This window comes from Saccostrea cucullata, unplaced genomic scaffold, assembly GCF_032062105.1.
Source record: "Saccostrea cucullata isolate Sc308-1 unplaced genomic scaffold, CSIRO_AGI_Scuc_v1 ctg9349, whole genome shotgun sequence".
In the NCBI taxonomy this organism is placed as follows: domain Eukaryota; kingdom Metazoa; phylum Mollusca; class Bivalvia; order Ostreida; family Ostreidae; genus Saccostrea; species Saccostrea cuccullata.
Genome location: NW_026936854.1, coordinates 1,697 through 73,785, shown reverse-complemented (window position 1 = coordinate 73,785; position 72,089 = coordinate 1,697). Strand labels below are relative to the sequence as shown.

Genomic DNA, 72,089 nt, shown 5'->3' with positions numbered 1-72,089 from the left:
AACTTCTTAGTATGCCTATTGTTGACTGCTTTTCACTGATTCTTTACAAGGATTTATATATGGGCTATCCATTAGTTGAAAACTCAAAAATCGATGAAAAACAGAAGTTGTTCCTTCTTGAAGATATCGATGTAATCACTCATTTTGAAAGAATTCAACTGTAATACTCACTTGACGCTTCACGTATTAACTTTTGACTTCCTCCCACATACTTTTTTTTCGAATGGGAAGTTGACATTTTGTCATGCATATGAGGGAGCCTTCTATATTTAAATCCATCAATTTGCGTTTATAAAATATTCAAATGCAGATATAATCCACTTTTCATTAACAAAGCGCTTCATGCGTTGTGTAAATAATGACAGACTGATAAAATAAAATATTGTGCGGGAAAAAAAGAAATAAAAAGTAAGGTTTATCTTTGAAATTTGAGAAGAAAACACTTGCTTTAATTGGCCTTCAGCTCGACATTCAGATACACCGATTTATCAGTTTAGAGTAGCTATCACCTGCAAATTATATTCATGTCGCTCCCCAAGAACATGCTCCGGGTGTGATCAATTTTTAAAGCAAGGCAGACTACTCACACATAAGTTACTAAAACAGGGATTTCAACAACCCCGTTTAAGGTGAAATATCCCTCTGCTCCAAATTTCACCTATTTTTATTTTTTAATTCCAAACATTCATTTTCATCGACAACAATAGCATTTAGGGGCAATATCCCTCTGCTCCAAATTTCACGATTTTTATTTTAAAATTCCAAACATTGATTCTCATCAACAACAATAGCATTAAATTCAAATGAAAAATAGTTTGAAGTATAAAGCGTTATTTACTTTTCAGAAATGAATAATATGTCAAATCATGATGTTAAGAAAATTTGATATGGTAAATAGAAAGATCAACTATATACAAACGACTTATTAAATTGTACAAACGATTTATTAAATCGTACAAACGATTTATTAAATCGTTCAAACGATTTTAAGAAAAATTTCTACATTGTTAAAATGGCACGAATACGCCGTCGTATAAAAGTGAAGTACATGTATATTTTTTTTTTTTTTTTTTTTTTTTGTCAAAAACCTGAAAGAAAATATGTATTCATGCATTTCTTAAAATAATATATTATTAATAAAATATAAATCAAACTAAATATTTCAATTATAAAATAAAACAAATGCACCTCATACCATCTGATTGTGTTAACATTCAAACAAACAACCTTATATAAAAGTTTATATACCAAAATAGTGATCCAATCCAAAAGCCTTCTAGCAATAACATTAAAACTACAGTAAGTATACGCAATGTTGAAATAATACAAAGAATGAAATAGTCAGAACAGAAAATACGGAAATATTTTCTGTCTAGAATAATTTGAACACTTACATGCTTTCTTCACATCAACTTTAAGCAAGTAAATAAATATAGGCACTTTAAACAAATCTTGATACAAGGAAATGGAAATTCAGATAGAATGGATCATGTGAAAAAATACAATAAAAAGACTAGGTTATATTCATGTATCAAATAAAGAAAATTAGTTTATTTACAACAAAATACATGTATAAGGATTAAAGATTGTATAAAGCAGGTAAAAATTTGACAAAGTTTATTACCATTGAATAAATATTAACCTTAACATGTATTAAAATAGAAACAAACAAGAATTTGTATATTACATTGATAAAATGTACATTGTGTCTTCGTATTTTATGGTATTTGCTGTGGTTTAGATTAAAATAAAACATATTCTAAGTTTATAATAACAAAATAAAAAATTGAACTGTTTTCTTTGTCAAGGATTCCAGGTGTCATATTTTGCATCGATAGAAAAACAAACAAGATTCTACAAGGTCTAATTTTTAAAAATCATAAACTTTCTCAACAAGATACAATTAAACAGGGCTTATAGCACCAATCAAATGACTAGCAATTTTTGAATAAAATCATTGAACTGTGGCACTCAGAAAATTTGTTACTGGGCAAGAATTGGGGAACCACAATATCTTTTGATGTGAGGATAGTGGATTTTCTCCCCAGAATTTCTAAAGGTTAAAATTTAACGAAGCAAGCCACTATGACCACTTCATTCCTAAAAAGGCACTTTTATCATTTGACTATAGTTATTATCTGAGTTAAAATAACTTTTTGAAAAAAAAATCATCACAAGATTTTATTAAATATTTTAATAATGAACATATCAGAAATATTAGCAATATTGAATAAAAATTATTGTACCCTCTTTATTTTTAAAGCAAAACGAATCTGGGCTATAAGATAGATAACTCTCAAAACTGATAAATAATTAAGCTTCCTTTTTAAGATTTGCTTGAATGTCATTTTTAAAAAAAATTCTGTTCAAAAATCATCAAAATTAAACAAAAATCTGTCTTCCTGTCTAGGATGAATAGAATATACTATTCATGCCACCTCCAATTTCTATAAAATACAAGAACATACACTAGCTGTTGAATTAATACTGTAACCATCTTTTATTCGCAACAACTTTATTTCGCGATGGGGGAGGGGAGACTAGTTTGCAATGATTAATTTTCCCTATCAAGGTTTTTTTTATCTGTTGTTAATAGACACAGAAACTTAAAGAACTGGTTTGGGACGAGAAATATTCATGATGACAAGGCTGTCATGAACTGCGCGAAAATTTCAAGGTAGCCAAAAAAAGTTGGTTTACAGTATTTGGTTATGAAATAAACATGGCCATATTTTACAACCTTTAAAACACAAATTAAAATTGTTTCTGCAGATCATTTAGAAGTAAATTGTGTCAAACTATGAACAACATATGGCCAAAAAAAGTTCCTTTGCATATATTTGTGCCTCGTCGTGAAGAAAATTTTTTAACAAAATCCCTCATAACTGCGTGAGCACATTTCAACAAAATAATGATAAAAAAATTTTCACACAAAAAAATAAAGTTACAAAAATGTCAGATATTGATAACTATAATAGTTTCTATTTTAGTAGGGATTTTTTTTTAATTCATTTTTTTCTATGTGGTATCTTGGATTAATGTTTGGGATCTGCTTAAATATCAATAATGTCATGAAAAGTAGTTCATAAAAATAAAAAAAATAAAAAGTATAACGCACCCTCATGGGAAAATTCACAAGATCTCTTGATACCAGAGATGGATGGACTTATTGTGTTACTGTTATGATGAAATACTTTAAAGTTTAAAAATGTTAAAAATAGCGATGATCAACAAACATGTACGACAAGAAATCAAACTCATATTTAAATGAAACAACAGCTATAATTGTAACTCAATTCATTTTGTGTTCTATTAATAGTTACAACAAAAATTAGAATACAAGCAAAAATACTTTCTATAGAATTGGATTTTTCGAAGGTTTTCATTTATATGATGTTTGATAAATGAATGTATAATAACTATGATGAGCCAAAAGATTTAATAAAATATTCCTTTGTCTACAGCACTTTAATGTAATATATTATGTATAAAATATATACAGTAAAACTCGGTTATAATGATTGAAAGTCCTTGGGTCCTGTTGCTATATCTGTAATTTATTAGTATTAAAATGAATTTATTCATTTAAAAATATATGCATGTTTTCCCTAAGAGTAATTGTATGACAACTGAAAATTTTCTGGGAAGTAATACTAAACTTTAAGGATAAAAAAAATTAAAATGAATTGAATTTCAAACATAAAAACTTCTGAAAAGTAATGTCAGCTTCATATCTCAAATTTTGAATTTTTAATAATTTGTCACAGATGTATTTTTTTTTAAAATTTAAACCTCTACAAGAACCAGAATCAGTTATACTATATCCATTATTTTAATACAGCTGCCTTTTAACAGAGTGTAGGAAAAAATTACAGTTGAACTTTGATATCTCGAACACAGATATCTCGCATACCATGAATATGTCAAAGTGAAATGGAAGCCCCATTTACTTATTCTTTAGGTACCCGGTACTTTAGACTAGATATCTTGAATCCTCAGATTATCTTTAATTTTTTTTTCATAGCCCCATTTTGAACAAGAGGATTGACTGTATAAAAATATCACAAGGGGCGGAATTAAAAAAAACCTTCCTTAAATGGGCTATATCTGTACCGGTATTTATTATACTTCTGTTAAAATGTTTCCTATGTAAAGTTCAGAGGGTAAAATAACTTTCCTGTATAGTCCATGCATAGCAAAGCTATACACCGGGGTATAGTTTTTGCTATCCACCCTCGGAAAATTTTCATGCAATTGTTGCCGCCAATTTTGATTTCCAGCGATAAATCTTTAAACTGATGATGTCATAATGACTTCAGTTGCATTGTGACGTCATCTGGATTTCAGATTATTCTTGCAGAATTATCTTACTCCAAAAAATTCAAACCTCAGAAATTATATTATACATCAGTATAATAAAACGCTTATCCACTGGTTGTGAGTAGGAAAGCTCTTTTATCAAACCCTTGACAGGAACTATTCCCCTCAGGCAAGCCCTCGGGGAATAGTTCTCTGTCGCGGGTTTGATAAAAGAGCTATCCCACTCACACCCAGTGGATAAGTGTATATTGTACTAAAAAAGGTTTACTGTATGAACTTTGATCCACAAATGTGACTTTAAAACATAACCTTCATTTTGGCCAAATATGAAGTATCTACATTATACATTTCAATAGTTGTACATGTAAATACCGCAATTCTGGACAATCAGTTTACAGGAATGACATTAAAATTGTATGCTTTTCGTACAAAAAATAACGTGTACCAACACTTGCTGCATCTAACAGTGATAACAATCACGTGACATCTGTGACAATATCTAACGTCTAATTACCGCAAAACCCCGAAACCCGAGCCTATGCATTACCTAAATTTGTTAACTCTGAAACCTGTGATATACAAAAATATATTACAAACACTACATTCTAACCACAGAAATGTAAAATTATAAATGAGTGCATAAAACATATTATTTACAATAATATTACAATCTTTAAACTGATCAAACTTAATATCAAAAATGAGATATTAGAAAACACTTATAAGTGTAAATAAGCCACAAAAATTAATTGCTCTTCAATAACAATAAGAACCCAGTCATTCTTATGAATATAAAAAAGAATGACAAAAATAAAGCAGTCATCAATGAATTATACAAAATCTTTTAAAGTACATTATCTACAATAATTGTACTATGTGATAAGTATTTTCAATGAAAATAATTATATTAAGTACTATAAACACATACAACAATTTTATCTAAAATATATTAATCAGATCATACACATGTATGTATATATGGTAAAGCCGTAACAAAAAAATATTCTACTTTTTAGATATGTACCCAGATAGACAGGTTTTTAAAATGACATTGAAAACACCTGCTTGTACATTTTACTATCTGTTGTACAGATATAAGCCTCTCTATCTCTGTGTTGAGGTAGATTATTTCTTCTTTCTGTTTAGGGACTCTGGAATAAACAAACTGTAGACACTAGTCAGCCAAAGGATAAATTCGAACATAAAGAAAGAGATGTTGACATCAAACGGTGCGCCAAGATCGTTCCCTATGGACCAGGCAAACACACTGCCTCCAATTGTTGGTGCTAAGGTTCTGATCAAATCGAAAATAAGTATGGAATCACTATATTGTACATGTACATGTGCAATAATTTTGCAAGCTAAAAGACTCATTTAAATGCATGTGCATGAAACAGTTCATATTTTGCATGTTAGTTTGGCAATTTCCAATAATTATAACATAAATTTTGTCAGAATTATTTTAAAAAGTTTTTTGAGACCTTCAATATTAAACATTGATTAAAAACTTGTTAATAACTAAAAGAAATAATATAAGAACTGACCTTGCGATAGCTGTGGCTGTCATAGCTATACCATTGACAGATCCTGCCATGTGGGCTGGTGACGAGTTGTTTACAAAGAGGGACGTAGCAGGAAAAGAACAACTTGTCATGATTTTCTGTGGAATAATCTCAATCAGTAGGACTGTCGATAGCAAAGATGAAGAACTGAAACAAAAGAGAGGTCAAATTCACTCAACCACAACACAACAAGCTGACACATCTAATCAAGTCCTACTTTTCATGCACTGTAGATCACTTTATTTTTGAGACACCTTATTTTCGCAGTTGAACTATTTGGTATTTATTAAGAAAATAACATTTTCGCGAGCTGTGGTTTCTGTTTTATATCATCCTTTATGTAATGGTTATAAGCCGAAAACTGTCCATTATGTCAGATATTAGACGACCCGAGGCGCATTAGCGCCGAGGAGAGTCTAATATCTGACATAATGGTCAGTTTGAGGCTTATAACTTACTTAAAACATTTCACCACTGTCGAACACTTCCATTGTTAACTTATTGGACAGTCACAGGTAAGGTTTCGTTCTGCTTGGATGACTACCTGGCACTGTTCATCAAGTAAGGCCAAAGAAAACTACTTTTGGTTTTCCTTCTGTCTTTATAATTAGTAGGAATCATCTAGAGGTGTTTTATATCGATAAACATGAACATTAACTTTGATTAGTCTTATTTATCCGCATTGCGACATTTTTTATATATACTACGCATGCGTAAAAGTCAGTTCTACTAAATTCTTTACAATTTATTCATTTAACAACGCAACGACCACGGATGACGACGTACATTTTAATTTTGGAAAAAAAGACCTTCAGAATTGGGTGTTTTGACGATGCCATTTATCGATTACACCAAGATGCCTCAGTTCAAGTTTTCTACCATATATTCTTATGTTTTGGAATTTGCAAGAAACAGTTTCCGTGAACAGGTAATTTTTGTAAAGCAATAGGATTTGAAGGATTTTACTCAAATTACTGTTTAAGCATTTCTATGAAATTAGGAGATTATTTCTGATGTATTTTTTTTAATGCAACGGTTTCTCTTTTGTGTGCAGGTTTCGAACTCGGAAGGATTTTACTCAAGCCATCCCTTAAAACAACGACAGACACTCGTTCAAACAACGCAGGACTAGGTAGACAAATGGTCATAAATCACCGAACGAAACTACGTTTTCCGTTGGAATTTCATGAGCGAAATTTTGTGCTAAATGCGGAAAAAGTGGATATTTAAATAAGCAAAAAAACCCAAGGTTGCGTGCAAGAAAACGCATGCTTCTCATTCATCTTTTGTGTCCCTTGGATTCTATATTCGTTCCATGGATCAATCATTGTGAAATAAATCTAATATATAGCAATTAATGAACGGTGAATTTAGGGAATTTATGATGGGAGCCACGGATGCATCTACGAAAATGAATGTGAGACATTCAATTCACTGTGGATTATTTGTGCCATTTTTAATATGATTTTTGTGAAATATTTTGACATTTAACGCTACTAATTTCCTACATTGTTCATATTAAATTGTTTGATTTGTCATTGTCTTTTAAGTGCTGTTTATTTATTTGCCTCGTCCTTTGTTTTCATTTGAATGTTACCTGTACCTATCCAATAAGTTGAATCTTATTGGACACCTACATGTACAGGTAACTTATTGCACGGGGTGCAGGACAATAATAGATATACTGAACCAGGTTTAACAAAAGATAACGTCACAAAAATGTTTTAAAATACAATTATATACGAGAATAAAATTTTTGCAAGCAGACATACTTACGTAATTAAGCAAAAATAATGTTCCCACGAATAAAAAGTGATTTACTGTAAAGTAAACATTTCATTTTTATGGAATACATGAACTGTACTGTGGTTTACAAACCTAGATTCCAAAAGATGTAATACTGGTGTTACCGTCATCAGAACTCCATTGATAAAACCTCAGATAATGAACGTCTGCAAAAAGAAAAACATACATTTTCTTTAAAACAGCATGAACAAAATACAAATCAAGATGTCAACATACAGAAAGAAGGACTCCAGGAGAGAAAGATGGCATTAATTTAGAAAAACTGTATACAGGTTTATTTTTGTCCTTTCACCCTTGCAAACAATTTTGCCCCATTTTAAATTGCCCAGTCACAGTTTTGTTTAAGAAATTATATTATATTCTGTGAATTCACCCCTTTTTCAATTTGCCCAACCAAGTTCGGGCAAAAGGGGCGAAAATAAAACGGGGGTGAAAATTTCACTGTATTCAGTGCTGTGTGCCTTGAACACATACTGTATCTGAAAAGCATACAGAGCTACTTCTTTATTTGTGATCCAGTTCTATTCATTTTCATTTAATACTTTTTTGGTTCCAAATATCCTGTTGAGAAGTGGGTAGATGAACAGGTTTAGAGCCAGCATGGGAAATAATGCTATACCAAGCACCATACCGATCTCATTTATCTCAAACCCAAGACCATCTGATAGAAATAAAAGTTAAATGTCAAGGACACTTGCTTAAAATGCATATCTTATCAATAGAAGCTACTGGTACTTATCTATCTTACATTAGAAAGCTTCGTTAATATGTAACTATATATAAAACACTATCAATTTATTAATTTTTACGTTGATATAATGTACCGTGTTTTAAGTAATATAATATTTCTAATAAATTTTATTTTCTGCCAGTCATTTGAACCATTGTTGTTTGTTGATTAAAATACAACAATTGTTTGTTGTAACTTCAATAATTGTCTTAGGAGAAAATCGATATTTACGTTACTGTCGCCGATCATCGTGTTGTTTTTATTTTAAACCAAAAAGAAGTTTTAAATCATTTACATATCTTTTTCTTAGTAAGATTGTCATACATTTGAGTTATATTTTCTGAATATCACACCCTTCACACATATGAGTGTCACCAGTTTTTAAAAATTTTAATATACTTATCAAATTTTAATGTCACCGCAAAATTATGACTTTTCTATTTGGAAATTCAAAAGGACTTGAAGAATTTCTGAACTGACTCAATGAGATTAAGTTGTAGGTTTTTAACATCATGAACACCTCTTCCATTGCATGGAATGGTAAAAAAGACACTGTTTATCTGTATTCATTAAAAATAGTCCCCTCTTTCCTTACGAGTCCAATGGTTAAAAAAATCGTCGATATTGACGTGTTAGTATTTATTCACAAATTTAAAAGTAAGAGAACTACACTGTTTCCTATGGGTAAAATTGCCTTACACACAATGACATTTTTTGTAACAAGAGTGCAGAAAATGCAAATGGAAGTGCACATGCAAAGGTGAACATTATTTACTCAATATCTTGTGCATCAGTGTGATTTGAAAATTGAATTTACATAATTTATTCACAACTAGAATTGTGGCTTAATGTTCGAATGTTTCCATTTTTAGCAACTGGTTAATATTGCATAGTGGTAAGTGTAATGCACGTTATCATTCGGAACGTAAATCTGAAACAAAACTTATTTAGTATTTTGCTATATTTGTTTGAACTGATAGTGTATCGTCAACTTAAAAAATGACTATATACACCTAAATTGTATACCAAGCTAAACATTTTGAAGAAGAAAACATCATTTTTCGTAGGAAATATAATTCCAGAGAATAGGCGCTGCGCTGCATGTAAAGAGGGTGGGGGCTACCACGTCGGGTTAAAAAAGAGACGGCTGTGGGTGTTGGGTGTCAAGAAACTGGTCGAAATTGAATCCATTTCCATTTTTTGTTTTTATGTGCTCTTAAATACTGAAACTGATGAACAATTCGGTTCATGTGAACCTGAAGCACATTTGCAGCTCTGTTCTGCAGCATGTTAAATAATAAAGAGGGTGTGTGTGTGTATAGAGCATTTATTACAAATGCCAAATGAGATTACAGATTTTACAATATCAGAATGCAGCAGAAGGTGGGGCCCAAAAACATCCCACACCTTATACAAAAGAAAACTAGTACATATATTTTCTACAAAATTAACAATAAGTACCTTAAACAAAAGAAACTAGTACATCTATTTTCTACAATAACAAAAGTCATGCAATAACAATAGGCACCTTATATAAAAGAAACTAGTACATGTATTTTCTACAATAACAATAATTATGGAGGATTGAAGGGGTGGTGGTGGGTAAAATTTGTAAACCACATTTTGGAGCCGAAATGTTATTCTGATAAGGATAAGGCTAATAGCCGTTACTAGAGGACGCTTAAGTATAAAACCCGGAAAACCCTTCGGGACCCATGAATTCAAACAAATTGGTAATTAATAAAAATATGCAATTTATTACGTATTTAGATCACATAAATTCCTTTATATACATAAATACACTTATGTGCTCTTAAATACTGAAACTGATGAACAATTCGGTTCATGTGAACCTGAAGCACATTTGCAGCTCTGTTCTGCAGCATGTTAAATAATAAAGAGGGTGTGTGTGTGTATAGAGCATTTATTACAAATGCCAAATGAGATTACAGATTTTACAATATCAGAATGCAGCAGAAGGTGGGGCCCAAAAACATCCCACAAGAGGGACAATGAACGTACAGAGAAGGGTCCCTCGCCCCACCCAAAAATGTGCTTCAATTACTTAATGTATACAGCTTGATAACGATGTAAATACTAACAAAACTATTCACAACATAGATCAATGGAATTCTAAGGATGGATAATAAAAATATTAACTAAAATAAAATAAATACATAATCGAAAGTCATTAACGTACCAACCAGGAATAGAATTATTGCATATCTTGACAAAAACATGTAAATAATTCAAAGAGATATAAACTATTTATACAATCCTCGATATGATACCCAACAACGAATATATTCAGTGCCGCCTAAGACAGTCACCGAATACTTCGTGTACATGTATGTAAGTTTATAAAGTGAAGACAGATAAATTCATACACAACTCGAAAGTCATTAACGTACGTACCAGGAATAGAATTATTGCATATCTTGACAAAAGCATTTAAATAATTCAAAATGATATGAAATATTAATACAATCCTCGATATGATACTCAACAACGAATATATATTCAGTGCCGCCTCAGACAGTCACCGAATACTTCATGTACCTGTATGCAAGTGTATATTAGTATAAAGTGAAGGCAGATAAATTCATACACAACTCGAGAAAGTCATTAACGTACGTACCAGGAATAGAATAGTTGCATATCTTGACAAAAGCATTTAAATAATTCAAAATGATATGAAATATTAATACAATTCTCGATATGATACTCAACAACGAATGTATTCAGTGCCGCCTCAGACAGTCACCGAATACTTTGTGTACCTGTATGTAAGTGTAGTATAAAGTGAAGGTAGATAAACTATGCAATGTTAAGCTTTCTCATGCATTATTATGATATTTAAAGCATGAAATTGACGCTTTTATGAGGTTATAGTATTAACAATTAAATTTTAAAAAAAGATGCAGAAAAATAGAGGATACCGCCTCAGACAGAATCCTCTATCTAGGTATTTAATACATTCAAATAATACAGAATAAGGGATACTTTCTCAACCATTTATCCTTTACAATCGGACTTTCTACCACCCTAAATGAAAACATATATGTACTAATAGGCGGGAAAATAGGAACCTTAATGTTCTCTGGAATGACACCAGTTGCAACCATCCCATATCTCATTTTGTGAGTCTTAAAAACACTAAAAAATGTGCCAGGGTGTTGCTGTAGCAAAAAGGGGTCCTTTGCAGCTAATTTCACCTACTGCAATTGGGTTGGGATTTTATTTCTAGATAGACTTTTATTTTACCTAAATTGTATTGAAAGTTGATTCATTGTAAGACTCCTTTAAACTCCCTTGTTGTCGTGCCTGAAAAGGTATATTTCCTCAAAGCAGCAAATATGGGTTTGAGTCTGAATGAACCGCGATTTCCCTTCCTCTCAGCAAAGATAAATTACAAAAAGGAACATAACCCTGTAGCAACATGTCCGTTACTAAGAATTGGCTATCTATGGTATTGTCACTATTTTTTTTTTTTTTAATTTCGAATATTAAAAGTAATAGGCTGCACGCATCAACTGACCTAGCAAACTTTTTTGCTCCACTTAACATTTTACTGATTAACAAACGATTCAAGAAATCGGGGGTGTTTCGCATTTAAAAATAGTATATCCATGCTGCCAAGTGATATAGAGCTAGCTGATTTTCCTAAACTGAATAGGTACAGGTAAGACATAAGACATATAAACCTGTCCCAAGGAGACCACTTTAATGCACTTGGTCTATTGATCACCCTGAATGAAACCCTTAAAACAATTTAGAGCATGCCCGTACACTTACTTTGCAATAAGAGCTAAAGCGGAATCTAAAAAGAAATACGGGCTGTGTTTGGAGAGTTGAAAAATATAGATTTGTAATCTTAAATATCCACAAGCACTCTTTACCCAAAATATTGTAAAGAACCAACAATAATCTTCTTTAAAAAAATGAATTTTCTGGTGTTTGTTAAGTTTACAATATGCAATAAACAGCTGTACTATCAGATTGGAATATGACAAATGAATTCTTTAAATAAGTCCCATAATTCAACAGCCAAAACAATTGGGAATAATTCATGAGGGTAATATTGCCTTCTTTTTTTTTTTTTTTTTTTTTTTTTTTTTTTTTTGCAAGATCCATATAATTTTCTATATTCTTTTTTTTTTTATTATTATTTTTTTTAACAAACAATAACCATTACCCAAGAATCAGCTGTGGAGATGCATGTGTTTTGATGTAACCTTTATACATGGTATATGTTCAAATAACCACCGTATTAAGATACAAACTGTTTGTTTAAATTTCTTTGCAAATGTAGCTTTATTTTTCTCCAATTTCTCAGGTAGCAACATATTGGATTTTCCATTACCACTTGTCAAATTCAATTTAAGAAATACTAGCTTTGTAGATGCCCATGAAGTCTTTTTATCCAACACAAGTAATTCAGAGAAAATGTCCATTGACTTTACCAATCCATTATAAGACCAAAGAAAGATCTTCAAAAGTTAGCAAAAGAACTGGACAACCCAAGTGAAAACCTTATCATATAATACGAGACTTTCCCAGTGAAAGCCCAGTAGTTCATGATCCTCTTTGTGACTGGGTATACACACCAAGCTGAGATACTCAGATGGTATAAAAGATCTTGCACCCTGATGTTGTAAATCAAATCCATGCTTAATTCTGAAACCGAATGTCATTAATAATGACATAATTGCTTAGGAATAAATATTTAAGGACATTTGGGATAATAGGGGTTAAAAAAAAAAAAAAAAAAAAAAAAAAAAAAAAAAAAAAAAACATAACTACATTACTTAAGGAATAATGTCAATTATCTGGGCTTTGCAAATTGTTCCCACACTCTAAACAAATGCATTGGAATTTGCAGTTTTCAAGCTTGCATAGCCCTTCCCTATTATATGGCTAGCAAATTTCTATGGAGATTTGCTTCTCTCTTTTTTTTTTAATAATGACATAATTGCTTAGGAATAAATATTTAAGGACATTTGAAAGCCTTAGTCTAAACCTTGATCAGAAGGGGGAGATGGAAAGACCTGTAGTTTCCTCTCTATATCCCTGTGTTTAAATGCCTGAAGCACAAATTACACACTAACCATTTCCGAAGACATACCCTTAAACTTGTCTATATATCCTAATTTGTTTATCAACAGTTTGTCAAGGTTTACTTCTAGATGATGCCAAATCATGACTTGTCTCTGCATGATTTACACAAAACTGTGTTTCATTTGGGAATTTTCTAGTATAGACAGAAATCAAATGCATAGATTGCTGTTTTCCACTGAAATATAGTATTGATTGTTTGATCTGTATTTCTGGGTGCTACTGAAATGTTAGAGTTAAAATCAATGTGTACCCATTATTTTGGTGGTAGGCACAAGACTGACAAAAGGTGGTGCTCCAAGGTCAATATATTGCTCTTCCTAAGTCTTTTGTTAAAGCATTTATGGAATCAGTGCTAAAATAAAAATTGATCCCTGAAGAAGAAATATTAAATGGTACCAGTTTTAGTCCCAGGTTTTTGTTTGTTTGTTTGTTTGTTTGTTTTTTTTTTTTTTGTTGTTTTTTTTTTTTTTTTTTAATAAACCGTGTCAATTTCTTTGTGTTAAATCATAAACAAGTCCACCGTAATGAAATTTACAATTGAAAATGCAATGTTGGTTAATGATTAGAAGCTTTAACCAAAATATATGCTACAAGCTCTCGATTCATTCAATATAGTTATTATCATTGTGTATATATATATATATATATAGGTCTGCAAATTATTGTACTCGTACACAAGCAATATATCTGCCTAACTTGACAGGGCTAAGCTAGCTATGTATATCAAACCATACAGGATATGTCAAATGAATTGCCTAAACATACATGACAAAACTAGGCTATCCCAACCTATAAGATATAGTTATAAGCATATCCAACCATAAGGGATATGTCAAACAAATTGTCTAACTACCACAAGACAAACCTGGTTATCCAAATAAGGCAAACATACACCTGAGGATATGTAGAACATAAGCATGTCCAACCAAGCAGGACATGTCAAGCAGAGTGTCAAACCATACAGGACAAATCTGGTTATCTTACAATACACGATAAAGATATTTGTAAGCATATTTATAATCATACTACATATGTCAAATAAAGTGTTCAACCATACTGAACAACTTCTTTATCCAACCATTCATGATCAATAAATATTAAATAAATATTAACATAACCAACCCTACAGGATATGTCAAATAATTGTCCAACCATACAGGATTAATCCTTGATATATAATTATATATACATACATTCTCTATACAAGCATATCCAAACATACAGGATATGTCAAATAAATTATCCAACCATACAGGATAAACTCAGTTACCAAAGCATAAAGGATATAAAAATTCTGTATCTAAACCTATTCATCCATATAGGTTATGCCAAATAAATTGTCCAACCATGTAAAACAAAACTTGGTTACCCAATCACACGATTAACATATAAATACCCTTATATGAGCATATTCAACCATATAGGATATCTCAAATTAACTGTCCAACTATACAGGACAAACAGGTTACCAAACTGTACCAGATATGTATATGTATATATATTTACCATATACAAGCATGTCCAACCATATAGGATATGGCAAATAATTGTCCAACCATATAGGACAAATTGGTAACCAAACCATACAGGATATATATTGAAGTACAAGCATATCCAACCATATAGGATAGCTAAAAATAATTGTCCAACCATATAGGACATCTTGGTTACCAAACCATACAGGATATATATATACTGTATACACGCATATCCAACCATACAGGATATGTCAAATTAATTACAACCATACAGGATATAAATATACTGCGTCCAACCATATAGGACAATATGGTAACCAAACCATTCAATATATATACACTGTATACAAGCATATCCAACCATATAGGATAGCTAAAATTAATTGTCCAACCATATAGGACAAGTTGGTTACCAAACCATACAGGATATATATTGCTGTACAAGCATATCCAACCATATAGGATAGCTAAAAATAATGTGTCCAACCATATAGGACATCTTGGTTACCAAACCATACAGGATATATATATACTGTATACACGCATATCCAACAATACAGGATATGTCAAATTAATTACAACCATACAGGATATAAATATACTGCGTCCAACCATATAGGACAATATGGTAACCAAGCCATTCAATATATATACACTGTATACAAGCATATCCAACCATATAGGATAGCTAAAATTAATTGTCCAACCATATAGGACAAATTGGTTACAAAACCATACAGAAATATTTATACATATACATACCGTGCACAAGCATATCCAACCATATAGGATATATATAGCAAAAATTGTTCAACTATATATGGACTACCTTGGTAACCAAACCATACAGGATATATATACACTGTATACAAGCATATAAAACCATAGAGGATTTCTAGAATTAATTAACCAACCTTTTTTTTTTTTTTTTTTTTATTATTATTATTATTATGAGCGTGATGTGGCTAATAAATCACTATTGGCATTTCCAAGTTCCAAAAAAAACCCCAAGCAAAGCATAAATATACAATATGAATAACTTAATATGCTTTATCTGTGTAATTATGCAACCAACCCAATGGCAAATAATGAAATCAAAATAAGCGACTGACTGTAATAGCTACATGATGAACAACAAAGGCAATTTACTCTAGCTACATGCATTTGCAGTGCTAAATTCTTATCGTATACTGACAATCCACAGGCCTTAGTTCTTTAATGAAACCAAAAACATTATATGCACTTGTAACCTACCCAAACTTGACCATATTACACTAAATTGTTATAAATATAAGTATTGAAGTTATACAATCTGCTTACAAGCTTTAAAGTGCTGAAACAACCGACATCCTGTTACTATTCTAATAGTTTGTGTAACCATGTGCTCATTTTTGGTGCACACCATTTTAACAGTTTACTTTATTCTCATTTTCTGATGACCAAAGTCTTTAGTAATGAAAGAAAAAAAATCTTACATCCTAACCATGATAACCAAATTCTCTGCCTGATTTAGCGTTAAAAAGCCTGTTAATACCAACAACACCTTAACATTGCAGGATTCATGTTCTATTAAGAACCTGTCAGGTTTACTTGGTGGTTTACTATGAAGAATTTGGTATGTTGACATTACACTGTGCACCAAATGACCCCGAATTTTTCTCAGCGAGTAAAACATTCTCAACCCAGTCGTATAACTTAATATCTAGACTACACAAATCATTAGAACCTTATTGTATATACATACTAAATCGGGTTTACTTTTATCAACTTCTGCGAGCCTACCGAAAGTACATATATGTATATCAATGTAATGCAACCCGAATATCCTCTATACAGAACCTTCTCGCTGAGATATTCAGATAGAAATTGATATTTCACTGTTCTACACAAATCTGCAAACGAACAATAAATCAATATCTTTGAATCAAAACCCTACTCTGCATGAGTGACACAATATAAATACTCACACCTAAGTAAAATTTGTAAACCACATTTTGGAGCCGAAATGTTATTTTGATAAGGATAAGGCTAATAGCCGTTACTAGAGGACGCTTAAGTATAAAACCCGGAAAACCCTTCGGGACCCATGAATTCAAACAAATTGGTAATTAATAAAAATATGCAATTTATTACGTATTTAGATCACATAAATTCCTTTATATACATAAATACACAAAATTCAATAATTTGAAATAATGTAATCTTTTCCCCCCGAAAATGCTTTTACTTTTGTATGATATCTATGTGCGATATTTACGTGATATTTAACAAACACTCCGTAATCAGGTAATTGCGAAATATTTTACCTTTTTCTATTTTAAATAATGTGCGTTTCTCTGAACAGATTAATAAAGAATCAAATAATGAAGCATTTTAGGGAATATTGTCATTATTTAGCTTATCATCACATGTGATAAAGACTTGTTAAAATAAAAAGAAAATAATTTCATTTAAATGAAAATTATGCCTGTTTTGTTTTAACTAACAATTGAATAAAAGATTCCACAGCCCTTTTACAAATGTGCTTAAACGGTTTCATAAATGTTTACAGTTAACAAAATTTGATGTGTATTATCTTAATTTTGTATTTTTTAAAAAATTCTTTCGTTTTCAAATATGGCTTTTCAATATCACGTAAGTATCTTGGTGTAAAATTAGCCCTCCAACCGCATTCATTTCGAAGGAGGTCAACAAAACACAGCATGAAGTATGTAATTCAAAATGTGATTTTTAAACACTATACACTTTCATGTTTCAAATGACATACAAAAGTGTAAGTTTCAGTTCACCAAATTTTTTGACTTTTTCCAAAGTCGATTTGGTACTATAAATTGAGAATGCTTGTTTAACAGTGTCTTGTAATCTGGCTATCTGCTCCTTGGCATTCATTATTACAGTATAATAATTACGTAATAATTACGTACATTTACCATCTGTCCCAGAGCAGCAGATGTCCTTAGATCTAGTTATCTAAAAGAAATAAAAACAATTAAAACATATCGGGTGTCATAACTGCAAAAATATTTGGGTTTTTTAACTATTATCTGTACATTTCGAAAAATGTTTCATTTTCAGCTTTGAATTTGAAAAAGTATATACAGAATAAACATACAGTGAATATGCTTTACAAGTAAGACCTTGCAGTTGTAAGATTTATTCAACAGAGACTAATTTTTATCAGTTTGCAGACATCATTTAGTAAGCCTTATTAACAAAGACGGAATAAAAACTGAAAACGAAGATAACGACAATAAAAGGTAAAAAATACTTGTTCAATTAATTTGAAATATTAATACCGCAAATACAGATACAAGCAAACATAAATTCTGTTACATGTTCAAGTATCTTAATTGCTATTCTAAGATTTGGTTTACTTAGAAAATCAAATATATGAAGATGTATCGGATCTACTAAATTGATTCAAAATCACGAATTGAAAATTTATATAAAGCACTCAAAATGACCAAAAAATATCAAAATTTTCGGGACACACTTTCCCCTCCTCGGGGCATAGAAAAGGTCATAAAAATGAACAGATAAATGAATCTAGCTCTACATGTACATATACTAAAGGCTATATGTGTCCACTGGAGATTACGATGACAGTGGTAACCTCGCGGTTGTCCTAATTCATTCCAAATTAATTAGCTATCAAATCTCAAAATAAATAGAGTTTACTAGCGTTGCCGTTGCACATTGTCAAAATGTTTTTGTTTTCATCTTCGGGCTCAGTTTGCTTTTCTGTGAAATCGAAATGTCCATGCGACATCACAAAGGAATTGTATTTGTCAAATATTTTTTTCTCAATATATTTTAATTACTAATTTCAAACGATAAATAATTTAGTAAAGCTGTTGACAAAAATGAATATAGAATTAAAACATAGGGGCAGATAACATACTATATTAGCTTATACGTTACCGGGTATCACCATGTATACAAAAGGGAGTCCTTTTTGTATATATTTAAGGAATGAAACTTATTTCAACCTATATTATTCGATATAACATAACTTGGGGCAGTTTACGCTTTATAAATCGCGAAGCTGCCCCAAGTTTTGTTATATCATATAATATAAGTTGAAATAAGCTTCATTCCTTATAATTTAATTTCAGTGCAGACAATGAGACAATTTTTCGCCCATAATAAGGCTTCACATTGATTAAAGTTTAAAAGAAGGGTATGGATAACGAACAGTATTCAATCTCAAAGTCCATAAAACAATACAAAATAAGAGCAGAGCAAACACGGACCTCCGAAACATCAGAGATGGGATCAGGTGCAATGGAGGAGTGAGCATCCCCTGCTGACCGGTCACACCTGCCGTATTCTCCTTGTCATGATCAGGAAATAACTGAAAAATCCGTCGTCAATTCAGTGTATCAATAATGGACTAAAAATTAGTATGAAAAACGTCAGTCAGCATTTGACTCAATGATAAATTGTATTTTTGCTGACAAGGTCAATGTATTGACCATAGAACTGTAAACGAGACGGCTGACATTCTTGTTTCATCAACTTGCTTGTCAATAATTTACCTCGTTTTAAAAAGTGTTCATACGTAGAGCAAGCTCTTGCGTATCGAATCAACTGAGATATATACACTCCGTATGCAGGTGATGAAGGCATATTGCTGCATAAGTAAGGGAAGTTGACGATGGTAAAGTTACAGTCATCACGTTTATCATATGTAACGTCAAGCGTAGTAATACGTTTTTTGACGTAACTCATTGTGACGTAGGCAGGTTATGTTATACAAAATGGATAAAATCTTTTATCCAATCAAATGACTTGTTGCAAGTAAAATTAAATTATATAGTACGAAAAAATTAAAAATCAAATATAGTATGTTACCTGCCTCTATGAATTATAACTATTTAAAACATTTTTTTTTTAATTTAAGATACCAGGTCCCGGGATCATGAAACATCTTAAGCTTAAGGTAGGATTCTTCTCGTATTTCTAATATTTAAAATTAATGAAATTTTCACAGAAGACAGTATCAGTAAGTGATAGTATCAGTGAAATTAAATTTGACCGTTTTATATTAGAGGCAAGGTCAGGTCAAGGTCATTATCTTTTTCCTTGACATTAAGAATAAAAAATAACTGTTGTCAATCATGTGATATCTACTTCTATTTCAAAAGTTTAATGATTGTTCTTTTTGCATAAAAACATATTATATCGGGTCCATAGCATGATATTACAAAATTTACATAAATAATTTAACTCAACTGGATATTGGCTTATCCGAATTTTCTCTGTTTTTCTTAATTTTTTAGGATATATTAGTTATTTTTATATGCTTCCTATATTAAATTTTTCTTATTTTCACATATAATAAAGCTGTCACATAAATGATACAAAATGATACAAAAACAATAAGTTTTGATCGTTTACTAAGAGAGAAAAACACATTTTATGGATTTTTGGCTCAAATTAATTTTATTTGTATAGGATTGGTTTTTAAAAGCTAACAAAGTTCTAGTTTGTTTGAAAAATAATATTTATTTGATATATTTGAAACTTTGGTCCCTTATTATCAATTTAAAAATTTCATGTCTTCGATTGTGTTAAAAATTATAACTAAATTCATTTTTCTATGAAAATTTTGAGAGGCAGAAAATAAGATATTTTCATACGCCATCACTTCCGCCAAAAATATAGTCCCTGCTAGTTTTCAAACTGCACTTTACCATTTATATTTAAAGTTGTACAATTGTTATGAGTAAAGAAAAATATGGTCTTTTAAATCTCTTACATCTAAATATATAAGACATATAACAATTATACACTTTGAATTATATTTCATCTAGTCAAAAACCGGAGAAGAATCCTACCTTAATTTTCAGTATAATACTTGGAAATTTTTAGTGCAATGTTGTAATTATACTATTTCAATGACATAAAAAAAAACATTTTAAAACTTCTGTTGGTTATATTTGTAAGGGAAAAACTATTGTAAAGTTTATTGAAAGCAAATTTACATTTATATTGACTTGGTCTTGTACAATATTTTTATTTCTTATATGATACTATAAATTTCATTGTACAGATGTGTTTGAACAAATATATTAATACTTTATTTTAGTCCAATTGATTGATCATAAAGGATTAAATACAAACAGATTTATCATAACAGCACATTTAACAGCAAAATAAAATTCTCAAAAATGCAGCTCATATATATTGCTATAATTCGAAATACGTTTCAGAAAAGCAGAGATTCATTTTAGATATTAAACCTTTGAGATATGTAATATTCAATACTATATCAGCATAATGAAAACACCATTAAGTCTTTTTTTTATGTAGCAGAAAACTCGTAAAATTAATCATAAAAAGCTTGAGCAGTTACATTTTAGTTGCCTGCGGAGAGTCATGGAACTCCTTTGCCTAGCACTGAAACTGTAGCACCATTAGATCACCATTAGATCAATACCAAGCAAAGTTTTCAATTTTCCTTATTTTACCCTGAACTACTCTTAAACAATGTTGGAACGAAAATTTTGTCCTGTACATAACCCATTATCAAAATATTTGCTATTCGCCATTTTCTGTAACCATACACCTTTAAAAGAGAAAACATCAACATTTAGCATTAAATACATCACGTACCTTTGGGCTTTTTATAGAAACTAACCTGCTTGATAATTATATAGATATCATTTGGCAATTCAGTTGCGTAGTATGTTATCACCATTGCTTTAAATCTATTTACCTAAAGATAGGTTACTTCTGAACCTAAAACGAAAGTAAAAGTGGTCAATAAGCTTTTCTCGAAATAAAAGTAACGATGAATTATTTCTAATAATTTGGATTAATTAATTAGCGGTAATATAGCGGTCTAGATTTTTTCTTTCATTACAACTGATCATAAACTTCAAATTCAACATGTATAGTTTTGGTAGTTTAGTAGTAGTAGTGCTAGCTGTCTTTAATTTCTCTCTTTCCTTTGTTTTATCACAGGCACCTGAAGTATGGATAATACCCCCCCCCCTTTTTTTTAATGAAAAAAAAATGTAAGAGTGTATAATATCTCAAAAATATAAAATTTCCCCGTCAAACACATCTATATGTCGTTATATGCAAGCAGATTGTACTTTTTCTCACGTTTAAAGAATGGCCTTATTCGGTATAATAAAAATACACAAGGTAAGAAACAAAAGTTGTAAACAAAAGGGGAACCCCTACTTCGAGACAGATTACCAAGGTAATAATTAATGTTACCTATCATAATTTTGCAATCAATCTGATTGGGAGATGTTCTTTGATTAGTCTCTATAACCTAAACCCCGCTATTAGCGTTTTATATGCCGTAATCAGACGATTTATTAATCGGATACATAAAATTTTCTCCATTGGCAGCGTTAAAGGAGGTTTTGGAGCTGCTTTTCTGTTTCGCCTTATCTGATTGGTTAGATATTTAAACTGTATTATAATTAGCCAATCAGATAAGGCGAAACAGAAAAGCAGCTCCAAAACTAGTTAGAATAATCTAACTGTGTCTCGGTACAGGCCCTCACCACAGTTAGAATACCACCCATATACTCGTAATGTAGCAAAAAATTGCAGAATCGCACCGAAACGATTTTGAAGAATATAAAATGATTTGCACTGGGAATAACTACCAAAATAATCAAAACAAACCTTCTTGAGATTGCTTATGCCTTTCATCCCAAAAATAATCCATATAAATACGAAAATCCAATTCATTTTCTCAACGTTTTTCTCTCGATTCAAATTACCTCCATGTTTACTTTCGGAACTCTCTGGATTGTTCATAGTAAATCCACTGAGTATAAGATATCACCTGTGTTAATTTCTTTTGCTACATTACGAATACAGGGAACTGGGAATTCTATCGTTAAACCGGGTCCGTAGGACAATATCATTTTAACGATAGAACATTCTATCTACAATGATCCGTATCCGTAGGACATGTATACTTTTCCAATTCAGAGTATAAATGATTTATCAGGAAAATTTTTTAAAAATATTATTACATGAGCAGTAATTAATTAATGAAGAATGCATTGAGGTCTATGGGAAAAAGAAAATTTTTGAAAATAAAAATTTACCTCGTAAGAATATCAAACACAAAGCAACACAACAACATTTACCTATCTTGGCAGCATAGCAGTAACATTAGATGGAGGTGCGGACAAAGATATAAAGGCCAGACTAAGTAAAGCTAGAGGTGCCTTCATCAGCCTCAAGAACATCTGGAAAACAAATGACATAAGCAGAAGGACAAAAATAAGAATATATAACAGCTGCGTACTGTCTGTCCTACTCTATGGGTCAGAATGCTGGAGACTAACAGAAGGAGACATATGCAAACTCTCTAGTTTCCACAATGGATGCATCAGAAAGATCATGAGGATTTTCTGGCCAAACAAAATTACAAATGTGGAACTCCATGAGAAGGCCAACACAGACAACATGCGCACTTTGTTGACTAAACGGAGATGGAGAGGGATAGGGCATGTGTTGAGGAAGCCAGCCGACAACATCACTAAAGTAGCACTTAGATGGACACCAGAAGGGAAGAGGAAACTTGGTCGGCCAAAGAACACCTAGCGAAGGACTGTTGAAAAGGAAATAAGGGGCCAGAAACTAACTTGGGGAGAACTGAAGAGAAATTAATGCTCAAGATAGAGTGAAGTGGAGAAATCTAGTCCTTGCCCTATGTGCCGACGGGCATAACAAGGACTAGGTAGGTAGGTAGCTAGTAAGAATATCAAAAATGGAAAGATGTATGTAAATATAAAGTATAGAAAAACGATTAGAAATTAATTTTTTGCCGAATAGATTTTTTTAAAAATTGATTTTTATTGATTGAAAGCAAAGTGGGATAACTCCTCATGTACATATCAAGGTAAAAAAATAGAACACATTTAGCTCTTACATACTGATACTACAACAGAAAGATTCTATTTGCATATACTGAATATTCTGCCAATATATATATATGTTATACATTCAGATTCATTGAATTTGAGGCATTTTGGGTTGGATACCTTAATGTCTATCGCAATTCCAAGACTGTTGTAAGACCTGGCTCCAGGATCATGAAACTGACTTAAGTCTTACCTACATGTAAGTCAAATTTTCAATCCACTGGAAAGCGTTTATTAATTATTAGATTCATCTCAAAATTTGCAGATAACAATACCTTCATAAAGCAATATTGAAAAATATTTCACTTTTGGTCCACTCGACTTATACAAATTTATAACGACATAAAGATTTTGACTATTAAGCTTTAAAAGTTACATTCAACATGTATAAATCTATGCCGGTTCGCAAAAAACGATAAAGGTCAATTTTACACTCATCATAGACTTGAACAATATACAAGTCTGTCGAAACAGAAACTTTCGTCACCCATAAGTTTAATCTAAATTAAAGTCATTATTTCATAAAGAATTACTATATAGTAACTTTACAAAAACAAAGGTTATAGCTATTTCTCTAGAAGGAAAATAAAGACTTATTTAATATTTTATTTCAAAAAATACTTATATAAATATAACTGATAAGTACAAATATCTTGGTACACTTTAAACAATCAATTGGCACTTTAAAAAACGCTCGTGATGATCTTACTAATTTAGTCCAAAAAGCTTTTTGCCTTGAAGTTTAAATGAAGTCTTTACTCCGTTTTCTCACTCAGCTTGTGGCTTTAAAGCTATAGGATTAAATTATTGTCCTAATTTGAATATACTCCTCATACGCTTGTTTCTCCGATTTTAACGTTAATGCAGTCCTAACATTTTTTTATTTACCGCCTTTTCAGAAAATAGAAATTTTCATTTAAAAAAAAAATATCTAAAGCGTGTATAACATCAAACTCAGGAACAAAAATTGAATTGGTGTTTTTCCTCTGTATGTGCCAACATTAAAATACTATAATTGCAGATTGAAAAAAAAACAAAGTCCTATAATTATATATATGATATCGAATCAGTCAGATGTTTTAAAATACCTTACTTTGTTTGCTTATTCTATATACTTTGTATCTACAAAAAATTTTGTCTATATATCAAAGACTGCTTTAAAACATGTAAGAAACCGGCTTGTAAAAGATTAATATTTATAATACATAAATAAATGCGCCTTAGTTCCAAAAAAGAAATGAATTGAATTGCATGTAAATAAAAATAGTACTATGTAACCGGTATACATAAGTTAACGAACAGTTAGAATTACTATAGCAAACATGATAAACTCCTCGAAATGCATAATAGGAAGAGCAAAATAAAATCCCTCCGTTGTAAGCTGTAAATGTCCCCAAACTAAGACAATGGATTAATCAGCTGCGTGTACCGCCATAGCTCGTGATACGAGTCTGTCCGTTAACGGGGCGTTGGACTTTAAAGCCTTTCTGTCAGCAAGGAGACACCTTTAGTAAGAAAATACTTCAATTATCCACAATCACTATATAATCCTCTAAACGTAGTCAAATAACTTTATAGTAAGATGTATGATAGATTTAGCAAACCTTGCCAATTTGTTGTGTTCTTTTTGTGGGGACTGAAGGGCTGCATGGATCAGAAACTGATTAAAGACGTCCCTCTTGTTAAAATAAAACATTCATATAAATACAAAAGTATTTGCCTAATTTAATAACACTTAATTATTATTTTTAAAATGAACAATTTTAGGTTCGCTTCAATTGGACTTTCTTCAATATGATAAGCACTTGAATATACAGCACACGTCTTCGTATTTTTCTGTAGTTAGTGATCTGCCCTTAGATATTAATTCTAAAAAAATAGAAATTTACAATATATTACTCAATCTGTAATGAATTCAACTATTAGTATTTTAAAAGGCCAAAATAAATTAATTGTTTACATGTATTCTCTTTACATTGAAGTAATTAACAGTGATTTCTATTCACTGATACTGTGTTGTCTTCAAACATTTTTCCCGGTGGTAAATGCCACGCAACATACAGTGAAAATTAAATAAATAAGCTTAATATCAACTCCTTTATACAATATATTTTTCTCAATGTCCAAAAACAAAAAATTGCACTTGTGTAGAGAGGGTCCTTAAAAACAAACATAGAATAACAAACACAACAGTCACGTGGGTATATTTTATGCTGTTCAGGACCCACAAAAGTATAAAACAACACAAAAAAACTGATAGATAAAGATTTATGTATTTTATTTCAACCTAACTGAGATATATCGGTATGACATATGAATGAAAATAACTTTGGTAAACCGATGAAACATCGTCGATAAATATGAATGTCGAGTTGAAGGCCAAAGCAAGCAGTTTTTTCCTCATGTTGAGAATTTGAATATAAATTCTGCTCGATATGAATACAAAAATAGTCTTGCTAACAACGTGATTGTCGGAACACTAGGTCTACAAAAACTGCATAGGTATTGTCAATCAGAAACTCAAGCATCTTACCGATATCAGTTTAATATCTAGAGTATTTGTGTGTACAGTCAGAATGTTTTCAAACAAAAAAATTTTGCAAATGTCCAGTGATCAGGTTAGTAAAATTCCGAGTTCCATTTTATTTGAAAAGCAGCTGTCAATGTCAAAGAGTCTAGATTTTAACTCCTTACTTTGCAACTCTAGAGCAGATGCTCTAACCACGGCGCCATGTGGGCAACTGTTTAAATCATAGAGTTAGAGGTAATGTTTTTAACTTGTATGATATCGTATATCTACCTGCGCATGACTTCCTCCAATGGTTATTATTTTGTATCTGATAGGATTTACGAGAGAGACGGCTTTCACTTTAATCACGCTTTTAACTCATTCGAAATCCACCAGTATTTTGTTTAATAAAGAAAGTAATTGTTTTCATTACAAGAAAATTAAAAGTTTTGTACACAACAGATTAATTGTCAAAGATGGGAAACCATTTGCTTAGTCGCTCTAGATAATTTTATGTAAACTTTGATATAAATGCAAGATTGTTGTGTAATGGTACATATTAGCGCAGACCAAAGCTTCACACAAAGGGACCCCAACCTCTTTGGAGATTCTCTGGTTGTCTCCCTTACCTGTACCACTTAAAAATAAAGTCATAGTTGTATATTAATATCAAAAAGAAATTTTCTGAATCGTGGAAATCCAGATCATATTTTGAATTTAATGGTTTAAACTTATTAAATTTTTGTTAATTAAAATCAAATTCATCAAAAACAGATTTGGGGACACAAAAATTAATACAATTTACCTGGCGAATTCCCTTAGTGACCCTATCAATTTATCAGTAGTCATCTTATCCTTTGCTCCAAGACTTGCCATTAAAAAGTGGGCATCATTGAATGTCAAAATATGATCATCGGCATGATCCTTGCAAATTTCATTGAATTCCTTCCATTTGTCTTTCACTTTTACCCCTTAACAAAATAACAAAGACCTTTATTGTCAAGCTTATACATTGAAAATATATCATGAAAATATTTTTTAAAATAGCTACAAATAAGATTTATTCAAGTTCATATTGAAAATATATAATGAAAATATTAATAGCTATAAAAAGATTTAAATAGGGTAATGTTTAAAATCTGACCCTCAAGGCTCAGTCTGTAAAGTAATGAACACGCATCAACCATGTCAAGCATCGCCCCACTTTTGACTGCTCTTGGTCCAACCTAAAAATAGATTTTCTTTTAACTTAAAATAGATAAACAAGAAATTCTTCCGAGTTATTTTGTGCACTTTTGCATTGAAGCTATCTTTAATAGTAAAATCCATTTTGTGGTTTGGAACTCATAAACAAAATGCAAGCACTAACATGGTAGAGAGAAGGGGGAGAATTTGGGATAGACATCTAATTTTGGTTAAATATTGGGATGCTTAGAAGTACTGCAGTATATAATTACCAAAAAATACTTTACTAGTTAAATATATCTATATATACTATATAGGCCTGATGGTATAACATACCTGTGTGTCAAAGAGTCCCATTGCCTCATCATACAATCCCTGTAAATACAGACATTTGTATTTAAGACTTAAATAAAATGTAATGAACTGATTTAACAAAAGAAGCACTCCAATCTGATGATATACCTGCTCAATATTATATACCCCGTAATGCCAGTAATTGTGACAGGCCAGCATAGCACAAACCTGAAAGTAGAAAAAGAAATGTTTACCCTGCTAACTTATAATGTACACGTAAAACTCATTCAACTCTTTTTAAATTATGATGAAGCTACATTGTCACTGAAATTCTAAAACTTGTAACTGAAATAAAAACAATACTTCCATCAATTATGCCTAAAAATGTTTCTGCTAAAAAAACAAAACATTCCATTCTTTCTGTGAAATAGCAGCAATATTTGACTGTACATTTAATGTAACATTTGTCTTACGTTCCAATCATTTTCTGTGGTTGACATAAACTTGATCCCCTCCGTGGACCTCCCAGTCATCTCAAGCACGTGCGCCATCGAATGTGTAGACCAGCAATCATTGCGGTTTAGTTCCAGACCCTTAAAAATAGCAATATTAAGTGATCAGGGCTCTGTTCATCATCAGTTTTAAATTCAAAACAAATAATTTGACTCCAAGGCATTTTTGTAACTGGCAACTGCCACCTGTACCAAACTTCTTTCAATATTCAGGTATTAACCTTTTTCGCTAAACGTTCTGCTTCTTCATAATGATTGCACTCCTCCAACCCAAACGCATGCATTCCATACAGATAGCTACAATATCAAAAACATAGACAAAACAAAACTATTTTATATTAAGTCTGCAATAAACAAACTTTATTTGTGAAAAGATGAACATTATTGATGAAACTTAGTCCAAGGATGATTGAATAAAACATAAATTGCATCTGCACTACAAATAATTCATAAATTTACTTCAGTATCATTCAATTTAGCATTCTCATGGAATATGTTTGAAGGGACGTAAAACTTATCTATAGAAATGGAAAAATAGAAAGAAAGAAAAGGCTGATAATAATTCACAGTACCTATATAGTGGCATGGAGCTTTTCCAGTGCGGCATGACTCTAGCAATACTGTCCCTCATCTGAGGGTGGTGAGCCTGGTAAAAGTAGGAATCGTGGGCGAACTTCAGAGCCAACATGTCCAAAGGATTGTCCACCAAGATAGACTCCCAGATCAGACACGCATCCGTCATCTCTCTGTCAGGTAAGTTACAAAATGTGTGTACGTATAATTTTACAATTTACAACACAGCCATTTTCATGCACCTTTCTATTATGCACCCTTAATGTTCTGCTGAAGGCATCCTTTTTAACAGCTTCAAGTAAGAGTTACAACTCCTAATATGACATCGAGGAAAAATTTTTCATAATCTTTGAGCTGACTAATAGGTTTTATGATAAAACGTTAAGTTTCAGTTGCAGGAGGTTTTTTTCAGATGTACTTGTGTTAAGTTTGAAGTATTTACAACCCACTGAGATCGTATGCGTTTTGTGTTCCCTAAATAAAACTTGAAATAAAAAAGTGTTATTAATCAGCAACATACCCTTGAGCCCACAGTTTAACAGCATTAATGTGTTGCTTTTCGCGGGGTAGTGTACTGGGACTGTTTTCTAGATTGACCATGGTCTGGATATCTGTCTGGAACTCCTTGTCCAGATAATAACCTCTCCCGGTTCCAAGTGCATCCAGACCGTTCTTGATCACGTGTCCCATCACTGAAAGAATATGAAATTTAAATACCAACAATGAGTCGATTTTCTCTGGTATGTAAAGATAAGAAAAACTGACAGTTTTAATTACAGTGTATATTTTTACTCTTTTATAACTCTTTGAAAGTTAAATGTGTTGATTTCTTGATAATAAAACTAGTATGTTAATTTCGCCAAGTGAAAGATCGATTGCGTGATACGCATGTCAGTCTCGTGCGGCTGTCTTTGAGTCTGACGTCAATGGGTGGGGACTATTGGATTTGACATGGGGGTCTCGTGTAAGTGTATTTTGAATCTATATTTATTTAGCAGTGTTTAAAATTTGTATATGCACAATTTTAATTTACATGTAAATGTAACGGGTAAGTGTAATGAATCACTTTATCACCTGTTATGTAAATTATCTCATGTTTCCAACTATCTTTGATGTCCTGTCGTATCCAATAAACTAAACAGCGATCCATTAAAACTTACCGAAGTTAGGGTCAGCGGCGATCATATTTTCCACAGATTTTTCCAGTCCTCCTAGACTATCGTCGTCGTACCACCCGACATACTGGACAAATAATGCCGAGACTTAATTAGTTTGGAACAAATGTTATGGAGACATTACAAATAAACTAAGGGACACGAAAAGTATTAAATTGTTCTCAACGAATTAATGTTTGCCAAGTATACAACACTAATTTTTGGAGATGTTCGATACATATAAGTAAAATGTAGTTAGAGTTAATTAAACTTTAAAGGTAAAATTAAGTGTACATTTATGAATAAAAAAGTTTTTTCTCACCTGAGTCAAAACGGCATCAAACAATTTAGCGGCGTCATTGCTAGTGGTGGAAAGACCAACACCAAAATCACTCCATGCCTTTTGGGGAAAAAAGAAACTTTTTAAACAAATTTTTGAAAAAAAAAAATGCGAAATATGTTTGTTCGAGTAACATGAATAAGTTTACCCGCATAACGTTTTAGTTTTTCATTCGTTTAAGAAATAAAGTCCGCGTTTTCGTGAATGTTGCAGGATAACCTCCGAGGTCGAGAAATGTTGTTTGAAAGATAAAAGCCGAGGCGTTAGCCAAGGCTTTTATATTTCAAACAACATTTCTCGACCTCGGAGGTTATCCTGCAACATTCACGACAACAAGGACATTATTTCTATTCTACAAAGATCATGAAGATCGCTAAAATACGCCTGATCGTTTCCTCTATACAGAAACGAAATAGGTTACCATGTCTCGATTACGCTGTTCCATTTAACACCAGAGGGAAAATTTGCTTGTATATGTGTATGGAATTCAGACAATTTGAACTTTCGTTGCATTAGAAATAGCCTTTTTAAATTTTTAATTTGTTTCTTATATGTATTGATTAATTTTTATGAGTATACAATAACATAACCATGTTCCTTTTTAACTGCTTTATTGGTGTTTAAATGTGTAGGGAGGTCCGTGGAATAGCCCCGCTTAGCTATAAAAACCGACATTCATCAGCAATTTGATGCAATTTACAGTGTTCAGACTGCAAAAGACGACACATCTATGTGGTCTAAAGAAGTATTTCATTTTAGAGACAAATACTTATTTTAACTGTAGAGCTTTGACACGAGTTTCTGATCTAATAATTTTTTGATGACGTTCGTGATTTATTGGAAAATTATAATGTCCGCGGCATTTCTTTGATGTTTGCGATAATCGTGGTAGAATTTTCAATAATTTCGATAAATTGATAGAATATCGGAAACAATTGGACCCTTTAATAAATAGGGTTGATGCAAGAACAAAGAAAAAACAAAAATACGGAAACATCAGAATTTGGTCCCCTACTTTAAAAAAAATACAGCACTGCCGAAATTGTGATTTAAGTAATATATAGAGTACTCTCCTATTTAACATTTTATTTTATCAAATAAAATTTGCAATATTTCATTTGATAAAATAAAATATGTCAGAAAGGACAGTGTCATACAATTTTGTTTCAAATTAAAGCATCAGTAAACGTCAATTACACATGTATAAGAAAGTTTTACATTGTGACTTCGAATTTCATTTATTATACTTTTAAGGTTTATATCATATAAAGAACATGGTGAAAAGACTCCGAGGGTATATCTATTCATATAAAAATTAAGAACTTATGGTTTTGCTAAAGGCCAAGATATTCAAAAATTTATTTTTACAATAGCTTCAAAGCTGCGTGAGGTATAAAGTTAAAACTTTTATAGTTTGTCATAGATTAACAGATAGAAAGTATCACTTTAACAAACATTTAAAAAAAACATATTTTTTGAGAAGAAATATCTAAAACAAAAAATGCATATTTAAAAAGGCACTTGTTTAATGATGTACTTTTAGTGAAAAAACCATCATTGTAGAAATAATATGTTCATCAATGAAGGGCAATTTGGACTTGTATTGTCTCTGGAAGGCTGTTATTATATGTAGGACGTAGACAAGGCCAGGTTCCATAAAATCAATTTACGATGTTTACTTTCGGTTTCAAGTCTTTTAACATTTGGACCAAAAAAAAATTAGGGAAAACAACTTTCCAGAGGCTATCGAAGTCCAACCGTGACTTTCCCAGTATATTGATAAACATATTGATAGTTTGTTTCTGCAATGATGTTTTTCACTAAAAGGATGCACTTAGGTGTATTTTGTAAAAATACATGTTATGCATTTTTTAAAGAACTTCTCTCGATTTGTTATCAAGTGATACTTTCTATCTTTTAATCAACAATATATTTACAAACTGTAACAGTTTTAACTTTATAACCCACTTAGTTTTGAAGGTATTGTAAAAATAAATTTTTGGGCATATTGACCTTTGACAAAAACTTTTAAAACTGACATTTCTTTACGGCCGACCAGGAATATATTCCCAAGTTCACGTTATCATTATAACAAATAGCCACGAACGTGTTTTAAAGGTCCAACAACGTTTTCGTACTTTTTAACTGCATGTGTACTGACCCGAGCCGATAAATGTGGGCCACGCTTGCCACAACCTTGTTTTATGTCTTTTATTTAAAAGTTAAAAGTTTGTTCAATGTTTTGTACGTAGAATTATTAAAATTTTCTTCATTAAATCATCAAACGTAATGCTAAATCATCAACCACTACATGTACTATGACTTCACATGCGATAAATTAAAGGCACGTAACCTTTGCTCCTAGCATATATATTAATTATTATTGGGTCCGTGCGGGACGACCATTTTCCCTTCCATTTCATACAATTTGTGCGTAACTAAGAAAACTAACTTATGACAAACCTGACAATCTCTCCAATGCGTCCGCATGTCTTCAGGAAAAATGTGTGCTACTTTCTTCAACTTCTCAGTAAAGACAGCAGAGCAAAACAAAAGGCCCGCGGACCACAATGCTCACCTGAGTCAATATAACCCTGGTGTTCTTCAGGTTAAAGCTTTCTATGTAAAACTTTTATCCCTGTCAGCGGCTGTTGTGACCCAATTTTAAACCTCAGGTGTAATATTTTTATGCGCCTCGATCGATAGATCCGAGGCGTATATTGTTTTTGTCCTGTCTGTTTGTCTGTCCGTCTGTTGTCAACTTTAACCTTCGCCATAACTTTTAAACTGTTAGAGATAGAGACTTCATAATTGGTATGCTTACTCAACCAATTAAGCTCTTTCAAATGACACCAATGTCGATGACCTTGTGACCTTGATTGTGACCTATATTATATACTAAAAATATCTTTTTCGAACTTTCGCCATAACTTTTGAACCATGAGAGAGAGACTTCACAATTGGCATGCATACTCCACTAATTAATCTTTTTCAATTCACACCAAGCTTCATGACCTTGTGACCTTGACTGTGACCTATATACTAAAAATAGTTTTTTGAACTTTCGCCATAACTTTTGAACTGTTAGAGATAGAGACTTCATAATTGGTATGCTTACTCCACCAATTAAGCTCTTTCAAATGACACCACGGTCAATGACCTTGTTTCCTTGACTATGACCTATATGCGAAAAATAGCTTTTCCGAACATTGTTACTGCCAGGCGCATAGTGTTTCACAAACACATCTTGTTTTAATATACATGTATATATTATATAAGTCTCACACAGCCCCTCTTGCTGGGCCATGATTACAACAAACTTTTAAAATGTCCATATCAATAGTCGTCACATGACACAGTGGTTAAATAGGGTTATTGAACTTATATTGGTGAATATTGGCACAAGTTGGCTGACCCTGTGGCCATGAAATTCACAAATTTTGTTGAGGCATTCTTGCTTATTATAACTATATACTAAGTTACTTTATTTAATACCCAGAGGCCCGTTTTACAAAAGAACTTACGACTAAGGCCAACATTTTATTCTGCGTATAACTTTCTAATTAAAATTATAATAAAATGGTTTTATTCATTTTAAAAGGAATGTAGTGAAATACTTTTACTCTAACAATTTTAAACAGAATCATCCATTTAGCCAAATTTAATAGCCATTCTCTGTAACCACTTAAACTTCGTTGCCACGTATGGTCACCGATTTTGATGAAACTGCACCCATGCTTAGTACTTGACACCAGAAACAAATATCTAACAAAATTTCGTTGCTATGTGTCTCGGTTGCTATGGCAACAGCCGGAAAAGTTTGAAAAATCGAGATTTTCAGCCACTTTAAATCTTGACTGTGGCTTAATAAAAACTAGAAAAAGCAAACAAACCATTCGCACAAAAACATGACACCTTGATGTCACTTATCCTGTAAAGAAACTGTTTAGAATATATCTCTAAGTAAGTGGTAACCAAGGGTACATTTGGAATACATTTAAAATGCTGAAATATGCTGAAAAACACTCCGTATTCACTAATGGTAGGTGTTACATGCTCATACTCAATCAACGACTTAAGAAAAACAATGAAAATGTTTGACCTTAAGTATATAAGTATAAGCAATATTATTCTATAAATAACTTTTATGGTTGTTATGGTAACACAGTGTAACCATGCAAAACTAGTAACTAAGATTGGGTAAATGCTACTGTCTTGAGGAAAAACATGAAAATTCAGGACTGGAAAATATGCATCCTTAGGACCTTGCAACACCAATTGAAAACCATAAGAAAAATTGGGAATAATTGCTACTTTGCAGTGTTACCATGGAAACAAAGTGCCAGTGCTTAAAAGTGAATTATTTTTCGCTGCATTAAGAATTAAATTGCCATTTAATCAAGAAACAAATTAAAGGACTCAGCTTGAATATACTTATTTGTTAGAACTGAAGTTGAATATCATATATTGATAAAATTTGATGAATAAAACAACATTGTTGCTATGGTTACCAAGAAGGGAAAATGTTCGATTTTGTGAACTTTATATCAATATTAAACCCTGTGTGCCAACTTCTTGCATCCACTTAGAGATTGGATGATAGTCAAAATTAAAAGTCAAGTTAGCTGTTAATAAATATCAATCATAAAAGTTTTGGGAATCTACATTTCAGGGTACGTATCAGGTTTTTAAGCATATATTTTCTGCTTATTTCCATAGCAACGCTCTATTTAAAGAATATAATCTGAATTGTTTTTAAATGGGAAAATTTGGAGCACACCAACATCTTATAAAATTGATCATTAGTTTTGAGGAAATGTGCTTTTTTAAAAGATAGGATCAGATTTAAACATACAGAGTGTTACTTTGAAGGCTCTCTGTGGTATAAAAACCTTGGCAACCATTGCCAACCGAAATGAAATATCATATTTTGTTCTTGGTATATCTTTCAAGGCTCTTTTTTCTATTATTTGGTCACATTTCATCCTATGATTGCTTTTTATTTCTACGTTAATGACTTTCTAAAATTCATTATTTTTATTACTTTTGAATATTTTGTTACCATAGTAACGTATGTAATAGTTGATTTACCAAACATGTTTATCATGCATTTGAGACATCTGACCTTCAACTTTTGGAAACAGTCATTGCCAATTGTTTGCTTTGCCGCAAATGTTAACTATGGGTCTCTAAACATGTTAAAAAATGCCATTTTTCGATCTTTAAGACATGTTGCCATGGTAACTATAAAACATAGCAACCAATTTTTGCCTGATTTCAGTTTAGGGTATCAATGACTTTTATCATAGAGAGTTTGGAGAAATTCTGAGACTATGCGTGCCACAGCTCCTACATAAAATTTCAAATCATTACAGAGAATGGCTCTTAACAATCAGCTAAAGTTTTTGGTCTTAGTTGCAAGTTCTTTCGTAAAACGGGCCCCAGGAGCAGAGGGGAAGATTTTTGAAGAATTAATGCATTTTCACTATACGATCAATAGAGACCCCCCCCCCCTACACCAGAGGCCGACCCTGGGGCCATAAAATTCACAATTTTCGAAGATGCACTCTTGTTAATCATAATTATGTACTTAAGAAAGTGGGCGCTTTAAATGCGGATTCGGCAGGAATAGTGGCTCATAAAAAGAATAAAAAATTTTCATTGATTTATACATTTTTTTTTCAAAACCTAGCCAATGACTGTGTCGTAGGTGAATGTAAAATGGGCAAATTTTCAGTTAAATATGTTTGGTTTTATTTGAATATGCCCCTGAATATAGCCATACGAGTCAAATGATGCAAAAATTGACATTTTTATAACCGTTTTTCATTTATTTTGTTGTTTCTGGGTCTTCTCTCCACGAATTTTAAATGCGTTATCAGTGTATTTTTCAGCGTAAAATTTATTCCAGTTGTTTAAAAAATGGAGAGACGACCCAGAAATACCAAAATCGAAACTTTTTCTATTTATTTTCTGGTAGAAAATTGACTAAGTCCAATTATATAGGACTTTGGCTTTAAATAATGAGTTAAATACAATCTATAGATAGTGTCCCGCGGTAGCTACATTGGTTTGTCGCTGGATTCGAGCAAGATAGACGCAGCATTTTAGGTTCGAATACAGTGATTTATTTTATTTTATTTTATTTTTTATTTTTGCTTAAAATTTTTGAATTGGTAGTAAAAAAAAATACTCCTTGAATAAAGTTTCAAAGTTATGTTTTATAATTTTTTTTAATTAATTGTTTTATATTTCAATGCGTTTTGTCATTTATAGTGCTAGCGTTCCCAGACAGAAATAAACATTGAGAACTTGTAACTACAAAGTTACACCTGATGAAAAAATATTGAATTAATTTTAAAAAATTAACAACTTCGATCTTTCTATTACATTCATTATTTTCAGTTCATTTGAAAAGTGAGCACAAAAATTATTTAGTGTTAGACTTCTATTATATTCTATTAAATGTATCCAGCATAGATAATTTATCTTTCATGACACCTTTTAATTAAAAAAAAATTATTTACAAATAAACAAACATTAGACGGAAATCCATTCCAATGAAGTTTCTAGGTTCATTGTATAAGATATGTATTAAAACTACTTGGTTCTTGGACATTTAAATCCGAATTGTTTCGTGTCAATGATTCCTGCCGACTGCCCATCTAGTGCGCCCACTTTCTTTAATACCCAGGAGCAGAGGAGAAGATTTTCAAAGAATTATAATCAATAAAGCCTTGCCCTAACACCAGAACCCCTGACCCAGGGGCCATGAAATTCACAATTTTTAAAGACTGCATTAATTTTAGGTTTTGGCCCCACCCCGCAGGCCCCAGGGGGGCAGGGACCATGAAATTCACAATTTTTGTCCCCTTTCACCTATAGATGCTGTAAACCAAATTTGGTTGAAATTGGTTCAGTGGTTCTAGAGAAGAAGCTAAAAATGTTCAAAAGTTCACGAAGGATGTACGACAGATAAAAACAAATAGCAATAGGTCACCTGAGTTTACCCAGGTGACCTAATGAAACTTCAACTAAATACTAGAGCATAATAAATAACAACAAAACACAAAGGTTTGAAACGGAAATTTATTTATAAAATGCATTAGTTGATTATTAACTGAATCCAAAGACCCTCTCCTCTGTTTCTTGTAGTAGTAGATGTTTACATGCTTGTTTTCAAAACTTAAATCAAACACAGCAATAAAGTCTGGGTTCCACAACCGGTGAAGTCATCATAGAGTATCCGACTCTCAATGCTTTGTGGAACCGTTTCCATGCTGTGCTCATTATAAAAAATTATATAAACTAAAACAAAAATTCTTGTTTCTTTCTGGAAAGATTAACCCCTTCTCGTTTTTAACCAGGATATAACTAATTTTGTTAATTGTAAAATTTTTATATAAAAATTAAATGAAACGAGAAAGAGTTACAGAAACCAATAACATTTATACAATTTTTATGCGTTGCTGTTTTACACAATATTTTGCAATTTTTTTGATTTTTTTTTTTGTTTTTGTTTGTTGAAAGGAAGCAGTTAATAATCAAACAATCACATTTCATTTTCTGTCAAATAATTTATGCTTTAAAATTATTAGCAAAGAACAATATGTAACCTCATTTAACAATTTCAAAGAATTTTGTCAACAGTCTAGCCAAAAACAGCAACGGATAATTTTGAACCAACCACCAATAAAAACAATTTTAAATGTGATGTTCCTTATTTACAAAACACTCCAGCTGTATATATATATATCAGATTGGTGTACTATGATGTTGATGTATTGAATTGTCATGTTTCTATTTACACCCATCTCTAGTTGTTGGTAGACGTTTCACCAGTTTATTCTGGTTTAGCAGTTGTAGCTGTTTCTTTAGCTTGGTGAGCTTGCAAGACAGCAACAGCTTCCTTCACCTAAAAGGTAAAGAGAATTTAATATCAGAGCCCCTATAAATGAAAATACCTGCATATAAAGCTTTTTATCGGAAATGACACAAAAATTGGATGCCTGATTGATATACAGTTGAACTTTGTCATCTTTGAACCATTATCTCTAATACCAGGTACTAGTACTAGTCCATTGTTTATAAATCTAGATTATTCAAAACTTCTAATTTCGGAAGGGAGAAGGAGGATGTTATTTTTCTATTCTGCAGTGTGGTGGTAGACAATTTAATGCATCATTGTAGGGTGGTGTTTACAAATTAAAGATTTAAAATTGAATATATAGATCTATTACAGCAAAATTGGGTTATAACAAAGTCAATGGGATGTTTGAAACTACTTTGCTATATCCGAAATTTGTTATAATCATGCATTGGTTAAATTTATGTAGCTGGGGATCCAAGTTGACTTCCCTATATCCATGTTCGTACTAAACAAGTTTTACTGTAAAACCCTCACCTTGATGAAATAAAGTCCAATTCTTATTTCTTTCATTGTTTGTTTTTTATTTAACAGTATGTTTACCTTAGCCTCTAGCGACTCCTGAGATTCCAACATGTGCAGCAGCTCAGAGTTGTCGATTTCCAGCAACATGCCAGTGATCTTTCCTGCCATGTCTGGGAACATAGTGGAGATGAGAGGGAACAAGCGCTCTCCCAACATCTGTTTCTGCTCCTGTGGTGGAGCGGTGGCCAACATGGTGGCAGTAAGTGGATCCTGTCCCTGGACAATCACAGCTTGTGGTGGAGTCTATGATAAATTTTACAATGTTTTTAATACAATCTCCCAGTCTGTTAAAAAAGCAATCAATCAACTCAATTCCACACTATTAGAACATTATTTACAATCTTTTGACTGACCTGCTGCATTCCTGGATTTTGTCCTTGATGCTGCTTCATCATATGACCAGCACTGTATCCCTTGTAGCCTGCCTGGCGGTTTGCGGCTGCCGGCACACTGGGTTGTCCTCCCTGGGGGCGTCCAGGCACCTGCTGACTGACAGGCATGCGCTGCTGTGTGTTTGGTGTTCCTGACTGACCAGTGATGGGACGAGCGCCTACTCCAGTACGTATGTTGGTCTGACCTGTGGGCCTCTGCTGTCTCATTTGTGGAGCTCCTGGCATGGTCTGGAATCCTACGAGATGATTGGAAATTATAAATCTGTCCTCTTAGTTTCATCTTTGATATCATGATTAAATTTTAAATCTAAATTGTATTTTTTTTTTGTGGGGGGGGGGGGGGGTGTAAAGCCAGTTATCCCCTTACCACTTGCAGGCTGACCGGTTGGTCTTACAGTTGTTGTCTGCCATCTTGGATTAGTTCTCATGGTTGGCATGTTATTGGGAGCATAGAATCTCTGAGTTTGAGGCATTGTTGGGACAAAGTATCCAGCCCCACCTGGTTGGAACATCTGGCTGACCTGTCCCATTTGTTGTCCCTAAATTAATGAATTCCATGTGTTTATCTTGCAAATTTTTTATGGCATACAGAAATTTCTAACATTTTTTTTTCTTTCAGACCTTTGCATAATATTGAACCCAGTCCATTACAAGTACACGTTAATTCAAGGCTGCAATTCTTGCTTACACATTAAATTATCTGGATGTTTCAAAATAGATACTTTAATCTTACCTGCATTCGCATGCTTGTAATACGCTGCATGTACTGGGAGGCAAGGTGAGCCTTACGGTCCTCCTTCCTCTGAGCTAAAGCAACATACAAGGGCTTTGCCACCACAATTCTTCCATTCATTTCAGTCACAGCTTTGGTAGCTTCTTCAGGGGAACTGAAGCATACAAATCCAAAGCCTTTGGATCTGCCTCCCTCTGACATGACCTGAAATCACATTGATAATTTTTAATAACCATACCCAACACTGAACATAATAAAAGAACATTAAAAGTTTTTATAATTGTAAGCACCCATATAATGCCATGTCATTTCTTTAGACTTGGCACAAAATTGGTTAGGTGCTAGTAATTTCACCCATGCTAGGGAGGGGTCAGTCTAAAAAATTCCTAACCCCAGGGTACTGGGTTTAAAATTTGAATGATTTACAGCTGAAGTGCATGTATAGTTTTAAAAGAAGAGAAATGGAACCTTTTAACCTATATAATCTTTTATTCTCTATTTATTACTGATCCGAAAGTCTGATGCTATTCCAAATGCCAAAAACAATTTCGAGACTAAAAATTAGCAATGCAATTACCAAAATAGAGACCTATGATAATCTTATTCATAGTTAAAAAGTATGACAAAAATTTAACTCCTTACGTTTCTTACAGCAGGATCAAAAACGTAACAACATTTATATTTATTTGTAACACAGTCCATAGTCCATATCCTAAAAAAATATTTGTTGTTACTTTTAGAACAGATGAAATTTCATGGTATAACTCAAATCCAATATTCCCAACAGAGTGGGTATGTTTGTAATTCCCCACAAACAACAATTTTTAGAAGAAGAATCGAAAAGTCTAATCTTAACTAATTCACTTGAAAAAAGTTTTTTCTCTATAAATTTGATTATTCTTGATAGAAGAGCATGCTTTATGTAACTGCATCAGTATGACAATGGCTAAGGACTGTAGCATCTTCAATATACTTGGTAGATATAACGCACCAAGCTAGCTATTGAGAGAAGCATTTCATTTCACCCACCTAGGGAAGGGCTAGTCCACGATGAAATCTAACCCCGGTTACTGGGTTTGTAAATTACACTTATTTCAAATCTATCATCAGAAGATGTTTCCGTATTATATGCTTAATGATGACCTTGCTATTCTTAAGAAAGGATTTTTTAAGATTTCTACATATTTCTTTGTTTTACTTTGATAGCTTACTGGGACCTCAGTCTACCCCCGAGGGTCCTGATTTGAACAATGTGAATCTACTCTACAAGCTTTGCTCCTCTCAAAATTTTTCCTATATATTCATAAAATAAATGTACATTTGTGGCCCTACCGTGATTTGAATTTTATCTATGTAATGAAGCTTTAACATTTGTTTTATCTTTACCTGTCCAGTACTAATTGAAGCAGTGTTCAAAATTAGTGCCGGTTTTGTCGCAGTTCAAACAGGACTCTCTAAAGTAGTATGACTAAATGGGTCCTTTGCATTCCTTTACACTGACGATAGTTTGTTGGGAGATAAATTGGACATAGGTTTATGCATTTACATTATGTTGTACTTGTTGTATACTGTATATCTTTCCTGCATTTTGGTTGGATAATCAAATAAAATGACTAACAAGTCTTTAAAGGAAATTAGATTTGAGATAGATAGTTATTTTTATCATTTATTTTAATCTGCTTTTTCATAAAGAATATACTTATTTCTGAACTTTTTTTTACACAACCAAGTAAAATTCTGTTCGAGACCAAGACTTGCGGAGATAACCAATAAAGTTTATAGTACCAAAAATATTTCACGCTTTCATTTTGGGGCCTAGGCTGCATTAAAACTTGTATACGAGGGGTGATCAAAAAGTTCGCAAACTAATTGAATAACTTCCATACAAGAAACAATATTTGGTTTTAATGTTGATTATATTTTAAATTAATCCTCCCCGATTTTAATGCACATCAACCACCGTTCTGCGCATGCGCGAATCACGTGATATTGGCGGTTACGTGACCCCCTCCGTAGCCTTCTGTCACAAAAGTTGAAAGATTTTTCCGAGTTTTATATTTCTTTCCATGTGAGTTAATTTTTATGACAAGAACAGTTAATTTGTCAGAAATGGTCATATCTCGGCAAGAATGGGTGGACATGGCGACCTTTAAAACACAAATCTTCTGTCTCAGGAGAGACCTTTATTCAAGGTGGATAAAATGGGTGCATCCTTTTTATCATATCTAATATGTTTAAAATCTAAAGTAAACGATATCTTAGGTATTTAATACTTATATCATTGTTCAAATATTCAACTATTTTTCAAAGAGCTAATTGGAGGTCTTTGATAGCAAATTGCTTAATTAAAAATACATATCTTTTCAAACTTGCTTTCACTGGGCTTTTTAACCATCAGCCTTCCTTCACTAAACGATTAATCCAATCATTAATTGAATTTATAGGAACTCATTTATCTCAATAAACTGTGTACAAATTATTATATGAAACTGTAGAGGGATTTCAAAGATATTACAATAATTTGTACAGTCATTTGTTGAACGAGTTCGACTGAGACAACCATTTTTCGTCACAAGTGACCCAAATAGTGACGTCATTTTCACATTGTGACAAACAAGGAGAGAAACTTTATTCAGAATGCTATTTATAGACCTTGTGTATGGCTATGTGTGTACCGAATTTCATTCTAATCTGAATTGTGGTTTTGTAGATATAGAGATAGTTTACGAACTTTTTGATCACCCCTTGTAAAACCTTTTTTCTGTGGGTCCTTTGGATCCATATAAAATTATTCTGAAGTCTGTCTTTTCATCTTCGAAGATACATGTTAGACAATTTTGAAGAGGATTTACAGGGAAAAAAAATCAAATTGGTTTTGGGATTCATGTATATGCCAGATGTTTATCGTGTTCTTCAATTATATGATTTAATAAACATTCAACATGCATGCACTGCTTCACTGATGAAATATCACATCTTACCTTGGCACTGGTAATGGTACCAAACTGAGCAAATTCTTTTCGTAATCTTTCATCATCAATGTTGTCATCAAGGTTCTTTACATACAGGTTGACTCCCTGGTACCTATTAATTCTTTCCATCCTGATGCGTTCAAACTTCTCTTTTAGCTCAGCCTGGCGCTCGATTTTCTTCTGAGCACGTCCCGCATACAGCACCTTTCCACTAAACTCATTTCCATTCAGTGCATCAACAGCCTAAAAAATCATGATGTTACTGTTTTCACTTTTCATTAAAAATGTTTGTACAGAGCAAATTATCCTTCAATACTTATTCCAATTTACTGGGTCACTAAAGCAGAGAATAAAGCTTATATCCCTTGAATCTGCAGACTTGTTGAAATTTTTAAATCACTGTCTGACATATGGTCTGGCAAAAACAAATGTTCTGTCAGACTATTCAAAGTTTTCTCAGACCAGATACATATACCTTATTATGACACTGATAAAGGAATGTTAATAAAGCACCAAAATTCCCTTTCTAATTTTCAACAGCCTTCTATCTAAAAAATTTTCTTTCTTGGGATAGAGTGTCTTTAACATGAACATAAATAATGTTTTATGACTTTGCTATAACACATTAAATCGACCATCGTCGACTCGCCTTATACACAGCCATCTTTTGTGTGTTTGTGACCTTAAGTTGCGCACAACGATCCCAACTTTTATCAAATTTTCATCATGCTTGATTTTTTTCAAATGGTTATCTGGACCGACATCTTCAAAAATGTTATCAGTCCAGACAATTTTTTTACCCGCCTTGCTGACAGAACTGGTGGATTTTGACAAGTCTGTTATGTCCTAAATGCTCGAAAAGTATTAACTATTAAGTTCTCTATGTCAAATTATGTGCTTACCTTCTCAGCAGCCTCTGGATCTTCAAAGCTAACAAATCCAAATCCTCTACCTTTTCCTGAGGAATCATCGGTCATCACCTGCAAAATTATTGGCCAGTTTTAATATGAGTTCATGATCACAATGACAAAAAAAAATTATGAAACCATGTATGCATCCAGGGTTCCTGAAAAAATTTTCTATGAGGCATATAATTGATTGTGTCACATCAGATGATGCTATGTGCAACTTTATTTTATGCCTTTAAGATCCATAATCTTTACCCATTACTACCAAAAATCAACGACAAATCTGACCGTACTTCAGCACATATGAAATACTTTTATCAAAAGCAAATTCATAATTGCATTTATTGACCAGTCATTCTTATTATTACACTAATTTTTCGGATTCATGACTCAGATTCTTACATAACAAAGATTACTCAATACATGGATCAAGACTTCTAGATGATCAGAAATAGCAATGGAATCACAGGATTTTCATAGCCCAATGCTCAGTTCTCATCAAATCATCATGGGATTCCACATCTAATATTTTTTAAACCAAAGTTTATTTCCTTGCAATTCCACAAGAGTTAAGGTGAAGTCATCATAGTTTTAAACATTCTTAAATTGAAAGAGTGCTTAGTGCTCACAGTACCTCTCTTCTTCAGTTGACTTACTTTAGCACTGATGATCTTGCCATAAGGTTCGAACATTTCCCTCAGTTTTTCATCATCAATTTCTTCACTGAAGTTTTTCACATAAACATTGTTGAACTTCCTCATCTTGTCACCAAGCACTTCAAGCCTTTCTCGCCTGCTCATGAATCGGCCTACAAACCTGTAACATCACGGGTTTAAATTTTTAAAAAGTTTGATGAAGAAAAAAAAAGAGTCCTATTTGCTGGTGAAATCGTAAAGTCCTATTCTGAAAAATGAAATAGAATGATAAACAAAAACTCTTAAAATGACGAAAACTCTTAAAATAGTCATATCTTACACTCTATGGTTTCAACAATTTTAGATTTAATTTGTTAACTACTGCAGTAAATTATAAATTCAGCCTTATTCTGGCAGGAGTTGAGATTGCTCTTTGTATTAATGATTAAATCCTTCAGATGGTCAGATAAAGCAATGGAATCATAAGCTTTCATAGCCCAATGCTCAGTTTTCATCATTTCATCTAGTCAGGGGCGTGATGGAAACAAGATTTAATAACTCACTTGAGTTTACTTCACTTATTTTTGACTAAACAGATAATTAACTTATTCAAAATAATTCTCTTAAAATTAATATGCCCATCAATTAAAATAAAATGTATTTGCCACTGAATAAAAATAAGGTTTTGTTGAAAAAAAGTTGTAAATAGATATACTTTGCTTGACAGACTATCAAAAAGTAGCTGCACGGCCCAGCAGAGTACTTACACTTTCTTTCCATTCAGCAACATGCCATTCACCTTCTCAATGGCACTTCTGGCAGCTTCTTCAGTCTCAAAATGTACAAACCCATACCCTCTGGACCCATGTTCGTCACACACAATCTGAAAGGAAACATTCAATTTAGGAATAAAGAAATAGATCTAACATCATACTATCACTGCAAAAACTATGATCAGAAAATATTCACAGAAGTTCATTTATTTGCAAGAATTTTTTGTAATATATGTATACATGTCCATATAATGAACATAGCGTAATCTTGTATACCTTGCAAGACAAGATATTGCCAAATGCAGAAAATGTATCATAGAGAGCTTTGTTGTCAATACTCCTGTCCAGATTCTTAATGAAGACATTGCCAACACCAGACTTTCTAAGGGATGGATCACGCTGGGACCACATGATCCTGATTGGTCGTCCCTTGATGGTGTCAAAGTTCATGGTATCTAAAGCTCTCTCAGCTGAAATGAGACACACCAATTTGTTCATATTAAGACATATAAACAAATAATTTCTTCTCAAAAGCCACGTTATTGACAATCATTTGCAGCAATTTGCTTTTTATTTTTAGTCTGTGTTACATCTGTACATTTACAATATTCCATATGTTTCTTTAGCAAGACAAAAAAATGACCTTTATGTACCAATTAATATCTTCCAAAATCCATGCTGCTGTACATCTAGATATGTTCATGAAATGTTAAGCCTTCCAATTCCAAATATATTCTCAAGTCCACAAATTTCATACCAACTTGACTACTGCTTTATCTGATTATTCATGTTAGGATTGATGCTTTTGTTTTTAAGTTTTACGACTGCAATTACTTACCATCAGCAGGCTGTTGAAAGTTGACGTACGCATACCCCAGGGATCGCCTCGTGATCATGTCTCTGCATACACGAATGCTGAGGACAGGACCAGCCGTAGAGAACTTTTCAAACAACATAGCTTCGGTGACATCTGGGTGAAGGTCCCCAACATATAAGGAAGCCATAGGGTAGCTGGGACCAGCTGGGTTCATATTAGCATTAGACATGTTTCTTCCTTTTCTTCAAACAATATGGCGCTCGAGTATTGCGTTATGTCGTTGGAGACTTGGTGTTGAAAAAGCTGATTAAAAACTTACCGTTTCAAACCTTTTTTTGGTATTTTAAAAGTTTTTCGTATTTTTTTGTTGTTTTTTAAAAAGTTTTTTAGTTTTTTTGTCCACTTTTTTCCGTGGTGTGTGATTTAAAATATTACACACAACACTATCTTATGACCTCGCGTGGAGAGAAGAGGGACTCAAAGGAAGTGACGATAGTAGTGCTCTATATATTAAATGTAAAGCGGAAATGATTACGCATAAAAATAGTTCTTAGATAAACGTTTATTTGCGCTATAATTTACCTTCAACATTATATTATAATAAAGTGGTTGATAAAACAAAGGTAAAACAACTGTATAATGATAAAAATGCCCCATCAATTCTTTTCAAAATTCGCTTTAGATTCGAATCACTACACCGTGACGTCAACGCTCATTTACACAAACCGGGAAATTTAACATGGTTAATACGTGGCGATTTCTCATTTCTGTAATATTGCCCCTGGCCCCGGAAATATTGAAAGGAAAGGAAAAAAAAAACATCTGTCAGGATATTTTCCGTAAAAGAAATTTTGTCATGCTTAAACATCATGATTCCTAAAGCATTTTGTATTTGATTTGAAATTTAATGTGACTTTTAGTGAAATTATATTCTTATGTAAAGTAAAATAATTATATATGTTTGCAGTTATAAAGATATCTAGATGATAAGTATAAGTGAAAAACGCGCTGTATTATGCTCCAAATTACTGATTTTATTGATCAAAAATATTTATTTATTGCATGTTTGTATTTTTTCTTCTGTTTCGTTAATCTTTAAAAAAAATACAAAGGGGAATAAAAGATTGCTACTATAAATCTTTTTGAGCCATTCATAATACATTAATGAAATAGTAATTTTTGCGGAAATTAAGTCGATTTAAATGAACAAAAATACTGAAAAGGTAGTTTGTACATTAATTGATTGTATGTAGACCTTATTATACAACACAACGGGGAATTTTAGATATGGAGGTAATAAAGATAGCATTTTCAAGAATAAAGAATTACTGAAATTTTTGATTAATTTTTTGCTTTGGCATGCATATAAATTATAATGTAATGGAAAATGTAAAATCACACAAGCACGCAGAAGAATATATACATGCAAGTTAGAAACACTATCATTGTTGTCTTGAAAAAATAAGACATAATAAAGCAACTGACTTAATTTACTTTAATACTGATTTAATTTTTCCCAAAGCTATTCTAAGAAATATATACAAATTAAGTGTATCATAAAATCTTGGATGAATTTCAGTCTTGTTTTAGAGGACTTTTTACTACTGAAACTTGTTTAGTCCAGTTGTATAATTTTATACAAGGAAATACGTCAAAGGGTTTATTTAAGGAATCACTGTCTAGTTCGTATAGTATGCCAGGGCATCAACGATAGTGGGAAACATGGGATAATTTGCATAACGGGCGAAGCCCGTTATGCTTAAATTATCCCATGTTTCCCACTATCGTTGATGTCCCTGGCATACTATACGAACTAGACAGTGATTCCTTATATTTCCGTTTCACTGTGAAATAAAATTGTATATTTATATTTTTAAAATGTTGACATAGATTTAAACTACATGAAGACTCCCTTGCCATTTTCCATAGCCCTCTCCCACTGACGTCAAACACAATTGCAGCCGCACGAGATTTTCATGCATATTTGGCATCCTTCGCCTCAGACACAGAGACAGATGCGCACGAGATTTGCATGTATATTAAGCCTCCCCAACTCCCGACCTTTCGACCTGCCTAATTTACATTCCGACAGGTTTATCAAGAAATTAACTCCGCTAAATTTCAAAGAGTTATCACAGAGACAAAAATAAGAAATGGAAATATATACAGGTATGGCCATGTTGGACCTTCAAAAGGCTTTTGATACTGTATATCACGAAATTTTATGTAGAAAACTTAATGCCATTGGATTAAGAAATACAGACTGGTTTAGATCTTACTTGTCTATATATAATAGAAAGCAATTTGTACAATTAAAAAAATGCTATGTCTGACCCAGGTACAGTAAAATGTGGGGTACCTTTGAGGCGCCGTTTTGGTATTTACTGGCGAAAAGTGATGTCACCTGTTTGAATAGGTGATATCACTCATTCGAATAAGTGATATCACCTATTTATTTTCAATAGGTGATATCACCTATTTGAAAAGGTGATATCACTTATTCGAATTGGTGATATCACCTATTGGAAATGAATAGGTGATATCACCTATTCGTGCTGAATAGGTGATATCACCTATTTAAATTGAATAGGTGATAACACCTATTTGATAAGGTGATATCACCTTTTCGAATAGGTGATACCACCTTTCAATTTGAATAGGTGATATCACTTATTCGAATAAGTGATATCACCTATTCGAAAGGAATAGGTGATATATATCACCTATTCGAATAAGTGATATCACCTATTTGAGTAAGTGATATAACCTTTTCGAATAGGTGATATCACCAATTCAAATGAAATAGGTGATATCACCTATTTGAACAGGTGATATCACTTATTCGAATAGGTGATCTCACTTATTCGAATAGGTTATATTATCAATTGAATAGGTGATATCACCTATTCGAATAAGTGATATAACTTTTTTGGCAGTAAATACCAAAACTGCACCCATTGGTACCACAGGCAATATTTTAGTCCCTCTTGGTACTATATTTTTAATCTATGTCAATATTATGGCTTCCAGTATATTGATCCTGACTGCAAACGTATTTCACATGCTGATGAAAGTGCACTCAAATTCTCATATAAAAAGCATACTAGTATTTTTCTCTGCTGTATTACATGTACTGAAGTATCTACTCAAATGTATGATACATATAGAATACATACGTCATCTCATTGATTCAATAATTTATACAGTATATTACATGACGCTTTTTTAAATATAAATCCCCCATTTTAGTACTTTAAGATTTTTAAAAAGTACATCCAAACGAAGTAAAATTTTACTGAGATGTGAGCATTAAGGCTCGTGTGAGCTTTTCTGAACAAAGAATGTCCGATGTCTGTCTGTCATCTTTAAACTTTTCACATTTTCGATTTCTTCTATAGAACCACTGGGCCAGAATTTTCAACCAAACTTACAACAAATCATCCTTTGGTGAAGGGGATCAAAGTTTGTTTACAGGAAGTCCCGCGCCCTCTTTCAAGAGGAGATTATTAAAGCATTCGTCAAATTTGGGTGGCGTCTTTTAAAAATCTTCTTCTTTTAAAAGAGTCACTAGGCAAGAAAAAAATGAAACTTGTTTGAAAGCTTTTTTACATACTTTAGATTCAAGTTTATTTATATCGTGATCCCCGGGTGTAGGATAGAACCGCAAGAGAGAGTCGAAATTTAACATAGGAATTTATAGGAAATGTATTTTTTTTTCAAATTTTCTTCTCTAGAACAGCAAAGCCATAATAAGTCATATTATAATAGAAGTATCCTCAGGCAGTCTAGATTCACATTTGTTCCATTCATGACCGCAAGGGGTAGGACAGGGCCACAATAGGGGGCTAAACGTTTTAGTTTTATACAGATGTAGTGGTTAAAGGGCATTGGGATAAACGCATTGAAGACCTCAAATAATGGAAGGTCCTGACAACCCTTGGAATAGACTAGCCAAATCGAAGGGTATATAAAGGAAAGTTTAGGTAAATTGAGGCAGTCAGACGCAATAGAAAGAAGCTGCATGCCGTATAAGCAAGAAAGAAGTAAGGTATTCCATCCTTAATAGGAAAGAACTCAATGAAATTTAGTGCATATAATAGGTGTTCAAATGTATAATACTCAGTTTATACCATGTAAGAGTGGGATGTGTCCTAATTTATGGCCTTGAATTTTGGTAAGGGTTATCTCCCTCTCTTTAATTAATTTTGAAATCTCATCTGGTTAAAAAAGTGTTTTCAAATGTCATTCGATTTTAATGCATCTTTCCACCACAATATTTATTTACATTCTTATTATTTGAATTTTCATTTAAAAAAAAAAAACCTTTAACCATCTTTAAAAAATGTTTGGTTGCCCTCTCCCAACCGACTGGCTAAACTGGCACTACTCAAAACTTTTTTAACCAAGCAAATATTATTTAAGTACTCTGGAATATAGAATTTATAAAAAGCATTGAAATTTTCTGAGAAAAATAATTACTTACATACCGACTCAAGATTTTCAAACCGAGTCGGTTGAGGGCAACCAAACACTTTTTTTAAGATGGCCTTGTCCCAATAGACTTCAATGCAATTTTTTTTTCATTAATTACTAGTACTGCTTGGTTAATTACATTTTTGAAACTTTCTTTTGGTAATTTTTTTTTACTGTGAAATGCTTGTTTATAGGAAGTATCTTTGAAATCTTCTCAAGAACAAATAAGCCATTATTAGTCATACAGAAGCAATTTTAGGTACTGTAGAATCAAGTTTGTTCAAATTATGTTCAAGTAACAGTAAACACTTCTTGAACATCTTTCATCTCTGTTCAAAAGGGGTCAGTTATGTAAGTTTTACATAAGAAAAATGATAGGAATCATCTTGAAAAAAAATCAAATTTTGCTCAGAACATCAGAGCCATGTTGAGTCATATAATTTCAGAAACATCCTCAGGTAGTGTAGATTCAAATTTAGGGTGGAACCACAATAAGAGTTTACGCAGGAAAACATTATTAAGATTGACTGTATGTTGTTTTACATCCCGTTCGAGATTTTTTCACTCAAACATAATGGGACTTCACCATATAGCGACGAAGGGCTTCAAATTTAATTCATCCGAGGAACCCGCAACTTTCACTTCATAGTGTCGAGCGCCGACTGAGAACGGTTTCTCTTTGTTTTCGACCACGAACCCGCGATCACAGAGCGAGGGCTCTACAGAATGAGCTACAGTGACGGTGGAAAACATAAGAAAAATCTTTAAAATTCTTCTGTTTAGGAACAGTTATGTCTTAATTAGTAATGTTGAGAAGGGAGCATTCTGAGGTAGTGTAAATTAAAGTTTGCCCCCTCCTTTGTTCAATACTGAACTGATTTCTTCTTTCTAGCCACCAGTAATGATCTTAGGTGAGCAATGTGGCTCATTGGCCTTTTGTTTGCATTTGGCGAGTATAACATTTCTTATGAACCATCTGTGTACTTGCTTGGAAAATTGACAGCTTGCTCAGACCACTGTCTGTCACTCTACCAATACCATGATCCATATGAAAGGATATGCACTTTTTGCTAGTAGTTGTATATTCTACAGGCACTTATTTTGTATACGGGACACCCCTTCTTATTTTTAACACAAGTAGGGATGCCATGTATACGAAACATAAGTGCCTGTGGTATATCCTGGTGGTTTATTGATATCATCTCCGAAAACTGCTTGCGATCATTGTATTTAAATGTTTTTCATTTTAACTAGAATAAGCAAAAAGAAAATCGGACAAGTTTTCAAATGGAGCAAATATATAATTGGGCTTATTGATAGTTGATACATGCATATTGAATTCCATTGCCAACCTCAAAGTATCATGATATGTGGCAAAATGTTTTTTTTTCAAAACCTGGACAAAGTGACTTGCTTATTTTTTTTCTATATTTTCAGTTAACTTTAGGAGAAACTTGAAATGCATAGGAGGATTCTTATGAAAGCCAATACATGTATTGCATTTTTTATCATCAACTTGCCTGTATGTCTACGTTAAATGTAGGGAAAAAAATTAATGAAACAATGATATCATCAAAAAATTACTATTTCGTAAACTCTGTGGTCGAATTAATGACGTTTTCAAGAAATATATTCTAAAATTAAGTCGAATCCCGACTGACGATTTTTTTAAAATTATTTATATTATCATTATCATTATTATTAATTAATAATGTCGAAATGTTCTCTTGACAAAGTGACTACATTTAGTACAGATCCTCTTGAAATATAATCAAATAATTTGATATCAGGGTAAACTAAATTATTCTTCTGAATTATACCTATAATTTTATAAATCAATAGAATCGAAAAGTAATAAAAAGAAATAAGAGAAGTCTGGTAACTGGAATGGATTGCTGCTTGCTAGTAAATAACACAATGTCAATTCCAGCACTGCCCGTATTTAGATTCTTTTATTTAAAACTAAACAAAAAATATATTCGAATCTTAAAGATTCGCGTTCGAATTATCAAAATTGCTTGACAAATAAATGAATACTTAATATCCCTAGCAATGACATAAACAAAATAAGAAGAACATTGAACAAAATAAAGATAAATATAAATAAAGAAGTTAAGTAAAAATGAACATCGAAAAACTTCATTTTAGCTCATTATACATGTATTTATGCATATAACAACATTTCTTTATGAAAGACATTTTAAACAGTACATTACATTGAATTACAACATACCAATAAACTTGTGTGAAGCATTCCACAATTACAAAATTAAAAATTAATAATCTTTACAAAGTACATTCACGAGTTTGTAGTTGATACTTTCACAGAAAGTTATCAAAAATGAATCTTAATCTCTTTCTTCCAGTGAATCGTCGCTAGAAGTAGATGACGAGTCACCACTATAACGGTTTTTGCTAAAATGGCCCCGAGAGTCTGACTCATTTTGTCGAAAGTTAGGATTCCTTCTCTTTTTATTTTTTTTATTTTCCATGCGTCGTATGAACGATTCATAAAATCTGTATCGCTTCCTTAAAGTTCTTTGCAAAAATTGCCTCTTTTTAATAACATTTTTAGACAATCTTGTAGTTTCCCTTGAATTGTCTATCGACTTCTTGTCTTCATATTTTTTCAGCTTTTCTACAAGCCATCGTGTTTTAGACAATTTAATGTGGTCACATATCTCTAGATCTAGCCACAACATAACGAAAAGCTTCCCTAGTTTATCTTCTTCAGAAGAAATGTTCTTCTTTTGAATTTCTTTCCCTATATTTATCATAATTCCCCTATAAACTGGATACAATTTGACAGAACAAGGCATTTTTCTCACATTTTCTTTAAAGAAGGAATCCAGTATTTTTTCTAAATCATCCTGACGACCGTAGATGTTATTGTCTTTAACGTTTAATCTTTGTTGGTTTGAATTAACATCGAGAGATTCTGATTGACTGGTGAATTCAGAAGTTTGTGATGTGTAAGAATCATGTAACACAGACATGAACGGATGCTTGAACCTTTCTGTGATTGAATTCGTTACCCATGCTGGAACATTCCTCTCGCCAGACAACACTGTTGGTGCTATGATAATATCTAAATGATCTACCACACTTTTCCTTTCAGAGAGTTCGTCTTTTAAAAGTATTCCAAAACTGTCAAAGACGTTTGCTCCTTTAGAATCTTCCTCGGTTGTAGTAGGAATGTCACTATTTTGCATAATTCGAATTAAACTGTTGTCATCTGTGTTCTTAAAATTTGGAACAAAGTTTTGTTTGATCCGTCGAATAGCCTCTGCCAATTGTAATCCAGAGTGTAAAGATGATGGAGAGAGCTGTGGTTCAAGATCAACATGTAGCCGGTCCCTGACGTCTTTGGTATTATTTATTGATGGAGCCACATCAGAACCATGCCTTAGACGAAATGTTCCGATGTTATTAGCTTGATTCTGTGACGGAATGCTTTTAAAAGATGTTGAAACACTTTTTGGTCGCAAATTCACTGGTGACATATTTTTGTGCTCTATAAATCTTTTCAGCATTGGAGAGAGGTCGCCGAAAGTATGACTCTTTAAAAATGTGCCAGGGACATCATTGGGATTTTGGCATAGAATTCCAATGAAAAATCCAATCTATAAATATAAAAATTGATTTAAATAAAGTTTAAGTTTACAGTTCAACGCACTTTTTAAACTCACATGGTTTTTTGCACAAATTAAATGCACATTTTTCTTGCAATAAAACTTAAAATTATCGAGTTTCAGCACGAGACATAACCCTTATATTATTAAAATTTCATGTTAAAGGTGCATATTCTCTAAAATCTTAAGTTTTAAACGTCAATGTTCTAAAAGAAAATATGTTTATAAATTGTATGATGTTAAATGTTTATGGTTTTATCGTAGGTATTTACAAATTAATTAATCGAACTTTTTTTGAAACTATTTGGTTGAAATGTTCAAATTGACTTCTTACAGATGAGTATTTTTCCAGGTACTTTGCACATTTTCCATACTTGTCTTGGTTTTGTCGAAATGCAGCGCCTAAAAATGACAAAACTGCATAAAGAAATCATGTAAAAGGAAAGGATAATAAAGTATAGTTTATCTTTTAAAATTGTAAATTGTAAATATTGAAAAGAAAATTCTTTCACATTTATGGTCTGCAACTTTGAAATTTTGCATTGTAAGGTATCTTTCATGATGCTAGATTTCAGGAAGTTAACCTGAAAAAAATGCCACCTTTTAAAATTGGAAAGCAGTCGAACAGATGAAAAATACTTCTATCATCTTGCATTTTGTGTCATATTTATGTACAGAAAATACAGAAGTTACATGAACTTCACTGTTTCCGTATTAAGGCAAGGCAAAAGTATGCTTTAAAATGAACGAATTCAAAGACGTTTGCATTTGACGAGAAACCATGAAAAAACCATTTTGGAAACTCTCATATCATATCATCCAAGAGCGTATAATGTTTTTATTATGTTTAAAGTGATGGAATATGATCAAAATGAAGTTATAAATCATTTTTAAAAATATTTTTTGTTGCCATTTTACACAATTTTGCATTATGACCTTAATTTGACTTTAATTGTGCGAAAATCCATGTGAGTTTAAAAAGTGCGTTGAGCTGTATAAGACAATCAAAGGATCGAAGCATCAAAAACATACCTAGGCATTTTGGCTTAGGATCTCTCACAAAATCATGAATTTTGGTAACAAAAAAACAACGTAGAAGAAGGACACCTTCATTTGTCTTAGAGTAGGTCGTTATGAATCAGTGAGCCATTGATTTCATCATTAGATTTAAACTTTGAAAGAGAATCTAAGAAAGCAAACTGCACTGGTGAGTTCCTGAACTTTTGCATGACTGAATTTAAACTGCTATCATAATGACCATCATCTACATCATTAGTTCCATCCATTAACAGGTATTTTGCTTTTATTTTGGGTCTTTGAATTATTCTTTTTCAGTGACTTACCAATGTAAAAATCTGTCAAAAAGTATTCAAATAACTTTTTAATTTTACAAATAATGTATAATGAATGATTTACTCATAGCTGCACCGAAAAAAGTTCGGCACTTTTTTAAAACAAATGGATTTATTCCAAAATTTACTAAGTGTACAACTTTGGAATCCACTGAATATCATGCCTGAGCTGTTTCAAATACACCGGGTCCTTCTGCATGTTTTACACTTTCAGATCATTAAATATCGTGATGAAACTGTCCTTTGTCACCAGTGAAGGTTTACATCCTGAAAACTAAGGTTATATATTCTTCACCGTAAGCTGTGTTCATGACAGATGTTCAAAGGAGAGTCAAGGATGTGTAAACTAACTCCAAGGGATATCGTTATATCTTAAACGAGAATACCTCCTTTAATTACTTACGACTGCACCTTGTTAAACGTTGACCTTGTCTTTTCTTAAGAAAAATGACATCTTTAATCAGGAATTTGCATATTTAAAACTTGATTTTGGAAGTTTATCCAAGAACTGAATGGAATATTGAATCTTACAGTAACAAAATAGTTCTTATATCTACTAAAAAAATAACTTCCTATCTTTGATTGTTCAACTATAAAAAAAAATGTCCCAGAGCATACATATAAAACTGTAAACAAGATCAGAAAAATCATGCTCTCTTAACGTTTTATGACATGTACGTTATATATATAGATTCTGCATTTTTAGTTCAGGATTGTAAGGTGTGCAAGACGTATGCGTTTCTATAACGCTAATAATTACACGTTTAAGACTTCAACATTTAACGGGTATAAATATTAATCAAATATAAAACATGTATCCGGTATATAATCAGGTTAAAGGTCAAGTACAAAGTGACAACGTCCATAGGCATAGTGTCAAAAGGAATGTCCATTTGTAAGTACATGTAATATACATAAAATGTCAAAGCTATAATTGTTGACATTCAAAAATTAAGGCGAGAGTACCATTTGAGAAAAAAATGTCCAAGGTCAAGTCAGGTTAAAAAGATCAATGACCTTGATATTTAGAAAAGTCCCAAGACAAGCATTGCATAAAAAAGCATCATGATCCTAATTATATACCAGTGTTGGTTCTAATTATTTGGCAGGTATTCCTCAAAAGTAAATCCACATTAAGGTTCAGAATCATTTATAATCCTGGTACTGAACAAAAAAGCTCTATTTTCAATATGCTTTACTCGACAAAATTTAAAATATTCCCTGATTGTTGCACTGCTATTCATCATCACAAAAATGTCAGTAACGTTGCAACACTGTTAGTATGTAAAATATTTAACATTTTTGACTCAATATTAATATAGGAGGAAACAATTAAAAAACAGCCTGTGAAAAGTTCCTGTAAAAAATCATGATAATAAAGGAATTTGTTAAATTACAAGATTTTTAAATATTTCGTTGCTTATTTTGAAATAATCTAATAATTGTTTTTTTTTTAATTGTCACCCTTTAGCTTCCCAAAAAAAATAATCATTATTAAAATCTATACCATTAATTTTGAATTTTTAAAAGGCGGAATTATTCAAAATAATAATAATAATTCTGTCTAATGCCGAGACATAACTCACCAATAATAACACGGCTATCATCTTGCTGATTAAGAAGCTGACACTAGCCGTAGATTCTCTTTATATGTGTTTTTGTACAGGTAATTTGTAGCCCTCCTCTTATACCGTCTAACCTGTAAATCCATTACACCGTTTAAAGATTTTTATAAAACATCAGCGAATTGTTTAAGTTTTTGCGATGTCTATCAAAACACAATAAAATCCTCGCATGGGAATAGACAAAAAAAAAAAAAAAAAAAAAAAAAAAAACAACAACAAAAAAAACAACGACACATAAATAAGCATGTTCAATTATTGATATTTGTCAAAACCTAAAGAAATATTCCATCCCCACCAATATAGCGAAAAAATCACAATTTGATTTGAAATAGAAGAAAACTATCATAATACAAAGTTAAGCCTTTATGCTTTGAATGAAAGCTTCTTGCTATCATATGCAATATATCTAGGTGGAGTAACCTTTTGAAACTGGGGTGAAACATAATACAATGGGCAGCTGGAAAAATAAAATTTACGTCTGGTCAAGAACTCAGTAAGGTCCGTTCAACCGCTGTTCAGTATATATCATCCACACAATTTTAACTCGGCAAAATTAGCTTATTTAAAAAGCAGCCGAATCACAAAATAAATAAAAAGTAAAATTATTTAATTCCAAATGCACAAAGTTAATTCTCTTTTAATTGCGCAATTATTATATGGAGATTTTTTTTTAGAAATATAATCATTAATTTTAATTAAAAATGTCTAAATATACATAATTAAGTACAGTGAGACGGAAATGAAAGTCAATGTTAGGTCAATTTTAGAAGATCATACTCATGAGCATGAAACATGAAATGACCCCAAAGAAGGTCATCAAACAGAATTAAGGTCACAGGTTCAGACGTGTCAAATGTAAATGTCAAGCAGGCAAACCTTTATGCTGGAGGAGCAACTTCGTCGAAGTCAACCTAAATACAAAACTGTTACTCACCTAAAGAATATAATGATTCGTAGGCATGGTAGTGGATAAAGAGAAGTTTGCATGATACATTTGTATAAAAAATTCTTTTAACCATGAATTTCTATTGCTAGAACTATACAGATTCTCGTTTTCATATTCAGCACAAAAATTCATCCCTCCACAAGATAAAACCCTTTTTCAGTTAACTGAAAGATCACTTAAAGGTAACTGAATAACATAATTCTGCCATTCAGTCATTTGTTTAGACCATCAATCATCATTCAGCTGACTGAAAGATGTAGTTTAATCATGTGCTGTATTAACAACTTTCTAATATAGTTAAACAGGCCGAAGGAATTTTAAGTTCACTCCATATAATTTTCTCGCAAGATCTCTCTTAGTTCTTTTTAATGCATTTTAAAAGTACGCTTCTTCCTAAATTGTCCCTCAGGATATAGAATTCATTTAGAAATATCTTGTCTGAGAAATTTCAGGATAGTGTAAGTGCCTTTTTCCCCAATAAAAACAAAATCAAAAATCTTATTTCTCGGAATCTTAAACGGGATTGGAATGTATTCTAAAGTAATCCTACAGAAGAAAATACTAGCTATTCTCTTGCTAATAATATCAGAAATGCACCGGTGGTGAAAAGTTAAGATAACGAAACGTGATCAATCTAAAAATTCTATAAAACACGGACCCTGGATATTCTAAAGGATGAATTAGGTGCATTGGAGGAGTAAGCATCCCTTGATGACCGTAAGCCACCGTAAGCCTTTTAAATACATCAGGTTCTGCAATCCAGAGCATATAAATTAATATAATATTTTATACTCACGACATGTAGAAAAAAGATTGATCATCCCTGTGGTAGTCCTTCCAGCGTAATGGATCAAAGTTTGCAGAGAAAACAAGTGGAACTCTAACAAACGTGAAGGTAAAAATGTGTAACATGACCCTACATTTCAGCAGTGTAAATTCTATAAAGGGCAAAGGCACAGAAAGCTATCAACGACATTATTTTTTCCGGACCTGAACTTTGCACGTAAGTGATTGCTGAGACGAGAACATTACGGAAAGGTTGCATTTATTTAACTTATTTAATAACTGTCATTCAAAAAATTTAATAGCACATATTCACTCGTTTGAATGACTGCACTACATTGACAGTCATCTTGAACAAATATAACGAATTTAGCATTCGTTCGAATCGGACAGTTATGAATTTCTGTGGAAAAATTGATGATTTTGACTCGAAAAATTATTTTTTTATAATCTATTAAAAGTTAATTACTAGTTGATTGTCATATTAATGATAATTGACTTCTTCCAGGATATGAAACCATTAGCGAAAACTAGCAAGGTGGGGATAGTTACTAATAACAATCCCTCTGTTACATTCCATATGGGTACTTTGATCCTAATTATTAGATCATTTAACCCATTTGACAGGTCAGTGCATAATTAAATATTCCAAGAATTCCATTGTCAATGTGTATATTGTTTTTCGAAGAAATTCGGAATTGTTTGTAATTAATTGTTAGCAGACAAAGGGTTAAACCGCGAGGCTGTGGGGACATCAATTGTTTCAGAGAACGACAGTTGACGTTATTTATCATTTTTATGTCCTTGAATAGTAGTGAAGCAAAAAACTGAAAGATTAAGTTCATTGCTATTAAGGACAATCTCTTTGTATACATGGCCATGAATGATATGCATTCCTTTGCTTAAGTTGGTATTTGTTGAATTTAATGCATTTATGCTTTTGATTACATTTACTTAAAATATATTTGAGGCTTCATCAATTTTTTTTTTGATATAGTATGGATTACTGTAATAGTCAGCTTTGTAGAAATGTCATGGGTAGGTAAACATTCCCTGGTTAATTCTGTTACATTTATGTGAGGATTTTAAAAACCGGAAAAAACCCCAACATTAAGACCTCCATAGTTAAGGAACATATCAAGGACGGACAATCATTTATCTATGTAACTCTCCCAGCAAAATAAACGAAAAAATTAGATAGATATAGGTGAGTAATGTAAAAAAAGATGAAAAGGCATGGGTTGGTTATCCACAATAGCCATAAACCACGAAAACTCGATATTAAAGCGTTTATGTTTTTGTTTTTAAAACCATTGTAAATATGTTTCACAGAAAGAGGAAATTCATGTGCATGTTTAATGATAATTAACAAACAAGTCTCTTTAACTTTTACTATTGAACTTTTCAACTGTCAACCTTTGCCACAAATAAATTAATGAACATTAATCAAGAATATGACTGAAGATAAAAATAAAAAAAAAACTTTAAGCCTAAGAAACAGGATGTAAAATATATTTCTAAAAACGCCCTGACAAGTTGTAATATGTGCGAACAATTCTGACAAAAATTAAGATATACTAATAGGATTATTGATTCAAACGCCTCAGTTTAAACAATTCCCCATTCAACAATTGCAAATAGAATTCAGCAATAATAAATTAAAATCTTCAAATTAAGGATGTACAACACACCTACCCCAAAAAATTCCTGTCGTTTAATTTTCGTTATTTTTGTATATTTAGTACATGACTATATCTACTGCATGTATACACATTTTGGACAAAATCGTTCGAGTGGTTTTTGGACAGGAAATTCCAAAAGTTACCCCCCTTTAGTTGTTTACAAGGAAAGAAAATTTTAATCAATGAACTACTTAAACCTTGATTTACGAAAAAGCCAGGTTAGATATACCTGTTAAATTTCATTGACTTATTCCTTTAACCATTTAACACATAAACATAGTCATCTTTTTGATATACATATCAACAAAACAAATTTTAAAGACCTTAAACTGAAAAACTATGAATTATCTAAGCTTGTAAATTATGTATTTTTCAAATTCAAAATTTTTTTGTGAAAAAAACTGTCGTTTAATTTTGGTAAAAAAACTTTCTTTAGGTAGCTGGTAGTAAAAATAATCTTCATAATTTTTTGTATAATTTTTGTACGACCAGTTTCGATTTAATAGCGGAAAATTACCCCCTCTCCCTTTCTCAATAAATCACATTCCCGCGTGTCTTTCAGACGGGGGTCGATTACTTTGCTATGAATCTACAAATACACATTAAAAAATTCAAATTGGAATATTGCTTTGCTTCAAAAATATATTCACTTACATATTTAAAAGTTCTTATATGTAAAGCATATTTAAATGTAGACTTTTAGGCAATTTTTGAATACCCTTACCACCCCCACACCTTCATTTTTTGCGTCGCAGACCATTAGCGTTTGACGAGACGTCGTTTACAGTGCAAATATACTAGTATTTCGTCATTATGATTTGAATCCCGGAGGTATGAATTAGTTTTTAAATTCATAAATGCAGAATAAATATTTACTACTTGTTTTATATATATCAGGGAAAAAATACCGAAGGATTTTAGGATTTTAGTGTTTAGTCCATATACGTATGCGTTATGCATTCCATATCACATTAAACCTGGATACGAATTCAAGTTTCATTGAACTTGAATATGTGTATTTTTAATTTTATTTCTTTATTTTTATTTATAAAAAAAATGGTGTATGTTCGACTCTCCTGTGATATAATTGGAATAATTATAGTGTCTTTCATGTTATTATTTCAAACGAGACAGTGTGTGGTCGTGGGGATATATCGACATTTGCATACATGTACACCCCTCACGATATTACAGTGCAGAGTGTAGTACATGCATTCTTTCAATGTCGTTGCTTCGAAAGTTAAAATGAAAATTCCGTACTCGTCCACATGAACTTCAAAATATCAAACATTAATCTCTTCATCTATTTTAATTTATATCAAATCGCACATTGATATTTTTAAAAATCTTGTAGGCAACGTTTTGTTTTGATTCGAGGAAATGCGAACCGACATGTTGACAGTGACAGAAAGTCCAACGATTTGCTGCAAAAGCTAGGATATTCATAAATTCAGATAATTACAGTACTAGTAAACAATTCTTTTCAATTCTATACTTACATTGTGTGTATGAAGTCTATAGTATTCAATTCTCGGATTTATCAGGTCTTGCTGTAAATGTATCGGAAAACCGTGAATAAAGGGAGGAAAACAAACATCTCCTACATTTTCAGAGTTGTTCCTCTTTGATCAGTAAGGGTCTGAGAACAACATCGATTACATTCGTCATTGTAAAAAGTTTTTTGTTTGTTTAATGTTGTTTTATTTAATTAAAGAAGAAAAAACAATATTTATATCGTAAATGCACAAATTATAATTAAGACCATTAATCAGACTGTAATATAGCTAATTGTACATAATGAGAATTTCGGCAATGTAAATTAAAATTTTCTGAATAGGCTAAAAAAATGCTGCGCTTTGATCAGGAATACAATTTATTGTATATGAAATGAATAAAACATTAAGGGATGGTATTTTATATCTTGCTTTTTACGGAGTTTAATCGGGTTAATTAAAAAAAAAACTTATGGATTGAGTATGTTACTCATAATCACAGCCAAGCCCCATATCCCATTTTTCTTTTATGATTTATATCATAGACCTAAAACCCCTTCGATTTAGTTCTATGTTTATATACAACGGGATCGTTTTATTCATCACTTTGTCGCTTTATTTTTGACGTTAAATTTGACGTCACGTCAATTGAAATCGCAAGAGTTATCTCCCCCAGTGTGTTGAACGTCTTTAAGAAGAGATAATTCAGGTATTTTTTGCCATATTATTGAAGTTTGTCTCAACATGCATAAAAAATTTCTCTGTTCAACAGGAGCATTTATGCACACCTGGTCCAACATGATCCATTTTTGACTTTTATTTAATGATATTTATGAAGATCACGAACAGTATTTGAGCTCAAAAGTCCATTCCACAAAATAAATCAGGAGTAGAACAAACAAGGACTTCTAAAACATCAAATAAGTGGGATAAGTGCCATGGAGTAGTGAGCATCCCCTGCTGACCGGTCACACAGGCGCTGTTTGCTCCTTGTCATGATCGGGAAATAACATTTATTAAATATCCGTCGATTGAAATATCCGTCAATAATTCGGTGTGTAAATAATAATATAAAAGTAGTATGAATTAAGTTAATATTTGATTTAATGATAGATTGTATTTGCCACTAAGGTCATTGAATAGACCATAGAACGTACGAAATGATGACTTTAAACAAGACTACTGATATTCTTGCTTCATTCACTTGTTTGTCAGGCGACTTACCACTTAATAATTACTTCCAGTCATGTAATAAGGGAACAATGTACGGTAATCAGGCTCAAAAATATATTTAAAGAATGCAAGTCGGGATCAGAGCAAAGACAGAGCTCTAAAAAATAATTTAGCAAAGGATTTTTTAAAAAAGTGATAAGTGTTAAGGGAATGGGTTTTAGGAAATATTCCGGAAGATGTGTAAAATTAGCAACTTGTAACTGGCTACGACAGGTGGGTAGCCAATATCTTTTAGCTAGCTTTACTAACATTTTATTTCAGTTATGAGGCGTAAATCAAATGTAATAGCCAAACACTAGCAGCTTACTTTACATATTTATAATGGGAACTGTTCTCATAGAGTCGATTAGGTATGTCTCAGTGAGATAGAAATAATCTAAGAAACTACCACGTTTTCATCTGTTTCATATTTGGATATTTTAATGACTAGAGACGAAAATGGTGAACTAGTTTTAAAAACTGTATGAAAAATAATGAGCGAATATTCTAAACTCAGTATCTCTATTTGTTTAGTAAAATCCAAAATAATCCTCATTTGATGTTTATGTGTCCAAGCTGATACTTCGCCCGCTTGGCGCAGTGGTTAGAGCGTCTGCTCTAGAGTGGCGAAGTAAGGAGCTGATCCTTACGTCGCAGGTTCGAATCCCACTGTGGGACGTGGAGACCGGTCCTTCGGATGAGACCGCATAAACCGAGGTCCCGTGTCGCAGTAGGTGCTGGCACGAAAAAGATCCCCCCTAGCTGCTCAATAGCCCTGAGTACCGAATATAGGACAAAATTTGCAGCTCTCCATCGACAACTGGTGGTGTCTCCATATGAGTAAAAAATTCTCGAGGGGGGCGTTAAACAACATACAATCAATCATTACAATTCAGGCTGATACGATATGCTAGATCAGTCTCTGAGTACAGCTAAGTTTTTACACTGAATGAAACATATAGAGATAACGAACAGTATTCAAGATCAAAGGTCCATAAAACAATACAAAAAAGAAGCAGAGCAAACACAGACCTCCGAAATATCAGAGGCGGGATCAAGTGCCATGAAACAAGTTTCTAAAAAAAATGGCTGATTCCTGTACATAGGAATTTCTTTTTAAAAAAATCTTTTTGCGAATTTGGTGGTCGTTCTACTGAACTTGCTCGTAAATGCAACATATCGTTGGCTCACTGGATCGTATTTTTCTGTTATGATTCATATCATTTTAGGTCAAATTCTTTTATTCTAAATTTGATTGTGCAATACAACAGGGAACACTTACTCATTCAAGGCACTGATTCAGCCAGTTATTTTTTCAGGAGTACTTTTTTGCCCTGTTTACGATTAATAATATTTGTTGGAGTTAAAAAACTGATTGCTGTTCTTGATCTTCAAATTTCAAATTCTGTTTTTAACTTTTTTTATTCAACATTCGTCAAAAGAAAAATGATATCACACTTTTTTAAACAGTATTTTACATGGAACAAATCTTATTTCCATTTTGAGAATGTTAAATCTTTCTTAATAACAAAGTTTTAAATTTGCTACTGAAAGGTCTTTTAAAACTTTTTATATTTGATTGACATCATAACAACTGGAGGGTAATTACGATACTGCAGGTGATAAAAATTTTACAAATGTTGTTGGTACAATTTTGTTTTATAGAACATATTTTACTCTTGGATTAAAATTTCACTGAAAAAAGTTTTCCCCATTAAAAACTGGGTGTCTGTATTTGTTTTATAAACACAGTACAAAAAAACTTAAAATCAATTTAAAAATAATATAAATATATGTAAAAACTAAAAAAGATAATTTCTAAAAATATATACGTGTTTCATTTTTATTATAAAAATCATAGTATTAACAAACATTTAAAATAACACAATAGTGCAACATTTCAAACAAAGTGTATGATATCTTGAACGAGAACATTTATATGCATACATCATTAATGAATATTGTATATATTATGCATTTAAATTTGAATTTCGATAATGGACGTCCACACTATTCAGCCTCTTTATAGCCTTTCTTTCAACATTTCGACTCTCCTCGCCTTAAACATCCTTATCATAACTCCAAGTAAACACGAATACTTTTAGCCCATGTCTAAATAGCATACAATAAAGTATAAATAATCTTTGTTTTACATTTACAATGGTATTTATGTACAATATTTTACTTTATCATTATTTGAACACATAAGCTTTTGAATTTAGAGTAAAACAATAACAATATATTAAATAAACATCTATTCTCATCACTCTTTAAAAATTCTTACCATGATGTCATAAAGCTTTTCATTGCTTTCATAAACCTTATTATTTACTTACACAAACAGTATTTTTACAATACTTTTTTAACGAGCAAAGAAGCGAGAATTGTCAAACGGGGAGAAGTTATCAAAAGGTCCAGGATTTCTAACTTCATTCATTCCCCAGTTAGATGGTCCGAAAAAATTAGGCTGCCATTGTTGAGGATCTCCCATCTGCTGTGTTTGACGGTTTTCATTGAACCTGTTCATAAAAGGGAATCTGGTGTTAGCTTGTTGGCCCTGCATAAATGGGGATAAAGTGTTAGCTTGTTGACCCTGCATAAATGGGGATAAAGTGTTATCTTGTTGGCCCTGCATAAATGGGGATAAAGTGTTATCTTGTTGGCCCGGTGGAAAAAGGGATCTCGTGTTATCTTGTGGACCTGGTGGAAATAAGGATCTGGTATTATCTGGCTGTGACTGTGAAATTTGGGATGCGGTGTTATCTTGTTGTCCCTGTGAAAAGGGGGATATGGTGTTGTCTTGTTGTGTTTGTTGAAAGGTAGATAAAGGGTTATCTAGTTGTCCTTGTGGAATGGTAGATATGGCGTTATCTTGTTGTCCCTGTTGAAAAGAAGATATGGTGTTGTCTTGTTGGCCAGGTAAAGTTGGAGATACAGTGTTATCTTGTCCTTGTAAAAATGGAGATACGGTATTATCTTGTTGTCCCTGTAAAAAGGGAGATATAGCGTTTCCTTGTTGTCCCTGTGAAAAACGTGCAAACGTTGCTTCCAACATATTTAAGGCAGAATTATTTCCAGAGTTAGTAAACTCGTTTGGAGTATTGCTTAAGGAATCAGAGGGATTTGACATTGGCATTCCTTGTGGAATGTTAGCCAGCCACTGGGGAACACTGGTCTGTGTTGGAGCAGCGACAGGTACGTCAGTACCTAATTGGTTCGCATTCCACATGTTCATTCCGCCAGGACCATTAGGTAAATTCATCGGTAAATCGATATTACCACCAGCCTGAAAATTGTTTGGAATAGAAGCTTGGAAATTTGAATTTGCAAACATGCCTGCATTATTTGGCCTCGCAAAGTTGAAAGCACTGAGATCTCCACCAAGCATGGATGGGTCTTGGAACTGACCGAATCCTCCATTCTGTGTCGATTGAGGAGAGTTGGGATCACCTATTCCATTAGATGACATAAACTGTTGTTGTAAACCTGAGTCAAATGGGTTATCGAAATTTGGATTCTGTATTCTTCCTGTATTGTCTTGTTGGGTAGAGGGATTTTGAAAGTTTTGCCCATTAAATTGATTAATTAGATTAGATTGCCAACCATTCATCATTCCCCCTGGCTGAGTGTCAAATGTTGACGAAAAACCACTCATAGGAAACTGCTGTCGTTGAATGCCGGTCGTCCATGGAGATGTGTTTGGTGAACCGTTCCATGGAGAAAATTGACCTTGGACTATTGGATTTTGGGAGAGAAGAACGGTGAAAAATAAACTCTGAAAAAAGAATATTATAAGTATTTAATCACCTCTGCTGTTGAAGTTTCTTTCATGAGTAAGAAATGAATAATAGATTTATTATATTCTCTGCACTATTACGCCGAGTAAATGGATCTGAATGTTTATTTATACTCTGGCATAGATCATATTATTGTTTGTATATGGCATGTGGATAAAAACTCTTATGTTGAATTGTCTTTTATTTATAATTACATTTCATGTTACTATATACTAGTACCTGGGTTTATACATGTATGTCCGTGTCCAAATTTCGATGAAATATATCTTCAAATACACCCACCCCCTCTCCTCCCCGAAAAAAATGTTTTTAGTGATGTATGGAATTTTGTTATGTTAACACTTCTCATGGGATTGGTGTTTTTTGGGGAAATGAAGCTCAATCAGATTCATTTATTCAACTTATTTTAACCTTTTTAATTGTTCACCTATCTCGTGCTAACATTTTTTAAGCATTTTCAATAAGAGTATGTATTACTGTACATACAAAACCTTTTGATGCTCTTTTTCTCCATAAAGAGATTGCTATAGAATATATTAAGAAATTCCAGACCGCCATGGTGGCGTTATTAGAGAGTTTGTTCTAGAGTCGCGGAGTAGGGAGTTGATATTTATCTCTTGGGTTAGAATTCCATTGTGGGACTTCTTGACAGATTCTTTGGATGAGACCGCATAAACGCTAAACGGATATTAAATTTGCAGTAGATGCTAGCACAAACTTTTTTTTTATATTTACTACAAGACGCTAATTACCGAGTTAAAGGTCTTAATTTGCAGTTGTCCAGATGCAATTGGGGGCGTCTCAATATGAGTGACAAAGGGCGTTAAACAAAGGGTGTTCAACTGACGGAATACAATGCAATCCAAATAACCTATCAGTTTAGGAAAATAAAACTCGCATCAGACTTATAACTTCCTAATACTCTAATATATGTTTTCTGTCTGTTGTTTAACGCCCCTCTCGAGAATTTTTCATCCATATAGAGTCTCCCACACTTGCGGTGGAAAATTGCAGAATTTGACCTGGTGACAGTAAGCAGTGAGGAAACCTTTTCGTGCCAGCATCTACTGCGACACGGGACCTGGGTTTATACGGTCTCATCCGAAAGAGCGGTCTCGATGTTCCACAGTGGGAATCAAACCCGCGAAATAGCATCAACTCCGCGACTCCAGAGCATACACAGACGCTCTACCAATTTCGCCACACGTACGACCTCTTAAAAATGTAAGATTGCTTGTAAATATTTTTATATCCTTTGCAGAAAATATTTCTGAGTTAGCATGCAGAAGAACTTTGTAATATATTCCACGAGTCTTTCATAAAAAATGCAATTGTTCACATTTCTTCACTTACTAGTACTCTTAGCCTGTAAAATTTAGTGATGAATTGACTTTATCATTATTGAATGGACCAAAATCAAAGTCCAACAAAAAAGGTACCAAATCCCTGCGATTTAAAAATAAAATTAAAAGAAATATATTGAAAGAAAAAAGAGGGATGGAATGGAGGAACTGTCATCCTCAAACACTACGATGGAAAAGATCGTAAAATGTCAGATTAATTTTGAGAGTTTCCGGACGATCCTTGTATGGAATTAGAAAAAAAAACAAAGTACCGATATCGTAAGCATACCGGGTATTATCCTCCTTATCATTTATATGCGATGAAGTACACTTAAAGTTTTCCAAAGCTTATCTGATATAATAAATGAATTAATTGTATTTTTCACGAAACAAATGCTGACAAAAGGGCCAATAAAGCAACTGAAAAAATTGAATTCAATTGAATCTCTTAAAAATATTTTTGTTTTTTTAATTGACGTTTCTATCTAGTTTGAATTTGATTTTTTCCATTATTGACCAAAAAGACTTACCAAAAGTAATGATGCAGGCATCATGTGTGTAGTTTCCATTAAATAAATTATACTTTGAATTTTCTTTTTATACGTTGCGATGCCGGTACTGTGTTGGTTTTCCCCCAAACATCCTTTTCCCGACCTTTGCAGTTGATACTCGTTTATCATACACGTTTATTGAAAAGGTCAACCAACGGAAGCTTCCTGACATTTCGAACACCTGAATACGCGGAAAAAGTTTTTATATTTAGTTTGAAAATAATGGGGTTTATGGTTACAACCAAGATGATTGTAAGCCAATTTGCATTAAAGTTCTGAAATATGTTAGAAAGACTTAAAAAGATTATTTCAATGCTTTGTCATTTAAAGTATATGCATGATCGTGTTTTTCTTTATTAATAAAAATTATTTTTAGTTCTACTGGTCAGCTGCAGAGACCAGAGGAGGTGTCTGTCTACCTCTTTAGCTGTCTGTCTGTTTGTCCTTATGTAAGAATTTGTCAAAATTGCTACTTTTCCTACAGTTTTGTTATGATTTCAATGTAACCTGAAGCACAGATAGACTACAACAAAATACACAATTCTTTGCATCGCTTTTGAATTTTGTTGAACACTGTTGCCATGCTTACTAAAAATAGAAATTTCTGTGAAATACATTCAAAATGCAACTCCTCTTATAGTTTTACTCTAAATTCAAAACAAATTGACGCACATATAGACAACACTAAGATTGCATAATTCTAAGTATTGTTTCTTAACTTTAGTAAATTACATTGCCTTGATTAATAAAAATAGAAAATTTTCTTTGAAATAGTTTCAAAACACTTCTCTTCCTAAACGTTGGTCTGATTTCAATATCACATGCAAGCAGACAACACTGAGATATATTATGTCTTTGTCAGTTATAGATTTTGACGAATGATGTTGCCATGGCAACTTCAATAGAACTTTCCGTAAAATTCTTTTTTAAAGGCTACTACACACAATCGCATCATGTCGGGCGTTTCTGTCAAAGGTCGGAAAACAACCTCGAATGTATTAGCATCATGCACCGGATTTTAAACAACATGGATTTGCTACGTATTTTATGAAAGTAATGGCTAGACGGAGTTGAAAGTCACTTCTAAAATATATTTATATAATAAAGTTCAACACCATACTCCACAAATAAGAGGTCTTCCCACATTTATTCAAAAGGGTGATTGTAAAAGGGTCTTGGTAACACATTCGAAGTTCTAATCCGCTGGATGGGAACGCCCGAAAACTTTCGATTGCTACTCCTCCTACAGTTTTAGTCTGATTGCAATGAATTTTGCCACAAAAGGATCACTTTGTTATATATTACTTTTGCAAAATTTCAAATCCAAATACAACTTTTCTTTTCCTTCTTAATTAGCACAAACCATTAAAGCTACATTCTCGACAGAAATTCTGGTTTATATTCTTTCTTTTTCTTGAATGTCTCTTTTAGGAGACTGGAAAATATATAAAGTATGTACTGAAGTTGAAAGTTTGAAAGAAAAAAAGCAATTGTAAAGAAATGTACTCCAGTAATAGGACAAAACCTTTATAAACAGTTAATTATTTTTGAATTTTAGGAAAACAAGAGATTCCTAAATTAAAAAAAACAAAACAAACGGTTTTCAGAACGTATTGATAAAGATTTTAGATATCGACCATTTATATGATAAGATAAAGTCTGCATACTGACAAAATGACTAATGGTAGTTACATCAATAACGTTACCCATTGAGGGCTAACCATAATCTATACGTACTATGGAATTTTGAGCTAATTTGTATAATCCTCCATGACAACAAGAAAACGTATGCTATATCCATTACATTTGGTTAGAAAGAATAGACTTTCAAGTGACAAAAAATGTTATTTGCTTTCTTAACCGTAACATTTAGGACAACCCTTGACCAGAAAAATAAATGTATGGCAGTCTTGACCTTCTTAATGTTTGACCTAAAATTATTACTTGTACATATTACACAGAAACAAAAACACTTTACCTAAACGAAGGATTCTATCAAATGTTTTAAAATCCGAGTAGAAAATGTGAAAATAACAAACGATTGTTGATCTAATAATATTTTCAAATAATAAAAACAGAGCATTAAACATAACTTTAGAAATTCCAAAGGTGGGATACGTTGCAGGAGGATTAAGCAAACCCTGTTGACCGGTCAATCCTACCGCAAGCCTTATGTATTGATCAGATAGAAGAAACTTTCCGTATTAAAATTTAAATTTGTATAAAAATAAACTTCTTTCAATTGAATTGATATAAAAATCACCCCAATAAGAATAATTAATAAGATATAATTGCTAACACGGTCATTATAACGACTATTAAATTTACGATTTGCTGATTTTGAATAAGGTTGTTTGAATCCATGTAATAAAAACTTTTTTGTCAGTAGCACGTCTTTATTTTAAGAGGACGCTTCGGAGTATCTGATAGATTTAGAGAAGTTGGTTAAAGTTAAATATTAGCAGTGATAAAGAACTTTCACTATAAAAAAAGCTAAAGTCATCCACATCCCTTTTTGCTATACTAATGAGTCAATATAAGACATTTATCGTCTATAGTCAATAAAATATCCAAATATGAAAGGTATATGGCAGATTCTTTTGTTTCTTTTGTTCAGTTCACTCAAAACCACTAAAGGGTGAGAACAACGAGCACTGGGGAAAGGATATGTCTTTTAACAATCAAAAATATCTAATCGTCAAAATGAAGGCAACGGTATACGATTGTTGACTGGGGTAGAGGAAAACAGTCGATCTGTTAGACCTGAGTGCAAGCTGTTACTCAAGGTCGTAGGCCGCGTAAGTAAGCAGAAATATTTTTTTATCCATATAAAGCAGAATTATTTTAAAGATTTGTACACTAGAAGAAACATCTTTGTGTGAATTTCAGCATTTAAAATATATCGACGATGTATTATCAATTTATCATATCTGGATATATTTTACTCTAAAAAAAGATACGTTAATATTAATTAAAGAATAAAATTTTATAATCCACATGTACACGATGACTTCATCTTTCTATCTTTAACTTA

At 32.3% G+C, this 72,089-nt stretch overlaps 4 protein-coding genes and 1 long non-coding RNA gene across 5 annotated transcripts; all 5 read right to left on the bottom strand.

The window, feature by feature from the left end:
* Positions 1-5,321: 5,321 nt before the first annotated feature.
* Positions 5,322-8,344, bottom strand: LOC134246757 (uncharacterized). Its single transcript, XM_062729120.1, has 4 exons — positions 8,231-8,344; positions 7,761-7,834; positions 5,865-6,029; positions 5,322-5,614 (listed from the first exon to the last, which is right to left on the bottom strand). The coding sequence occupies exons 2-4, from the start codon at positions 7,796-7,798 to the stop codon at positions 5,446-5,448; spliced, it is 372 nt and encodes a 123-aa protein (XP_062585104.1). The 5' UTR covers positions 7,799-7,834; positions 8,231-8,344; the 3' UTR covers positions 5,322-5,445.
* A 1,383-nt stretch (positions 8,345-9,727) lies between these two features.
* On the bottom strand, positions 9,728-11,016 carry LOC134246760 (uncharacterized). The gene is made up of 2 exons (XR_009987707.1): positions 9,921-11,016; positions 9,728-9,879 (listed from the first exon to the last, which is right to left on the bottom strand). It is a non-coding gene; the product is annotated as an uncharacterized LOC134246760 (long non-coding RNA).
* Positions 11,017-24,838: 13,822 nt separating this feature from the next.
* LOC134246756 (tetratricopeptide repeat protein 38-like) lies at positions 24,839-33,039 on the bottom strand. Its single transcript, XM_062729119.1, has 15 exons — positions 32,948-33,039; positions 30,467-30,544; positions 30,151-30,232; positions 29,511-29,682; positions 28,990-29,163; positions 28,639-28,714; positions 28,379-28,498; positions 28,074-28,133; positions 27,948-27,986; positions 27,571-27,652; positions 27,232-27,397; positions 26,983-27,063; positions 26,718-26,796; positions 25,522-25,595; positions 24,839-25,422 (listed from the first exon to the last, which is right to left on the bottom strand). The coding sequence occupies exons 1-15, from the start codon at positions 32,972-32,974 to the stop codon at positions 25,329-25,331; spliced, it is 1,404 nt and encodes a 467-aa protein (XP_062585103.1). The 5' UTR covers positions 32,975-33,039; the 3' UTR covers positions 24,839-25,328.
* A 4,520-nt stretch (positions 33,040-37,559) lies between these two features.
* LOC134246758 (polyadenylate-binding protein 4-like) lies at positions 37,560-46,667 on the bottom strand. The gene is made up of 11 exons (XM_062729122.1): positions 46,188-46,667; positions 45,626-45,819; positions 45,344-45,459; positions 44,598-44,757; positions 43,936-44,013; positions 43,043-43,276; positions 40,062-40,265; positions 39,696-39,867; positions 39,290-39,564; positions 38,955-39,179; positions 37,560-38,399 (listed from the first exon to the last, which is right to left on the bottom strand). The coding sequence occupies exons 1-11, from the start codon at positions 46,393-46,395 to the stop codon at positions 38,328-38,330; spliced, it is 1,938 nt and encodes a 645-aa protein (XP_062585106.1). The 5' UTR covers positions 46,396-46,667; the 3' UTR covers positions 37,560-38,327.
* A 6,320-nt stretch (positions 46,668-52,987) lies between these two features.
* On the bottom strand, positions 52,988-54,142 carry LOC134246761 (uncharacterized). The gene has a single exon (XM_062729123.1). It carries the CDS (start codon positions 54,140-54,142, stop codon positions 52,988-52,990), a length of 1,155 nt encoding a protein of 384 aa, XP_062585107.1.
* Positions 54,143-72,089: the final 17,947 nt, after the last annotated feature.

What these genes read in the sequence shown, in the direction of transcription:
- LOC134246757 (XM_062729120.1), bottom strand. Translation starts at nt 7,798, where the DNA reads ATGACGGTAACACCAGTATTACATCTTTTGGAATCTAG. An exon ending in TTACATCTTTTGGAATCTAG is followed by an intron (nt 6,030 to 7,760) that starts GTTTGTAAACCA and finishes CTTTTGTTTCAG; the next exon opens with TTCTTCATCTTTGCTATCGA. An exon ending in ACAGCCACAGCTATCGCAAG is followed by an intron (nt 5,615 to 5,864) that starts GTCAGTTCTTAT and finishes CGATTTGATCAG; the next exon opens with AACCTTAGCACCAACAATTG.
- LOC134246756 (XM_062729119.1), bottom strand. Translation starts at nt 32,974, where the DNA reads ATGCGGACGCATTGGAGAGATTGTCAG. An exon ending in CGCATTGGAGAGATTGTCAG is followed by an intron (nt 30,545 to 32,947) that starts GTTTGTCATAAG and finishes TTTCCCCAAAAG; the next exon opens with GCATGGAGTGATTTTGGTGT. An exon ending in GGGTATATAATATTGAGCAG is followed by an intron (nt 27,987 to 28,073) that starts GTATATCATCAG and finishes CTGTATTTACAG; the next exon opens with GGATTGTATGATGAGGCAAT.
- LOC134246758 (XM_062729122.1), bottom strand. Translation starts at nt 46,395, where the DNA reads ATGTCTAATGCTAATATGAACCCAGCTGGTCCCAGCTACCCTATGGCT. An exon ending in GCAAGATCATCAGTGCTAAA is followed by an intron (nt 44,014 to 44,597) that starts GTAAGTCAACTG and finishes ATAATTTTGCAG; the next exon opens with GTGATGACCGATGATTCCTC. An exon ending in ATCCAGAGGCTGCTGAGAAG is followed by an intron (nt 43,277 to 43,935) that starts GTAAGCACATAA and finishes ATGATTTTTTAG; the next exon opens with GCTGTTGATGCACTGAATGG.
- LOC134246761 (XM_062729123.1), bottom strand. Translation starts at nt 54,142, where the DNA reads ATGTCACCAGTGAATTTGCGACCAAAAAGTGTTTCAACATCTTTTAAA.